The sequence below is a fragment of the Dasypus novemcinctus genome, chromosome 7 (assembly GCF_030445035.2).
Source record: "Dasypus novemcinctus isolate mDasNov1 chromosome 7, mDasNov1.1.hap2, whole genome shotgun sequence".
NCBI classification, from domain to species: Eukaryota; Metazoa; Chordata; class Mammalia; order Cingulata; family Dasypodidae; genus Dasypus; species Dasypus novemcinctus.
In genome coordinates, this window is record NC_080679.1 from 99,618,934 (window position 1) to 99,691,022 (window position 72,089).

At 37.8% G+C, this 72,089-nt stretch overlaps 1 non-coding gene and 1 pseudogene across 1 annotated transcript; both read right to left on the reverse strand.

Moving 5' to 3' along the window:
• Positions 1 to 27,658: 27,658 nt before the first annotated feature.
• Positions 27,659 to 40,819, reverse strand: LOC101437844 (nucleosome assembly protein 1-like 1; annotated as a pseudogene).
• LOC111764191 (U6 spliceosomal RNA) lies at positions 29,187 to 29,293 on the reverse strand. The gene has a single exon (XR_002796871.1). It is a non-coding gene; the product is annotated as a U6 spliceosomal RNA (small nuclear RNA).
• Positions 40,820 to 72,089: the final 31,270 nt, after the last annotated feature.

Below are 72,089 nucleotides of genomic sequence, written 5' to 3' on the forward strand. Positions count from 1 at the left end.
TCATAATAATAATAAATTGTTTAGGGTATTTATGGCACAGTGGGAAGAATTCAGAGTCTTTTAGAGGTCCATATAGAGGAGATAGTCATTACTTTTATTTTGATATGGAAAAATACCTCTCCTACCCCCAACACTTACGAGTTTTAGGTAGATTTGTAAGTTACTGGACTCCAAAAGTAGACTTTCAAAAAATTAGGATACATAAGGTATATTTCAGTGATGAATGTTGGGCCTAGGGAGATATTCCTTTATAGAGAAAGAGTGTGTCCCAAGTAATAGAAGTGAATTATTGGAATAGGGTGGCAGAGTTATAAAGAAAAGGTGTGGGTATCTCATGGAGGAATAGGAAGAGTAGATCTTGAACATAAATTTTGTGGGAGTTTAAAAACAGTAATGGGTGTAAGAAGAACATGTAGAATAAACTGAATGAGAGCAAACATACTCGGTCAATCACCATATTAGAAAAACATCACTGTAGAGATGAGAAATGAATAAGGTGGTGCTTGTCTGAGATGGTGAATATCTCCTACTCCATACATAGGATAAATAAGGGCCAAGAGTGCAAAGCCAAGCAGCAAGTTGGCCAGCCATGTGTGGTAGGCAGCACCCAGCTGCCAGAAGAGATTCAAACTGGACCAGGCTGGAGGCAGGAAGCAGGGTTAAGGATTGTGGGCTGGGTGAGAAAACCTTGGTTTGAAGCAACAAACAAAGGCTCACTTCTAAGTAAGCTAGAAAATGGGGCGAGCTATACCTGAGTTAGGCAGAAATAGCCGAAGGTAAGAGCAGAGGATAGTACAGAGAACTACTAGAATTGACTAATTCTTGAAATCTGTGCATCTTAATTGCATCAAGTGAAATTGTGTCTCTCCCCAGCTGCCTAACCAGTAGTTGGTGTCTTCATGAGTCCTTTCATGTGTACCCTGAGCAGACGCTGTCCATGCTGACTTGGCAAGGGCACAGCAGGAGAGCAGTGATTACAGGAGCACCATATGTGGGCAAAAGAACTCCTGCCTGATATTTGTGGGTGGCTGAGTCCCCATGCCCTGGAACAGAGCAAGGCATCATCTGAGCAACAAAGAGTTGAGATCCTTTCTATGGTATTTCTTAAAAATGATTTTGCATTCCTGCAAGCTCCATTTGCCAAAGTTATGAAGTCAACTTCGATAAAATATTAGTAAACAGAAAAATCTTTTAGAATATGTATGTAATATGACATTTAAATTAAGACTTTAAAACAAATCTTTTTTGCTAATAGAACTTATAAACTTTAAGTTTTAAAAGCATGTAAAATAATATAGCTTAGCTTTACTCCTGAAGAGAGAAAGAAAATTCTGAATATAGAAAAAAAGACATGGTCAGTCTGTGTTATATCATAATGTACTTTGAATCTTAACACCCTAAGCCACTGTGTGCATGAGGAAATATTATGAAGCACTGAGGGTGAGTGGATCCACTCATCTGTGTACATTTGATTAGATGATATTTATCTTTGTTTTCATGATACCCTTCTCAATCACTGAATTATATACCTAGGGCTGGGGAGTTGGGGTAGGGGTTGGGATGAGGGTAGGGGAGTGGGGGTAGGGAAGCATTTTCTTCAAGTATTAATTATAATCCCTATTTAAATTGGGAGAACTCTAATTGTTACATATTTATGGGGCAGTCCAGTTTTCTCCAATACATGTTTCATGTTGTATCTTTTTTATATGTCTTAGCAATTTCTTAAATCTGTAAAAATTCCTTTAAAAATGAAACTTTTTGATAGATGTAAAACATTTAACTTGATTCAGTTGAATCTAACCTTCCTCTTATTTCTAGCTATGTGAAGGAGACATGACCTAGCCAAAAGGTCAAATGGACACACGAGCCAACCTGAAGGAACTCTCAATGAAATAATTTTTGCAACAAAGTAAAAATGATATTTGATTATAACCCACAGAATAAAATAAATACCCATGAACCAAGACTGATATGTTATTGAATAAATTAACAAAAAAATAAATGAGGATAAGGGACAACTCTTCCTTACTGAAGATTTCTAATTACTAAAGGTAGAAGAAATGAGGGTAATGGAAAATAGCCCTTAGAACACCACAGTAATAACTACTGCCAAAAAGTTCTACCAATGGATGCTAAAATGACTGGATAAAAAAGGTAAAGGGAGAACAGGATATTTGCATAGTCTCAAAGTATTTCCAAAAACACTTATTAAGTATAAAGGGAAACAATAACTTTTCAGTGGAGAAACCAGGAAGACAGCACACTAATCTCCTGATCAAGATTATATCACCAGTAATAATGTATCAATAGCATATACCCCTGATATGATAAACTGAGTAAGGCCCATCACTTCTGAGTAATCTCCCTCAAAATGCATAACCTCAATTTAGTCATGAGAAAATTTCAGACAAAATAACGTTGAAAGAGAGTCTACAAGATATATGACCAGTATTCATCAAAAGGTCAAGGTCATGAAAGACAAGAAAGAATGAAGAACTGTCACAGATTGAGGGAGGCTAAGGAAAAATGACAGCTAAATACAATGTGGGATCCTGGAAGAGAAATAAAAGGCATTAGTGGAAAAACTTGTGAAATCTTAGTAATGTCTTTAGTTTATAGAATAGTACCAGTGTTAAATTCTTAGACTGGACAATTATAATATGGTGATGTACAATTTTAGCATTCAGTGAAATAGGTGACAGACATCTCTGTATAATTTTTACAACTTTTCTATAAACCTCATACTATTTCAAAATAAAAGTTAATAAATTACATATTCCCAAACTTCAAATCAAAGATTTCCATACAGTCCAGAGAAGATTTAGTAATCTGTGTCTTTTTAGAAGCTCCCATTGGTGATTCTGATTCAAATGGGATCCAATGAACTGTCCTGATTATCAAAAGAAATTAATGGAACATAAAACCACCAGAATATAAGCTCCATGAAGGCAGTAATTATTTTTTTTTCTGATTTGTTATATCCCAAGGGCCAGAAGAATACCTGGCACATAATAGACACTCAATAAATACATGCCAAATAAATGAATAAATGAAAAAATGAATGAAATCCAAACCATGGACAGAGAGTCCATGGACAGAGAGTCTGCATGCATGCAACCTGCCAGTGCATAGCCAGGTAGTATGCATATGACCAAGCCTAAGAATAACTATGGAGAGGGCCACAGGAATGAAGGGAGCAGAGTAGGCAGGGATATATGATACCAAGTGCCCAGCAAGGGATCTTTGGCTGCCTTGACAGTCTTCCCACTCTGAAAGGAGATGACGTGAGATAGCATGACCTGGCAACAGGCAGTAATAATAAATACAAACAGCTGGTTGGCTAAGGCATGGATGGGGAAATAGGGAACAAACATTTCCTTGGCAGTAATATTTTTCAGACAACCTTGTGGAATTGTTGAATTTCTCTGGGCTTTCTCAATCCAACAGAAATTATCTTGGATCTGTCGATGTAGATTTTAGAGTGTTCCAGACAAGGTGGGTTTATTCCAATAAGTTACCTAGAATTCCTTCTCCCAGTAGCTACAGTCAAGGTCAACTGCCAATTTTTAGAAAAGGTCATTCTTTTTAAGAAGCTTTTGTAACACATCTCCACTGAAAAAAATGTGCCAGTCACGGCCAAGTCACATCCCACACATCAGAAACACATATGCCTTTTGCTTATGAAATTTTGTGCTCAGTAACCCAATGGCTAAGCATGCCAACAAGTAAGAATAAGAATAACCATTTCCCCAGCATCTCCTATAGGCAAGAACCTAATATTGTCCCTCTAGGAGGAGGTCCTAGAGGACAGTATCCCTCTCCATCAGTGATGGGTGGGTGGTTCAGCCTAGGTCCTATCTTTTGTAACATTAACATGTTTTTCTCCTCATCAAAAAGTATATTCATATCAGGTTTATTTAGTCAGATCACAAATATCTATTTAATCCTCTTCCTTGGCAACAAAAGCAACCTTTCCTTTGTAAAGTCTGGGTGACATCCTGCTTCGCCTCGTACCGAAGAGTACCGTGAATGAGCCATTTTAAAGAAGGCTTTGAAAAGTACCTGGACACTAGCACTTGCTTTGGCACATTACCGTGGAACTTAAAGCAATTTTCCTTTCTGTGTTGCTACATTGAATTATTAAATAAAACACTACAATGACTAAGAAATATCCTAAGTAATTGAATCAATATGTCTAGTGTCTCACATTAAGACTTGGAAAGTGAATGCCACGTCAAATAGGTTATGTTTTGGGAAGAAACATCCCAATCGTGCCAAGGCCATAAAGATCTAAAGCATGTTTAGAAAGAAAGTAAAACACTCATACAAGAAAACTAAGGAATCATTTCTTAGACTTAGAAAAATTTTTAAAGTTCTACATTAAACAAGGTGGTATAAAACAAGCTGTGTTAGGTACTAGACCTCATTCCTCCTGACAAAAATTGGTACAGTTTCATACTTGATTTCAATTTGAGGGGTTTTGTCTTTAATCCCCAAAACATACTGAATGGAGGAAATAGAGGCAAGAATATTTCTATACCATGGCATTTTCTTTGTGTAGTAAGCAGAAATTACTTGAAATATTTCTAATGAGTGACAAGAAAAAATTCACAAACTATAGTGTAAACATATTCATAGCTCTGTTTGCTCTTGTGAATCTGAGAGGGGTAACTGGCTTGCCTAATGAAGGGGAAGAAAACACATTTTTCTGAGTTCTTAAACATCTGTGTAAACATATTTTGAGCCAATTCTATGAGAGTTAACAAACATTCTACAGTGTTCTGATAGATTTTTAAAAAAAAACATTATGGAAACTTAAGTTTGCAACTTCATTTGATTCTGTGGGTTGACCATGTATTAATTGGTTGAATAAATATTTATCACATGTCTACTTTGTATTATGTATGTTCTAGGCATTTGGGATAGCAATGAGATAAGCACAAATTACAACCATTACTCATCCATCAAATTATAAAAACTAAAGTCTGAAACCTTCAAGTTCTGTGAGAATGTGGAAGACAGGCACTTCCATGCGCTGCTGGAGCAAGTTTAGTATTTCCTTATTCCTATACATTATCATTTCACTGGTAATATCTAGCTTGGCTAGGGAAGCAAAGCTTGTCATTGGAGGTCTTCCCTTATTTGTAACAAAAATATTCTCCAAAGAGGATGTGTGCATTTTGCCATTACTTGCCTCAAAACCGTCTTCTATTTTAACATTCATAGACATTTTGACTCTTGGCCTTTGTTTTCTGGGAGGAGCCTTTGACTTTAACTTGAATAAGAAGCTGGGGCTCAGAAGAACAACAAGCTACACAGACAGAAGGGGCAGTTCCCACTCCCAGCACAGCCTTGGCCTGAATCTAACCAATGGAGAGATGCTCATATTTCTAATCCTTGACTTCATTTGGTTTTGCAGCACATTGGAGCTTGTATAGTTTCCTAGGGCTGCTGTATAAATTGCCGCAAACTAGGTGACTTAAAACAATAGAAATTTATTCTCTCTCATTGCTGGGGGCCAGAAGGCCACAATCAAGATGTTGGCAGGACCACACTCCCTCTGGAGGCTCTTGGAGATAATTTTCCTTGCCTCTTCCAGCTTCTGTTGGCTGTTGGCATTCCTTGTAGCTGTAACTGTCTAATCTCTGCCTCTGTCTCTCTGTCTTCACAAGGCCTTCTCCTCTGTGTCTTTTCCTCTTCTCTCTCTTGTAAGGACACTTGTCATCAGATTTAAGACCAACCTAGATAATCCAGGACAATCTCATTTTGTGATTCTTAACTTAATTATATGTACAAAGAACATTTTTCCAAATAAGGTCAAATTCACAGGTTCTGAGCGGACATTCTTTTGGAAGCCGCCATTCGATCCACTACAGAGCTCAAACTACCAGTTCCCATTCCACCACACTCTATGAGCCGACCCCTTGACTCTGAATTTCCATGCTTAAAATTGAGGAGAATCAGAGAAGGAGGCCGTGGGGTTTTTAAATCACCATTATAAAAATAAAAATCCACTCCCAAGTTGAAAATAATAATAAAAAGCAGCTAACAAATATCAACTTTCTCCTAGGTACCCAGTACTGGTCTAAGCATCATATATGTGTTTTAGTTTCCCCACTGTCTAAGCAAATATCACATAATGCATTAACTTTGTAATGGAAATTTATAAGCTTACAGTTTTGAGGCTAGGAGAAGTCCAAAATCAAGGTGTCATCAAGGCAAAGCTGTGTCCTGGGAGATTGTGGCATTCTGTGACTGGTTGAGTGCTATCCTTTGGGCCTTGGTTTTGTTTTTTTGGAGTCGTTTTTTTTTGTCATGTGGCAATGCAAATGGTGACCTCTCCTGGCTTCTCCCTTCTTTTCCAGGTTCTATTGACTTTTAGCTTCTGGCTGCTCCCTCTGTGGCCTTCCCTATATGACCTTCACCCCATTCTGACTCAGTTTGACCACACCTTAACTGAAGTAACCTCATCAAAAAGCCCTGTTTACAAGAGTTCACACCCACAGGAATGGATTAAGTTTAAGACCATGTTTTTCTGGGGTACATAGCTCCAAATCACCACTTGAGGATTGTTTTATTTAACCATCATGTTAAGCATTTTACAGGTGAGAAATTGAGGTTCAAGGTAAAACAATTAGGTTGTAGTAGGGTTTGGAAATGAACCTGGTCAGCCTAGTTTCAGAGTGCTCTCTTAAAACATTACAGTTTTCTTCCTTCCTTGGGATCAAATGTTTCCTAGTTAAACCTAAGACAGAACTCCCTTAATAGAAATACTTACTTGGGGTCCAGTGTAGCAGAATTGAGCAAAAGAAAAACTGAGTAGAACTAACTACTTGCTTGCTTCATCACATCATGGGGGTCTGATTTTTGTGCATTTTGTTATTTTTGTTGTCAAGGTTTGACTTGTTTTTCTTTCTTTTTAGGGGAGATCTGATAGAATGAACTTACATAATTTTTGTTATATAAAAAGAGGTGGAATTATTATTCTTATTTTCCAAAATCCATCACATGGGTGTCTCTCATCAAGCAAGTAACTTGGGGATAACTTGCCAACCAGACAACAATGGTTAGCAGTGAAGAAGGCTAGTCTCTTTCCAAGATTACATGCATGATCTTAAGCTTGGTGCCAGAGATAGGATTTAGCCTCCACAGAGCACTTGCAGAAAATGGGACTTGCACTTCTAATTTCCTTAGTCTTCAGTTGTTAGATCATGTCATTGTTTAACTGGTCACATTCCAGCCATGATTTACCCTTTCATCTCTTCAGCGTCTTTGGAACAGCTGCTTACATGTTCTTAGCACGTAGCTCCAAACTTATTTGAACAGGTCATAGAGATGACCACATACTGGTCATCTAGAACCCCTGGAATATTACCAGACAGCAGGGACCCTGACAAGGTGTGGTACTTAACCAGAGTGGCAGTTTGATATTATTTATGAGTTCCGAAAAGGAGATATTGATTACGTTTGTAAACTGGTCTGTTCCTTTGGCTGTGATACCTTTCATTGTATTAGATTCAGCTGAGATGGCTTTGATTAAATTAGGTTAAGATTAGGGCTTTCATCCAACTATGTCATTAGAGTTCAACTCAGCATCAAGCCCCAGCACCCTTGGGGATAAAACAGATGCTCACATGGAAGTAAACACATAGAGAAAAAGAACCCAGAGGAAGGGAGACAGCTCTTTAGACTGCTGAGACCCTAAGAAGAGAGATGAGCTTGATAGCCTACAGCTGCTGCTGAGCCAGGGAAGAAATGAGCTTCAGGGAGAGAGATGAGCCCACCAGCCTACAGCTGAGATCAGAAAAGCTGGGACCATGGAGCGTTAAGAGGGAGAGGAAGGCTGAACACCCACAGAGACCGGCAGCCATCTTGCTCCAACACGTGGCAACAGAATTTGGTGAGGGAACTAACTTACTCTTTTACGGCCTTGTGACAGTTTCTACCCCCAATAAATATGCTTTATAAAAGCCAACAGACTTCTGGTATTTTGCATCAGAACACTTTTGACCAACTAATACAACCAGTAAGTGGTTGTTTGCTAGTTCCTACAAAGGGATGACCCATGAAGAGTTAAGTAATTTGAAATGCACTATCAAGTTAAGTGTAATAAAACTACAGTGTTTCTTATTGTTTAGGAGATTGTTCTGTAACAAGTAATTCTGCATACAAGTTCATGTCTTCTTATAATATATAGTACTACACATACACAGACACATTCCATCTAGATCTATAACAATACATTTACTAAAACCTATATTTGTAGAAACTTTTTCAGCTGAATGGTGGAAACAGATGAAATAAATCAAGATATTTTCTTAAGAGACTCTGATAGATTGGACCAGTTGTGGCATGTTTATTGTTTTGAGAATAAGATAAATGGAAAAGAGGCAATGAAATGCAAATGTACCTTGTAGCTTATCCAGAAGGAGAAATAGTCTGTATAGTATGCTTTTTTTTTTAAGATTTATTTTATTTATCTCTCCTCATCCCCTCATTGTTTGCACTTACTGTGTCTGTCTTCTCTGTTTCTTTAGGAGGCACTGGGAACCAAACCTCTGATGTAGGAGGAAGGTGCCTAATCACCTAAACCACCTCCGTTCCCTGCTTTGCTGTGTCTCTCGTTGTGTTTTTCCTTTTGTGTCTCTTGTTGCATTATCTTGTTGCATCAGCTTGCCACACCTGTCCATCGTACCAGCTTGCTATCTTCTTTAGGAGGCACCAGAAACTGAACCACGGGCCACCCATTTGGTAGGTGCTTGAATCACATCTTCTTCCCTGTACAGTGTGCTTTTTACCTGAGTTGGCATCTTTGGGGTTCTAGAACTTTACCTTACTTCTACTAATCAGGGAGATTTCACCATGGCCAAAGCAGAAGGCTCTATATCAGCTAAGGTAAGAAATCTTTAGGCCAGGCATCTTCATGAAGATCATCAAATGTTTGTTGAGTGTGACTACTCCCAAGTCTTGGACTAAAAACTGTTTGCATTTTATCTAAGCTAGACAGAGACAAATGGACATCTCAGACAAATTAATACTGAGGTACAACTTCAATGGATTTTTTTTAAAATGTTTGTTTAGGAACCCTCGTTTATTGTTGGTAGGAATGTAAAATGGTTCAGCCTCTGTGGAAAAGTTTGACAGTTTCTCAAAATGTTAAGCATAGAACAATTATATGACCTTGCAATTCCACAAAAGGCATATATCTCAAATAATTGAAAGCAGAGATTTGAACAGATATTTGTATACCAATGTACATAGCAGTATTAGTCACAATAACCAAAAGGAGGAAGCAACCCAAATGTCAATCAACAGATGAATGGATGAACAAAATGTGATAATATACGTATGATAGAATATTATTCAACCATAAAAAGGAATGAAATTCTGATACATGCTACTACATAGATGAAACTTGAAGACATCATGTTGAGTGAAATAAGCTGTGCACAAAAGGACAGATATTGTATGATTCCACTTATATGAAATACCTAAGATAAACAAATTAATAGAAACAGAAAGTAAATTAGAGGTTACTAGGGGTCAGATTTGTGGGAGGGGAAATGCAGGGTGAGTTATTGTTAAATGGATACAGAATTTCTGTTTGAGAATATGAAAAAGTTTTGGTAATAGATGGCAGTGATGGTAGCACAACATTGACAATGTAATTAATACAGAGTTATATATTTGAAAGTGGTTAAATGGGAAAATTTATAGAGCATATATGTTACCACAATTTTAAAAGTCTGTTCAATATTTTATTCAGAGTTGAAATCTGAAGGCAGAGTAGAGAAGAAAACCACCAGCTATGGTATACATTACCTTCTATTATTCCTGCAATTTATTTCTGATTCCAAATTTTCACATATCATTTTACAAAACTATAGAAGAGCATTTTTATATCCTTTATTATTACAGTGTATCACCTATACATGCAAACTTTAAGGGGCTTATTTCAGAATTCCTGCCACCAATTACAGATCTCTCAAGAATTGCTTTATATTTTCAGAAATCTCTCTCACATACCACTTGCCCAATCCCTGCATGAAAAGACTCCTTACTAGCTCTTGATTTTATTCTTCATTAGTTTAGTCACAAACAATCCCAATACTAAAAATACTATTCAATACTTTGGTATTACCCTCTACTTGCTCTTCAGTGGGCAAGGGGAGAGGACCGTGTGAGAACATTCGAACCCCAGATTTTCTTGTTTCCTTTATTGCTGATTCTCTTCTGTCCTACAATGTCTGCAGTTTTTCTTTCTGCAATGGGCTGCTGTTTTCACATTTCAGAGTCCTGGCTAATAATTACATAATCTTTAATCTTTGCACCTGCGAGTGCTCAAAACTCACTGCGAGTGCTTTTTGAAGGCTTCACTTCATTCCATCATGCTTACGCAAAAGATGAGTTTTCTGATTTTCTTGACCTTTGGTAAAGATCTGGTCATTTTATTTGACCCAGCAGATCTTTTACCTAAATTTTCCTTCTCCCTACCAGCTCCATCCTCTCTGCCCATTGTGTAGTTGATGGAAGGGGTATTTTGAATCTTCTTTGTTGGGAAGAGGTTTTACTTTCCTGGGGTCAAACTGAAAAAGATCTCCCCCATTGTTCTGTGCCACAAAGTTTCCTATATATCATTAATAACTATCACTATTCCCTATTAGCTAATCAATAGTACAATGATATTACTGCATAATTACATCCAATCTAATATTTTTTTATTGCACATAATGTCATACCTCTAAAAGGGTTTCCTTGGCCAACTTTCTGTGAACAAAATGACAAAAGGCTTCAGCTGAGAGGAAGGTTATGACTTTTTTTCCCTTATTTTGAGTCTGTAATTGCACTGGGCAATCCTAAAATAGATAAATCATAGGTTTTGAAGTTTCCTTATGTCAGGCTTTCTTTGCGATGCTGCAAGCTCTCAGTAAATTCTCTTGGCAGGTAAAGAACAACATGTTGGTACCTAATTTTTATGAAAAACATTAGAAAGCACCTAGCTGATTCCCTAAACAGTATAAAAATAGCTCCAAGTTTGAGGTCTCTACAGATCATCCTTCTCAAAGTTTAGGGAAGTTGGACTTGAGCAACTTTTAGCTCACAGCCTCCACTGTTCTAATTGGTTACAAATCCTACCTGAATCCTGGAAAGTTACTTTTTGTCACCCAAGCTCATTCCTGGGACTTCTCTTCCTTTTGCAGAAGAACTCAGCAAAGTACTGGGTCATATAAACTACCTGTTCTGCAGACTCCAATGCTACTAGGATGGGAACTATTATAGAAGGAGAAAGAAAATAAAAGGAAAGAAAAGAGATGTATATTTATTGAGTTACCACTGTGTGTCAGATCTGAATTAAGACTTTAATAATTTTGGAAAACTCCTCTTCAATTATTCTGAGTCCAATTATGTGGAATTGGTTTAAACCACACTGATTCAATATATATTAACCAGTAAGGAAACTTTCCCCAAAAAAACTATTATCCCATACTTTGTGAACAACATGGATTTGCTGTACTAAATTAATAGTTATCTATACAATTTATGTTCTAATTTCAATTTCAATGTCAATCCTATTTGTTATTGCTTCAATCCTGAATTAATGAAGGAAGTTAGAGCTGGAAAATGTCAGATCATCTGAGGGCATCATTCTTGTCTGAGGTCATATAAAATGAAAGAGTACCTTTGTCATAATTTAACAATTCATTCTATTTTATAGAGTCATAACCTGTTAGAGCTGGAAGATTTGTTAAATATCATCAAATCCAGATTTATAGGTCCAGAGGTCCAGAGAGATAAAGTTATTCATTCTAAACTTACGTAGCCTTGTCCATCATTTCTACCTTTGCAAGGTCTAAATGCAACCTTTATTTCATCCTACTGCTGCCTTTACCTACTCTTCCCTGGCAGGTTTAGGGGACTCCTTACCTCTTAAATGCTCCTGATGGAGGAAAGCAGCACTTGAATTACTTCAGTTCCTCTTCCTAACATTCACTCAGGATTGTTATGTGCCAATCATGGTAATAGTTTTATATGTATTATCTCATTTAATCTCCGTATAGATAGGAAAACTGAGACTTTGAAAGTTTAACTACTTGCCAAAGTATCATAATTGTTGTGGAGCAAAGGCAGAACTAGCTCTGTGCTCTCAGCCACTGTGCTATGCTGGCTTGTTCTGTGGGTTTGACCATCTCTGTTATGCTGACCTAGACCAGAAGCTTCTGAAATGATCTTTGCACTCACAGCTCTACCCTCCTCCATTTCCCTTGTTTTCTTAAAGAGATCATCTCTATAGAAGCAGAAAAAGCATTCAACAAAATACAGCACCCTTTCCTGACAAACACACTGCAAAAGATAGGAATAGAAGGAAACTTTCTGAACATGATAAAAGGATATATATGAAAAACCCACTAAGCTGTCAATGCACTTCTGAGCCAGAATCCTTTTTAGAGGTCTAATAGGATTCATTGTCTCCTTTGATTGCTCTTCTGAATCCTTGCCTAGCTGATCTGTCTAGTTCCCCATCAAGACATCTGACTTGGCATTTGGGCCTGTCTGCCTTCCCAAGCCCTGCAGCCTGAATGTTGGCTTGTACTGCTCAGAGCAGAGTGCAGGAAGAACTGCTGGCAGAGAATATTCAGTTATTGAAAGTTCAGTAATCATTGGAACCATTGTAGGAACTGAAACCAATGATATACAGGAGCCAGATCATCAGGACCACGCTAAGTATTGTGAACTGGATCTTCAAGGTGACAGGGAAATACTGAAGATTTGTCAGCTGGAGAGTGGCAAGTTTGAGTCTTCAGGATTTATGAGAAGCAGAAAGATTTCTCTGAAAGAAGTATGGAAAATATTTGGAGGGGAATGAGGCTTTACTTCTCTGATTCCTTCACATGCCTCAGAGTAAAACTCAAGTTCATTTCTGGACTGAAACACTCTCTCCCACAGGGGCCATAGTGAGGGTGCCTGACTCTGAACTATTCAAGCACTAAGAGCACACGGAACTAATTTGTAAATTATCAGTATGCTGTAATGTGAAACTCCTGCACTTTTAAAAATCAAGCTCATAGAAGTATGATTTACACATAATAAAATCGGCCCCCTCTAAGTGTATAGTTTGATGAGTTTTCATACATATACATACACTCAGCTACCACCACAATCAGAATGCAGAATATTTCCAATACTTAAAAAAAAGTTCTCTCATGCCCCTTGCAATCAAACTCTCTTTAACTCTGTCCCAAGGCAGCCACTGATTTTATTTCTAGCTCTAAAATTTGGCCTTTTCTACAATATCACATAAATGGGATCATATAGTATAAAGTCTTTTGTGTCTGGTTTCTTTGAATCATCCCAATTCTTTTGAGATCCATCCATATCATGGTTATCTATAGTTCCTTTATATTGCTGAGTAATATTTCATTGTGTATGTGAACAAATTTTTATCTCTTCACTAGTTGATGGACATTTGGGTTTTCCTTCTGCTTTTTGTTTTTGGGTTTTTTTCCATATTACAAATAAAGCTGCTGTGAATATTCATATATAGGTCTTTATGTGGATATATATTTTCATTTTACTTAGGTAAATACCTAGAAATGGAATTGCTATATTGTGTGATATGTGCATATATAACTTTATTAGAAACTGACAGTCTGTTATCCAAGTGGTTGTACCATTTTACACTCTACCAGCAATGTTTTAGAGTTCCAGTTACTCTTACTCCATGTCAGCACTTACTAAGGTCAGGCTATTTAATTTCAGCTAGTCCAATGCATGTGAAGTTCTATCTCATCATGGTTTTAATTTACATTTTTCTAACAACTAATGATACTGAGAATTTGTCATATTGTTATTGGCAGTCTTATAACTTCTTCTGTGTAAGTCAAATCTTTTACATATTTTTAATTGCAGTGTTTCTTTTTATTGTGAGTTATGAAAGTTTTAATTTATTCTGTATAATATGCACATATTATCAAAAATGTGTTTCGCAAATATTTTATTCCAGTCTATTTTCTTTACAGTGTCTTTCAAAGAGCAGAAAATTTCATTTTGATAAAATCAAATTTATCTCTTTCTTTAACAGTTCATGCTTTTGGTCCTATCTAAGAAATGTTTGCCTAACCCAAGATTTTCTCCTGTTTTCTTCAGAAAATTTTATAGTTTTTGCTCTTATATTGAGGGGTTTTTTTCTTTATATATGGTACTTGGAAAGAGAGAGATTTCATTTTTTCAAATATTCCATAGTGCCATGTGCATGGCAGGTATCCCATAGTTACTTGTTGTTTAAGATAAAGGACCTTAAGAGGTACAAACAAAGTTTTTTCAGCTCTTAGTTAGGAAGAATAAATAAAATAGAGAAATATATTTGTGAACTGTAGAGGAAACTATGAAATCATTACAGCCTTGCAATTATCCAGAAAATTTTATTTGTATTTGCTTTGTGTACAGGGTACATTTTCACAGCAATTAAAGAGAAAAAGTAGCATCTTCCTCATTTATCATGGCGTTAAGGAGAAAATGCCAGTCTTGAGGGCACTGATCCATAAAAATCACTGTCCAACATTTCTGCCTAGTGGTTTGGAAATATGCCCATCTTCCAGGTAGCTAATATATTTTGAAAATAAACGGACACTGCTCTCCCTATGAGATTTCTTCAATTGCATTTCAATTTCTTCCACTTTGTCCAACCTATTAGCACACGGACTTACCCAGAATAACTACCCTAAGAGATGGATTTTCCAAAGGGTGGTGCAAAAACCAAGATGGACATTTTGCCCAGTATGCAAAACTACAATGGCCCTGATTTATTTAGTCTTTAAATGGTGATGCCCTCTTGATACAAAGCCAGTTCTCAGAAAAGATACTCCAAAGTAATTTAATCTCAAGGCTATTTAAACAGAATTTTGGACAGTAATGCACAAATGAGGAAAAGACAAAAGAAAAACATCCTGTTGATAGTCTAGTTAATAAAAGTGTATATCAAATCAGAGGATAAACAGCTCACTTTATATTTAGAACTTAGCAAATACTATTAATCATTTGTTAAAAATTATATGCCACAAGAATCCCAAATATTCCTTTTGGCCAGTCCTTTTTTCCTTTTTATCTCTTTTGGTATTTAAGAAAAATTTAAATCAGTTTATCTAAATGAATTGAAATGGCCCTTGTGACATTGATCTAGAAACTTAAATGTGTTTCTCATGAATCATTATGAACTTTCGTCTTCCAAACAAGGAAGCTACATTTTGCAACAAATTAACAAATCTCAAAAGATTATAAATCAGAGTAGAATTCAGAAAAAATGAACAATACAACTGGTTACCTTACATTTAAGTAAAGAAGAAAATTCTTTCAAACATACATTTTACCAAATGAGTAAAAAAAATTTTCCCTTAATTTGAAGCATTGAGGACATGGCTACATCTATGATAAAGAAGAAAGGTACTTTTATTTTAAAACTAGGAGAATTTACAAAATAATTTTTCATCTAATGACCTATGTCAATTTAACAAATGTGGGAAAGTGTCTTATTTAAGAGTATATATTGATTTTAAGATGGATACAATAAATTTGGGCTCAAATACAATTTTTAAGTTATGCAAGCAAACTTTTTAAAATTTATTTTTATTAGAGATGTAATGATATTTATTATTATTTTTTCTTTTGGTTTATAGAAAAGCCATGCAGAAAATACAGAGTTCCCATATACCAACCCCCAAACCTGACACATTATGTTAGTGTAGTAACTTTGTTACAATTGATCCAAGAAAATCATTGTAATTATACTATTATCTACAGTCCATTAATTGCATTAGGGTTCACAGTTTGGGTTGTACTGTTTTGTTTTTTTTTTTAATTTTTATTCTAGTAACATATATACAACTAAAATGCCCTCTTTTAATTACGTTCAAATATATAATTCTGTGGTGTTAATTACATTCATAGTGTTGTGCTATCATCACTGCCATCCTCTACCAAAACTTTTCCATGACCCCAAATAGAAACTCTATACCAATTAAGTATTAACTGCCTATTCCCTACCCCAATCCCAGCTCCTAATTACCTGTATTCTAGTATCTGACTCTCTGAATTTGCTTGTTCTAATTATTTCGTATGAGTGAGATCATAAAATATTTGTCCTTTTGTGTTTAGCTTATTTCTTTCAACATGAATTCTTCAAATTTCATCCAAGTTGTCACATGCATCAGAACTTCATTCCTTTCTATGGTTGAATAATATTCCATTGTGTGTATATACCACATTGATGTTTATACATTCATCTGTTGATGGATACTTAGGTTGCTTCCATCTTTTGGCTACTGTGAATAATGCCACTATTTGTGCAAATATTTGTTCCTTTCAATGTTTTCAAGAGTTTTAAGGAAGAGGGCTCTGCCAGTTTTTGCTGGTTGTTCAAAAATTCTGTGGGGGAATGATACTCTAGAATATCTTACACCGCCATCTTGGTAGACCAGAAGTCAATGCAAGCAAGCTCTGCATTCCAAACCTACTGTACCTATTGGCTAAAAAATAGTTTTGTTTCTAAGTAGTAGTTCCTTTCTGGGTTCTCTTAAAGCACTTTTTAGCACCTCTCTTATATTCTGAATAACTACAGATGTAGTTAAATTGGCAAGTGTTTTATATCCTACAGGATTTCATAAAAAATGCTTGATTGTTTTGTAAAAAAAGATATGTGCACAGTAAGAAAGCATGACTGCCTAAAGAATAATAGGAATTGAGATTTATTTAACTATGTATATCTAAAAATTAATATAACTTCTCATAGATATATAGAATTGACTCTAAGCTGCAGAACATTTTTACATAAATGTTGGTAAAAACAGGTTGCATGTAAAATTCCTTATTTCTTGAGGCATAAGGAAAATCTTTTTAGTTCACGGTTAATAATCAATAACTCGAAACATGAGTAAAATTAAAACATTTTTAAAGCCCTACAAGTTTAAGGCTACCCCTTATTAAATCTTTTCATGACACAGTTAAAGTATCACCTTGAAAAATTAAATCATCGATACTACTATCGGCACTAAATAGTTTTCCTGAAAACTATAAAATGTATTGCTTTGGTGTCAGCTTTTCTGTAACCCTGGTGTATTGAGGACTTCTGATTTATAAAATGCTAAGAGCCTTTCCTACTTTTTCAAATAAACAAATTGATAATCACTCTATTTATGCATTTAAGAATTTTCAATATGCCACTTGTAAACTCTTTTTTTATGGACTCTGTAAATAAGACACATGAGACCTGTGCAGAATTTCTCAGTACCCAGGGTCCATGAGTTCAAGACTCAAGCCAAATTAGGTCAAATGGCACTAGACTTTGGCAAGTCTATGTACTAATAGCCCTGTCAAAAGGATTAAAATTCTAACAGGAAGTAAACTGTATTCATTTTAGTTTTTAAAGATATCCCACCCTTTATTTTGTTCGAATGAGCTATATTCCAAAGGAGTTCATTACAATGAAATTGCTTTGTTTTGGTGGATTGTTCTGAATTTTAGGAAGCACAGAGTTTAAAAAAAAAAAAGATGGGAAAGAAAAAGTGTTGTTAATGATGATAGAGCAAGAAAGTGTTTCTCTATAACTGGGCAGCCATTTCCTCATTGGGGGGGTCCAAATATGACCTCCCAGAAAAGGTGACCATCTCCTAAATTATGGCATCCTCACCAGGGTATGAGCTATTCAAAAGAGACTTTGTTGAATGATTTCTATTGTTGATAATGCTGTGGTCTCGAAATAAGTTAACTACTGTTAGGGTAATTAGTGTTTTGTGCATTGTTTTTGTTTTGTTTTGCTTTATTTATCAAAATAGAGGGTTGTTTTCTGATTTATCTCTTCTAAGGCACTTATAAATCATTTATGAAAGAGATGATAGATAGTTAAATATGGACAAGGACTGAAAACAGAATTAGTAAATAGCCCAAGAGTAATTTGAACTTAAGTCTGTGTCTTTGCAATGTTCCCATGTTTGGGTAGTCTTGAATCTGGTCTGTTAGTTCATGTTTCCCACAAATATAAAAACAGTATTTGAAGAGGTGACCCTCTTACTATCTAAGAAGGACATTATTCTTTTTCATACTTCTCTGGAATTCTGGATCACTATAAATAATGTAATTTTTCTGCCCATTCCACAAGCTCAAAACCAGTTAGCTGAAGTCATGCTACTTTCACCTCCATGCAGCTGCCATCTACTTTCTGTGTGTAGCAGAACTGAGTCCTGCCATAACAGCTGTGGGAAGATGCAATTCCCAATTTCAAGGATCTTTCAACTTAACTAACCTATTTGTGAATCTACCTATTTCACCCATCTCTGTCTTCATAGAAATAGAAGACAATTATTGGAATTTGGCAATTGCTCTTATTCTCACCCATCCACCCAGTATTTTCACAAAACTTCTGTTCTGTGGTGATAGTAAGCTAACATTTATCATATATCAGGCATTCTTCTAAGTGCTTTATATTTGTTACTCATTTAATTTGGAAGCTGCAGAATTCAGAAAATCTTTTCTAATTAAGCATTGCCAAAGGAAATTAAGGGAGAAGGGTGGGATTTATAATTGAAATGCAACTTTTTAATGCTGAAAACTCAATATATGAAAATAAAATTGAGTTTTCAGCATTAAAATGCTGCAATTTGATTTCATTCTCCTGAACTTACCATTTCCTTTCATGTTCCAAATAAAATGGTTTAAGCCCCTATCCCATGAGCTCTGGGAAGGCCAGTGCCCCAATATTTTTAAGAGTTTCTGGGAAGCTTGTTCTCTTGATTGCCTCTTGTTCCAAATTTCTCCTGCTGACTCACTTCCCACAACTGCCGTCCTTGTTCCAACCCATTCCTCCATCCTTTTGCTTCCTTTCCCAAAGAACCCTTTGAACAAGTCTATTATGAATGATCTTATTTTATTGAGGGTTGAATATAATTGAAGGGAAAGAAAGGAAACTTCAAGTGAAATTTTAGACATGATGGTCATAATATTCCACAGCTACCATGGCCTAGAGTTTTTCACAGACGATCTGTTTCCTCACCTCCCAAATTCTGCCAAGGTATGAGATTTCCAGTCTCTACAAAGACCCTTTTCCTATCTCTCACCTTCTCCAACGTCTGGAATCCCCACCCCTAAGCTCCAAGTGACCAGCAGGCTACACAACAAACTCCTGTTGCTTTATTCTGAAAAGAATATCGGCTCTCTCCTTGCCTTCTGCCCCACCTTACCTTTTGATGGGCATGGTGGGGTGGGGGAGCTCATCTTATAACCAACAAGAAATTTCTCAATCAAAAGAGCTAATTCTCTTCCTAAGAATTCCACCATCTTTCTAAAGCAGGTGGCTTAAAATGCAGCCAACTCTAAAATTAACCCATTGTTATTTCCCTTTTATGCAGATACTTCGAGGAGATAATGTTCAGATTGTAGGAATAGCATTTTTCATCACAGAATTTATTTGCGGAATAATATCTCTATTGTCCTTTGTTGTTGATAGACCCATCACACATCTAAGGCTAGAGAAGAAGCAGCTCAGTCACCTTGCTTTGGAATGTCAATCTGGGAGGAAGTTGTTCCTATGTGGGTGCCTGTGACAAAATCTTTAAATTGGTAGTTTGGAGCTTAGGATATATATTTTTTCAAATAAATAGTAGTTAGATCTCAAATTTTCCCACAAAGGCTTACTTAATACCAGTGTGGCTTGAAGATGGTAGCAATTATACTGGCTTGAGTTCTGGGTCCTGGGAGTGGGGAACTATGTGCTAAAGAAGAAAAGAAAAAGGAAAATTAGTTTTCTTCTACTCACAGACACTTAAGGTCTTTCCTTGACAGTTGCTAATCCCTCATCCAGGCCACTTTTCAACTCTTTCCCACCTATTCTTTTGGCATGTCTCTCCCAGATCCTTCTTCATGACACCCCATCTTACCTCATCATAAAATATGCTCACAAACAAGTCCTTCCTTCAATCAAAATTCCCATTCATAGTGCAGCTAACCTCAGCCACGTGTCAAGAACAATGATCTGATTCAGTTAACTCATAGTAAAGAACAATTGCTCATATTATTATCTTTCCAATAAGTATTTTCCCCTTTAAGATAATATTTAAATACACATTTTTATGTTGTGGAATTTCAAGTTGAAACACAAAATAATTTTACAAGAGTGTGAAAGAGATATTTTCCAGAAAGAGGGGAAAGGGAGGGTAGAAAATAAGCAATACCTGGATCCCTAGGATCTTGTCCCCGAGTAAAATTGCATGATGTGGATTAAAAGCATCCAGTTGTTGTTGTTGTAATTGACAACCCTCACCCTTCCCCAGATGGCTCCCTCATCTGTTTGCTTGTTGTTTTTGCTCATTGTCTGCTCGTTGTCTATTTCTTCTTTAGGAGGTACCAAGAATCTAACCCGGGACCTTCCGTGTGGGAGGTGGGTGCCAACTGCTTGAGCCATATCCACTCCCTGCTTGTTTTTGTTTTTGTTTTTGTTTTTGCTCTCTGCTCGTTATTTGCTCACTGTCTTGCTCATTGTTTTTGTTAGTTGTCTGTTCCTTGTTTTTGCTTGTTGTCTGCTTGTTGTTTTTGCTTGATGCCTGCTTGTTGTCTACTTGTGGTTTGTCTTTTTTAGGAGGCACTGGAAACTGAATCTAGGACCCCCTATGTGGGAGGTGGGCACCTAACTGCCTGAACCACATCTGCTCTCCTGTAGTTGTATTTTTAAAAATATTGGTTCCTATATGGGAGGCAACAAATCTTTGGAGAGTGGGGCTGGTTGTTTCAGAATGTGATTCCGGAATGGATAATTTAGAAGTATGCCCTCTGCCAAAATTAAAGTACACCTAGCAATAGTAAAAACTGATTACATAATTATTTCAATGTAACATTGAATAATCACCATTATTTTGCCCTTACTTCCCTGTATTGATGATACAGCACATTCCAGAGTATAATGTAAACATGGTGAAGTAAAAGAAAAAAGAGCCCTGGATTATAAATGAGGATTCTTGGATTTTCCTTAGATGTGGCCCTAATTCAGAGATTTCGAAGTAAAGGAGATTTTTCACTAGATGGTCTAAAGTTCTTTTGGGCCCCAAGAGTCACTTACTACTCCAAAGTCTATTACCACTCCAAACCATGGCCAGGTGCAGTGGTAAAGCCACCCTTTTATAACTGACTCACCCATTTCTACACCTTCAGGGACTGTTGCCAGGTGAGCCCCACCCCTTGAATGGCCTTAGCAAGCAGAAATGCCTTGCCCTCCTTGGGGACATCCCACATCCAATCATTGGCCAATGCAGGAGAGTGTCTCAATTCAGTACAACCCTAAAGGTCCAGCCTAGCTCCAAAGCTCTTTGTGGGATTGGCTGAGGCCTTTGTTGCAAGAGTATCCCAGTTAGCATCTCTTCCTACCTTCATTTCCCCACAGGTGTTGCTGAGAGCCTGCCAATAGATGTCCTGAAAGCAAATCTAACTCTCAGAGTCTGTTTTTCAGGGAACCCAATAGAAGACAGCTGGTTCCAGGAGTGGTCCGAGGAAGCAAACACTAAAATAGGAATTTGGAAATGGATCCTGTGGCTGGCAAGGGGCATGCCATCCCTGATGATACGTGGAGTCCTGAGATCTGCAGCATGCTGCAGCAGTACAATTGTTAAAACATTCACTGGTGGTCAAGTGAGATAGCACACCTTTAGAAGGGGATGTACTGGTGGGAGCAATATCACAGACATGAAAAAGGCTTAAGGAAAATGGGAATTATAAGGATAATGAAATCTGAAACTCTTGCTGAATGCCGTCACCATCCATGCATTGGAGAAAGACAAAGTCTGATTTAAGGCAAAGTGTGAAAATCAAAGGGCCTCCTGGCAACATATAAAGGGACTCAAATCTCCAGAAAGGCAAAAGAAGCTGAGCCTTGGGCCCAGGAATTAATTATCAGTGAAGTGGAACACCAGAGAAAGTTGAATTTCAGTCTGCTACACCAAGCTCAGGGCCATGCTTAGGAAGGAATGAAGCCCTCATAATGGAATGAGAATATCTAGATCCATACATTTAAGAAATTTGAAATTCTAGAGTCTGCTGACACTTTGGTCCTTCAGACATGGCTCACTTCTGCCTTTGAAAGGCTAGTGCTTGCTTATCCTGGTAAAGATAATACAAAGGCCTGTGCCTTCTAAGAAATTTCAATAGGAACTATTCACCCCTCCCCTCCTTTTCCTCAGATCAATAACTTGGATCGTGTCACATTACCAATCTGGGAACACGCTGGGCTAACCAAGGGAGAAAAGGGACTTTATGCTGAAGGAGCTGCAGGATGTAGCTAAAATGTACTAGTAGGAGCAAGGAGAATATTTATGGGACTGGATCCTGGTGATATTGGATCATGGAATTGGAAGGTAATATATAAAGTTGGATAAGGGAGAATTTACCATAATCTTCTGTATTATAGGTTTTAACACTCTAGCAAAGACCCCACAGGTTTTAGTTTTCTAAAAGCTGCTGGGAGTAATAGACCAGAGATGGGTTGGCATTTACAATTTATTAGGTTATAAGCTTACAGTTCTGAGGCCATGAAAGTGTCCAGATCAAGACATCATCAGGAGATCCTTTTCCCTGAGCTGCACCTCTGGTGATCAGTCACATGGAAGCATCCACTCATCTCTCTCCTTTCCTCCAGGCCTCGTTGCTTTCAACTTCTGGCTGAAGTGGCCTCCTCTTAGCTTCTGGCTCCTGGGGCTTCCTTGCTCAGCTTCTGGGTCCTCTCTCTCTCTGCAGTCTTTCTGTGTCTATGGCTTTTATTCCTGCATTTATAAAGACTTGAGTAAGAGGATTTAAACCCTACCTAGATCATGCCCTACTGTAGTGATCCAATCAAAAGGAAGGCTCCTTGACTGAATCTAATCAAAAGTTTCCATCTGCAATAGGTCTAATGCACAGGAATTGATTAGCTCTAAGAACAGGATTTTCAGGGGTCCACAACAGCTTCAAACTGCCACACCAGACAATGAGGATGACATGTTGCTAGAATAGCTCTTAGAAGCATGGAAAATGTGATGGTCCACATTAAGTAGAAACTCTAGAACAGCTGTTGTAGAAGGTAGAACATCTCAGGGAAATGGGCATAACTCCCATTACTCCCAGTGTCTAACTTGGGGAACGTGTGGTTTCCCATTCCCACAATCTGGGTTTCTTAGCTTTAGAAAAGAAAACTTCCACCAGGGGACACAGAAAGTGTGTCATTAAACTTTAAGCTATGGCTGCCTCCAGTCACATAGTGCTCCTTGGGCCAAAAGATCAGCTGTCAAGAAGAGGAGTTACTGACAGGGGTAATTGACCCTGATCATCATGAAGGGATTGTGTTGTTGTTTCAAAAGGGAGCAGCCCTGAGATCTTCTCCAATTTACTTTAGTAGATGCTATGGAACATCTCTTACTATTTCTCTGCCCTACTTTGAGAGTAAATGAGTAAGTGTAGATGGCCCAAGACCCCTCTGATGACTACCTGAGACCTTCCACCAGATAAGCCTCCTGAACCACAGAGGAGCTACATAAAGAGAATCCAAGAAATTTTAAATGTACAAGGTGGAAGAGTAAGATGGCTATAAACTGTGTTCCCAAGACTAGCTACTGTGATAGGCATGTGATAGCTACTGTGATTGTCTCATGTAATGGTTAGGTTCACATGTCAACTTGGCCAGGTCATGGGGTCCAATTGTTTGGTCAAGCAAGCACTGGCCTGATTATTACTGGGAGGATATTTTGTGGCTTTAAATAATCAGTCAGTTGACTGCATCTACAATCACCTAAGGAGATTACCTTCAACAATGAGAGAAGCTTCATTTAATTAGTTGAAGCCTTAAAAAAGGAACTGATGATTTCTTATGCAATTCTTCCAATAAATCTCAGATTATATATATATATATATATTATATATATATAAAATATATATATGTATAACTTGTTGGTTCTGTTTCCTAGAGGACCCTGACTAATAACACCTGCTAAACTTCTTCCAAAAAGGAGGAGCTGTTACCAGATAGGATGAAATGATTACAAAATAGCAGTGGACCCAAGCAGCACAGAGATGGGCTGTGGCAGATGCCATGGTGCCCCTTCCAGTATCTTCTCCAGGCCTGAGGAACTCAATTCCCCAACTGTTGGGGGTCCTGCCAGCTAAGGCTGACAGGTGAATCCCTCCAAAGGAACTGAAAGAGAGGTCCCTTGCCCGACCTGAGGGGCAGCTTGCATCAATTCCACATCCAAGGGCCATCTCATTGCAATGCTCCCTGAGGGATGAGCTAAAGCCCTTATGCAACTGCATTCCCTCTGCCCAGGACCCCTGCCCTCTCTTCTTCACAAGTGCTGTTACTGAAAGCACTTGCCAACAAGTTTTCTGCATTCTTATCTCCATCTCAATGGCAAAGTCTGTTTTCTAAGGAACCTGACTTAAGACAGGCAACTGCACTCACTGTGGGAGGGAATTGTTTTACAGTAACACCTGGGAAACCAAGAAAGTACCTATACCCATGGAACAGAGTAATGGGGCTGGAGGTTGGCAGCAGAGGGTGCCTCCAAACTTTGTTTCAATAATGGCTCTTATGTAAAATATCACCCAAATTACATCCATCTTCCCTACCATTACACCTTTCTCTGAGGCTTTTTTGGGTCTTGGGGCTAGACTTACCCCAGTTGTTAATCTTAGACAACCTTGAGTGTGCTGATTTTTCTCCTTCTGAGGAACAGCCAGGATGATTTTTTTTTATCACACATAGGATAAGTCCACCCAGTTGTATGTGGTGACAAATGACCTCTATATGTATTGGAGTTGGGAACTAGTTAAATTCTGGACAAAAGGGATTGTTTGATGAAGAGATTCTAAGACAGAGTTAAACCACACAGGTTTAAATATCTCCAGTGTATATTCCAGTGGGTTTCTCTATTGGGCCCCCTTCAATATTTCTCATTAATGTCCCATAACAGCTGTGCCTGTGGAAAGCCCAAACTTCTATTTGTCCAAGAGTAATTCTGAAAGGGTAAATGTGGAGTAAATATTCCCTTTAGATAGCAAAAGGCGAGTTCAAAGAGGAAGGAGTTTGAAAGGAGGATTACTAGAGTTCGAGGGCACCATGGTGAGGGAATAAAAGGGAATGACTTCAAAGACTCTTCCAGTGAGCATGGTTCCAGGAAGAAGAGTAGATGGATTAAGGTGCAGTTCACAGGTTCTATGATACCCCACTGGGAAGTCAGGTATTCTAACATATAATTACTCTTGAATTCTCTTTTCTGAGAACCAGAGCTTAAGATGTCATGCAAGTGGAGAAGCCACCAATGGGCTACAACCAGATCACTCTTGGCTGTTTAAATAACCTCTCCTTTGCCCCTGCCAATCCAAGTGTACTTGATACCATGAGGCAGCTGCATTGCCTGACCCTGTGAACTGCTCCTCTTGCCCCAGCCTGAAGTGTGACAGCACCCAGGTATTACCATTCACCTGCTTCACATCTCTTTCCTCCTCTGTCCTCCCTTTACATGCACAAGGGAGGAAAACCCCAGGATCCCTGATTTCTGGAGGGTGCCATTCCACCACTCAGTGCTGAATGGGAAGTGAGACAGCCTTTGGCTCGTGCCTGTGAGCCATTATGCCAGGTTTTGGCCAGTGGGGCATTTTATAAACAAAGTGTTACATCGATTAAGGCAGCATTGCCAGCCACAGAATAGACAATAAACCACAAGCAAGCACTCTTTCACAGAGAGCTGTGCACTTTCTGCAAGACTCTATGTCATCAATCACTTGCTGAACATGAGCGGTGTCAGCCTCTGAGCCGGTGTATAAAGTAAAAGGAAGCACAATGGCTTCTCAGCCCTTTGGCTACAGTCAAGTATAGTGTCTGTTCTATTTAATATCTAATACATCCTCTGTCCAAGGACAATAGATTTTGTGTGTTTTTGTTTATTAATTTTATTATTGGAATAATTAAAACACTTTAAAAATTATTGAAATGATAAAAGCACAACTATGAGATTATATCAAATACCATTGATTATACTATACTTTGGATGGATTTATGCTTTATTAATATGTATGAATAAAATAGATTTGTTAAAAAAAAAAAGGAAGTACAGTATCTGCATTCAAGGGGTTCAGTCTGGTAGGGACTGGGGCTCTGGGAAAGGCAGGCCTGGATTCAAATCTCTGTTCCTCCATTTACCTCTATAGGGCTTTTGGCAAGTTCCTTGCTTGGCTGGGCCCTCAATTTCCTAATCTGGAAAATGGAAATGTGCTCTTAGAGTTGCTTGGAGAATAAATTGGGACAAAATAAATAGCTTGCACTGTGCCTGGCACATAGAAAATACCCAATAAATGTCAGTTTCTATTATAATAATTGTTTAAGGTAGACAAGGACTGACTGAGACAGTGTCAAAGACACTTTAGTCAAACATGCTAAAATGCCCAATACCAAAGTCACCTGAGGTTAAAGCCATGGGAGGCTGTAATTACCACCACTCAGTCTCCACATTATGATGTTCTGCATTTCTGTGTTATCACTCCTGTCACTGGTCAGGATTCCAAGATCCCAACAAGAAGCAGAGAATAAATAAAGCCCCTTCATGCCCTGCACACACCCCAGATAGCAAGCTGTTCCCTGCTTGCCAGCAAGTGGGAGGCATGAGTCCAGGGTAGAGTGACGGGGAGGTCCAGCACACTGACAGCAAGGTCCTCACATTGCTTTAATTTTAATCTTCATCCATCTGTAAACTGGATTTGAATTAAAAGGAAAACGAATAAATGTTACCCCTAAGAGATAAAGTGTTTTCATATAACAGTGACCACTTTGTACACTTTTTGAAAATTGTATTTGGCATTTTTATTTTAGGCTGCAAAAACAAAAACAAGCAAACAAACAAACGACATTACTTTAAATAGGATTTGGCAAATGAGGAAAATTCATCCTTACCAGGGAAGCAGAAGCTAGACCCTACCACAAAGAAAAAAGTGTTCAGTTATGGAGTTTAAATTTTTAAAAGTCCAGTTAAATCGCAAGATGCCAACTTATTAAAGTAATTAGTTTTTATTCATCTTCCTATAATTGCCAATAACCATAATGTAAGAGTTAGATATCCTCATAAAGATGGCACCCAAAATACAAAAATCTATAAATAATCTGATATTTCTTACTGGAAATTCTTAGCCATATACTTGTCTCACAAAGTTAAAAAAAAAAAATCAAGAATCTTCTTCTTTAGGATAAGCCACTGCATTTCTCTATCAAAGTAATAAAAGGTACAGCAAATGCAAGCAGACTTCAACCTATTCAACTACAGACTGAAAAATACTTTGGTTCTTCAGGAAAAAATTTTGCAAAGCAAACAGATTTGTTTCATTTAACAGTTGTTAATTTTCATAGCTGTACTTCAGTGGTTACATGACAAAAACACTCCACAAGAACCAAACTATGTAAGTTATCAATGAACATGCTTGAGAGAGTTTGTGCATTCAACATAGCTGGCAGAAAAATTATAGTTAAAAGGCTAGGTAGAACAAACTGGTCTTTAAAATATGAGTTCCTTTTCCTTAAAGAAAAAAAATTACCAAGTCTACCAAGAAATACACAATGTAAGGTTGTAAGTGAATAATAGTCATGCTTAGGCTATTAGAGAGCAGGTGAATCTCAAGGCCACAGACATCCTGCTGCACTGCTGCTTGTGCTAGCTGGGTTTGGTTCTCCCTTGGGATCATAGTCTAGATCATATTCCTCATTTCCTCCCTCTTCTCCCTCCTCATTCACTTCTTCACCTTTGTAATCATCATCTTCTGTGGCTTCTCCAATAGAGTATAACACTGATCTTGGAATTACTGACTCTCTTTAAAAGTGACCAGTTGCAAAGTCTGCAGCAAGGATAGCTTCAGAAGCAGCATCCAGATCTCCACTCTCAGGAGCATCCAGAGGAGCAAAAAATTTAAAGAAGTAGTCATTGGAAATGGTTTTAGTCATGACATGAACTGTCCCACATCCCTTGTATTGTTGCATCTTCTTGATGGTTTTTCAAGTGACATTCTTCCCTGATTTCCAATCTACCTGACACCCTGTACAACCCATAATTTCTGGTCCATCGAAAGAAAAGGAGTCATGGGAAACGGACTTTGGCCCAGTGGTTAGGGCGTCCGTCTACCACATGGGAGGCCCGCGGTTCAAGCCCCGGGCCTTCTTGACCCGTGTGGAGCTGGCCCATGCGCAGTGCTGATGCGCGCAAGGAGTGCCCTGCCACACAGGGGTGTCCCCCGCGTAGGGGAGCCCCACGCGCAAGGAGTGCACCCGTAAGGAGAGCCGCCCAGCGCGAAGGAGGGAGCAGCCTGCCGAGGAATGGCGCCGCCCACACTTCCCGTGCCGCTGACGACAACAGAAGCGGACAAAGAAACAAGACGCAGCAAAAAGACACAGAAAACAGACAACCGGGGGAGGGGAGGGGAAGGGAATTAAATAAATAAATAAATAAATAAATAAATAAATAAATAAATAAATAAAAAAGAAAAGGAGTCATAATCAACTGGTTCTGACCTCACCCTATATGTCTTTGTCAACATTTGTGAAATATTCATTGGGTTCAAAGTGAAATTCCAAAACAAAATTCAGAGGCTAGGCAACATCTGAGAACTTTAATATCCTTCAAGTAATTCAAAATGGGTTTCACCATGTTCCTGAACCATATTGCTGTGCAAGTCAACATTCTTAAAAACAGTCAACCAAAATTCAGGATTTCCTTTGGGGTCTTCTTTGTCTTCAACCTTTTTCTCATCTTCAGTCTTGGCCTTTTCTTTCAGCTCCTCCAAAGTCGTCACCCTCATCTGGTTTCCAGTTACATTCTTCTTCCCTGAGTTCATAAATTGCATCGATGATCTCAAATCACTTACCAAATAGGGACTGATAGAGAACAGCCTAGCTTCTTTCAAGATCATGAACTTCTTCACAGAATTTGTGCTCTATCTGTGCACATTTATCTTAAAGGTTTTTTAAAGAATAAATTATTTTTATTAGAGAAGTTGTGAACTTACAAAGCAATCACGCGTTGTGTGCAGAATTCCCATACAACGCCCCTCCACCAGCACCTTACATTGTCGTGGAACACTTGCTACAGGTTAGGAAAGAACTCATCAGACTGTTACTACTAACTATGGTCCATAGCATATATTTGGTATATAAAAATATGGAACTTTTTGCAAATTTGTGTGTCATCCTTGTGCAGAGGCCATCCTAATCTTCTCTGTATCATTTCAATTTTAGTATATGTGCAACTGAAGTGAGCACCAACTTGAAAGGTTTTGAGGGTCTTCATTCATCTTATAAATACTCTGGGCAAACTTTCAGTATAAAATGTTGGTGTTTCTACCAGATCATCAAGTCTTTCTTGAAGGGCTATAAGATCTGAGGATTTTGCATCATTTGAACAACCAGCTGATGCACTTTGATTTTTGTTTCTTCACCAGTTTCTTCTACTTCTTCAACATCATACAAATCTTGATGAAGTTCAGACTGTTCTTTACTGGAATATGGATGTGATGGCTAGAGCTCCAACAGTCACCTTGGATGATGAATCATCTGGGCAATGTCTGTTTTGTTTTAAGAACTCCAAATATCGGCTGCTAGTACAGAGAGCCAGGCCACCAGAGCTGCGCAAGCTGTGACTCAGTGCTGCAACTGCAGCCGGAGGAGCAGGAGGAGGCACCACTAGCAGATGGTGCTGTAAGAGCCACAGTTTCTACTTAAAGGAAAAACAACTTCATGTTTTGGGTTTATATTGTAGGCAAGCTTCTCCAATGCTATTAATACACATTGCCTCTCTTATCCCCACCCTTCCCTTGTTCACAGGTTCCCCCACACTGCCAAATTTCCACATATTAAGAAATCAAGTGTAATTTGGGGAGGGGGATTTGAAAACTGACAGAGATAATGAGCAACTGTGGAAAACGTGGTTCTAATATGTCAGTGGCCGGTCAGTCAATGGGCATTTTATTAGTTGTTCACTGGCTATGTGATGCTTGTGTTAGATATTATAATTTAACAAAGATGCATTGTAATGAAAGAAACTTAGTTCAATTCACATAACATACTCTGCCAGGAATCAGTTACTAGAAAGGACCATTTTCAATGGAAAATTCAGGTGTGCGGAAAGGTTTTTTTTGTTTGGTTTCAACTCAGGCTAGCTTATAATTAAAAGTGTAATGGTATGAACAATAATTGCCATGTTTTTCTTCAAGGCTTAAAAGCATTTGCTGGAAAATGATGATTTGATTTAGCAACTGCTTCAGGCAGCCAACCAAGATGTATGCCTGGAAAAAGAACCCCATGTCCCGACCATAACCTTTAAGAGAGGCAAGGGCTAATCTGAGCCCGTTACAGCTCCAACCACTGTGCTCAGAAGTATAAATATTCCTGTCTTTGACTGGCATTTAGCATTATAAAAGAAGACTGATGTCCTCTATTACAGCAAGGGAAGAATCATCAATTCAGCTCACATGAAGATTTTCTAGGTCCTTGCGTCAATCATTTCATAAAATTATTGATTAAAAGAAATAGAAAAGGAGTGAAATGGCATAAATAATAGAAAAACATTGAAAACCTGCACACACTCGGTGTTTTTGAGCTTCTAATGCAGTTCTCAATTCAAATTTAACTTTCAAACATAAATGCCAGGGACTGTGCCATCATTTTACTGAGCATCCAAGGACAATCAATTGCATCCATCTACTTAGTACACAGACACACATTATACCAAAATATGAAACCCTAGGGTTCAGATTCTAAATTTATTTTTATTTAAAGTATAACATACATTTAAAAGAGAGCATAGTGTACAGCTTGAAGAATTATAGCAAAGTAAACGTACAAGTGGCTACATCAGAAATAGGATATTATCCATCCCCCACAATCCTAAAGGCCGCCCTGAATCAGTATTCCCTCCTCTTCCTTCAAAGGTAATAGTATTTATTCCTAACACCATAGATCAATTTTGTCTCTCTGTGAACTTTATGTAAATCAAATCATAGAGCATGTATGATCATGTGCCTGGCTTCTCAATAGTATAGTTTATGAGAAACATTCATTTTATGAAATCCATTGTTCTTTTTTTTTCATTGTTACAATGGAAACAAAAAATAAATTTAGTCATTCTACTATTGGTGAATATTTGGATTATTTCCAGTTTGGGGATAGTACAAATAATTCTGCTGTAGATATACTTGTACATGTTTTTGGTGCACATGTGCAAACATTTCTTTAAAAGATATACCTAAGAGGATAAGTACTGGTTCCTGGGGTATGTGCATATTTAATATTAGTAAATAATGACAAACACCTTTCCTAGGGAGCTGTACCAAATTACACTTCTACCAGCAGTGAGTTTCCACCTCTCCACCTCTTCACCAACACTTAAATAGACACCAATCTATTTAATTTTAGACATTCGGGTGGGTAACCCATGGAGGTTTAAATTTGCCTTTCACTGATGACTAATGTGATCTGAGACTATTTCATATGTTTATTGATTATTTGAACATCCTTTTCAGGATGTTTAGCTTTCTTGTCCTTTTTCATATTGAGTTATCTATCTTATTGATTTGAAACAATTCTTTATATATTCTGGAAAAGGGACTTGTCTTAGTTTATACATGTTGTCAGCATAGAATTATCTCCTTCTCTTTGACACGTCTCACTTTCTTAATGATGTCTTTTGATAAGTTGGCAAAATATCAATCTTGCTCTTGATAGGTATTATTTTTTCATTCTCTTTATACCATAAAGATGTTATAAATTATTTTTTATAAGTTTTATTATTGTTTTTATCTTTCTCACTTAGTTCTACAATCTAAATGTAACTAATTTTGTTTGTGGTATGAAATAATGGTCAATCTTTTTCCCGTATGACATCCAAAGAATTTTATTGAAAATACTTTTCTTTTTTCTCTGTTCTGCAGAGCAACTTTTGTCATGAACCAAGTGTTCGTGAATGCAAGGGTTAGTTTTCATATTCTCTATTCTGTTCCTTTGGTCTCTTTGTCTATCTTTGCATTAACAGTACATTTGCTTAATTATTACAGTGTTACAATAAATCTTTTTATTTGTAAGCCTTTTCTTTGGTCTTCTTCAAAATTGTCTTTACTGTTCTTGGTATTTTGCTCTCCATATAAAATTTCAAATCAATTTTCATGAAATAATTCTCCTAGGACATTCACTGGGGTTTCATTGAAACTGTAGATAGATTTGGGAGAGAACTGTGAGTAAAATATGCCCTATTCCTCCATTTATTTAGATCATCTTTAATTTCTTTCAAGGATGCGTAAATTTATCTCTTGAAACTGTTAGACTTATAATTATATTCCAGCTATTTTATGTAGATATAATTTTAGCTATTTAGATTATTAAATCCTGGCTATTTAATGTGATTTTGGTATTTTTGAAATTTTATTTTCTGTTTTTGGTATATAGAAATACAATTGCTTTTTGTATATTGACTTGTGTCTGACAATATGATATTAAACTTACACAGTAATTCTAATAATTTAGCTATAGATCCTTTTGGATTTTTTGCTTATACAGTCAAGTTATTGGGGAAAAAAATATGGTTTTCTTTCTTTCTAATTTCATACTTTTTTCATGTCATATTGAACTGATTATAGAATACTTTAAAATATATTCCTAAATCCAAATGATGACAGGGACAACCTTGTCTCACAATATCAGAGGAAAGCTTTCAACATTTTACCAATAACCCTGTTGTTTTCTGTAGATTTATTTAGTCGTCATTTATCAGATTAAGGAAGTTTTCTCCTTTCCTTAGTTTAAATGAATGTGAATTTCATTGAATTCTTTATTTTGTTAACATGGAAAACATTATTGACTGATTTCTAAATGTTAAATTTTCCTTATATTTCTAAACAAATCCAACTTGATCACAATTATCTTTTGGATATAAATATGCTGCTCTATTATTTGTTAATGTTTGTGTAAGATTTGACCTTTAGTTTTACTTTCCTATAATATTTTATTAGATTTTGGTATCATAAGCTGAGTTGGAAACTTTCCTCTTACAAATGTATTCTTTGGAAGAGTTTGCATATGACCATTTGCCAAACAGTTTGTAAGATATGGTAAATCAAGAAAAAAGAACAGATGAGATTTTCCAAGTATAACCTACATTGAATATATTTGGATATATAAGAATCTTATTACAGCCTCTTTATGACAGCAACATCAATATTAGTAAATTGTAATATATCTTGAATGTAGTTTGATAGAGAGGATTAATACCTGTCATATGCAAGGCACTGAACTGTATAGGGTGAAAGAAAAAAAGAATGAAGACATAATGTTCTGCCTTTAAAGGACTTTCATTCATTTCTTTAGGAAAATAGAAGCAATAATCATAAGAAACTTCCCAAAAGCTTTCACCACCACATCTAACAATCTGCCAGTATTAATGCACTCAGACTCTGTCTTACCTCCAGTTACTAGGGATGAACTGCCTGAGGTACCAGCTAAGCCCACCTCCTCCACTTGTGCAGTGGAGCTTATGGACTTGGCTCTAGCAATTTTCCTCCCTTCTCCTGTACCATGGGTATTTTCCTCCATTCTCTGAATCATTCCAGTCACACCCATGTACTGCTTGTTCTTCTATCTTAAAAAACATAAACCCCCCAAACCATTCCTAACCCTACTTCCCTTGAGTTGCTACATTTCTCCCCTCCCCTTTACATCTTTTCAATCTTCATTTTCCTTCCTCCAAGTCTCTTAAACACAATCAAGCTTTTGTTCCACCACTCTTCTCAGCCTGCTTTTGTCAGGGTCATCAACAACCTCCATATTGTTAAATCCTTTGGTTATTTCCCAGTTTTCATCTTACTTTGACCTGATTGATCTAATAGAATTGATATACTCTCCCATTAGAAATACTTCACTTGTTTTTTTTAAAGCATTCACTTTTCTTATTTCCTTCCTATTTGATTAGGTATTCCTTCTGACTGCCTGACCTTTTAAAGCTGGGAAGCCCCAGAGTTCAGTCTTCATAAAACTTCTCTATTTGCAATCACTGCCTTGGTGATCTTAACAAGTTTCTTTGCTTAAAGGCCATCTATTCACTAATGACTCCTAATATGTAAATTTCTAGCATAGGTCTCTCTCCTGAGCTCTGTAGTTCACTGTCTACGTGACATTGCAACTTGGTAGTCTACTAAGCTGCTCTCTCCCCTTCCCCATCTCCCATCTCACTCAATAGAAACTATGGTTCCTTAGGCTCCAAACTGTGGAGTCATTTTTGACTCCTATTTTGTTAATATCCTATATTCAATTTATTAGAAAACCCTGCTGGTTCTGCCTTCAGAATACATCCAAACCATTTCCGCTTTTTATCATGTCTACTGAGTCACCATCATCTCTCACTTGGATTATTTCTAACCCCTGAATTGACCTTTCTGCTTCCATGTGTTACTCTGTTTTAATCAGTGTGCTACAGAGCTACCAGAATGATCCGGTAAAAATATATGTCAGATCTTGTCACTCGTCTACTCAAAAACTTCCCTTGTTCTCAAAAGGTCCTCGTTACCTCTCTGTTCTCATCTCCTGTTCTCTCCTCTGCTCACCATCCAGTCTTACTAACTCCTCTGTTATTCCCTGGACAAGCAAAAAAGCTTCCTTTAACAGGACATTTGCACTTGATGCTATTTTACAGTTGAGAACATTCCTTCATTTACTCTAAGTCTTGGTACAAATATTTTTTCAGGGAGGTTTTCCATGAGCTTTTTAAGATGTAAACTGTTGTAGCACCCACAGCACTTCCTCTCCCCATCTCTTGCTTTATTTTTTTCATAGCATTTGTCACTCACTAGCATACTTATTTATTTTATTTTAGCCATTTCCCTCCACTAAAACAGTTTCTAAGACAGTGCTGGGAACATAGCTGGTACTCAATTAAAAAGGCATGCATTTTTTAAAAATGTTATGAGATTTCAAGCATTACTTCTAGTTGGGTTTATCTGGGAATACTTCAGAAAATAGGTGAGATAAAGCTTGATTACTAATTGAAAAATACTGCTGAGCATCAACATAACAGGGGCCATGAAAGTCAATACCATAGATGTAAAAAAAAAAAGAATAAAATCTAGTTTCTAACCTCAAAACATATAATTTTTCATACATGTCCTTCTTCTCCAATATATATTTTGCTCCAAAGCTTCTTCCTTTTCTCTAAAGAGACTTAGATGAAAAATGTTGCAAAGTTGTATGACTCTCTTCATTTGCCATTGGAAACATCACACCATAAACATTGACCTCCTTCTTTCATATTTTTCCTGTGTCTTTCTTTGTTCTTCAAATTATTTTTTTAAAGAACATTGTTTTGTTTTGTTTTTTCAAATTTACTTTTGGGTCTCTACACTTGATCTTAGCTAACATGCCAAGAAGTGATTAAAAGAGTTCTAGATATTATGCCAAATGTGAACAAGTAAATTCCAAAACAGCAGTAAATAATAGATTTCAACAGGTTTGAGTGGGACTAGTCTTCCAAGAATGGAGAGGAAGGTGTGTAATCCTACTTAACATTTTATACTATATGCAAACTCACTCTTGCTCATTGGACAAAAGATTAGAGGTTAAAGCTATATGATTTACTTTGTTGTTTTCTTTCAGTTTCAATAGGGAAGATTTATAGAATAATAGAATTTTTGGTTCAAAACCACAGCAATGTCTGCATTGATAATAGCGACATTTTGTGCTTAAAAAACAATTGTTAAATGAACAAACAAATGAATCATTATCATTGTCCACCATTACTTGATGTCTCCCTTCTCACCTAGTAATCTTGACACTTTTGAGAATAGGTGTAATTATATATATATATACACACACACACACATTTTTTAAGGGTCATATCAGTTTTGAAATTTTACAAATCCACTATTTCATTACTACATAAATTTTATGATCATAAAGTCTAATAAAGAAACTGTACTGGGCTTACAATTTTTTATTTATTTTTACCTTGTTTATCTAATTGAATAATTTGCTAAAGATCATGACAATAAGTGAATAATATCAATTGATACATAGGGAATTCCTCCTGATGAGAAGTGACGACTTAACCTCTCCATAAGTTACTGAGTGCTCGCTTCATCCCTCACCATTTTGCCCAGAAACATTACAGCCCCAGTTGGGAGGTGGCAGGAAGAAAACATTATTATTACTAAATCACATTAGCTGTATCTGCAAGAAGGAAGTCCAGGAAATTATGTTGGCTGCAATCTCTGTTTTCATAAAAGCCTATTGAGAATGTAAGGAGCTGTCTCAAGGGGCCAGGGGCCTTGGCTAACATACTTCCTCTTGGATAAGGGAATTAAGCCAAATACAAGGCTCATCATAACCAAAACCCATATTTGACCCAATTTCTACATATTTAACATGAAAATAATTTTTTTTCAGCCTGACTTACCCAAAAAATGTGCTAATTTGCAAAATTTAATTTTGAATAAAAGCCATGCCATTGGCAACACTATTGTTTTAAGGGCTCATAATCTAGTATTTCATAAACTAGGTATATGTATCTTATTGATTAAAATCATTGAGTTTCTTCTTTACATTCCTAGACTATTGCTAAAAACAATATTTACTAAATGTAATAGGCAACATATCAGGCTTTCAGTAATTGTTAGACCAAATTGAGAGTATAAAATATGACTTGTCATTGAGTAGATTATGGTACATTGTACTCTTATTCATTTAAGAAAAACTATATGCAGAAGTACAATAGGTTTTTAATTCAATATTTATGCATATTCCTTTATCCAGTATAGATATGGTAGGAATTACTTATGTTATGTCTATATCTTTTAGAGGCCAGGTTGAATTGACTAGTCATAGAAAAACAATCTCAGAGTTATAAAGGAGTTTAAATTCACTTATCTATCAATCTGATAATAGATGCTGTTCTCCCACGTTCTTTCCAAGTGGTCCAGGCAGTGTCTGAACACCTCCACTTACAGAGAAGCCATAACATCATGAGTAGAGTTACCTTACTGTAAGGGGTTAAGTGAGGATGAGTGGGAAGGGAGCTCCAGAAAGAGTGATAAGTATGTGTAAAGGTGTAAAGTCTCCCAGGAGGGAGGCACATGGAGAGTTCAAGGAGATGAACAGTGCAGGCAGGACTGGAAAACAAGAGCAAGGGAAACAGTAGGGTCAGATGAGGCCACAGAGGCAAGTTGCCGCCAGAGCACACAAGTCTTGAGAGAAAGTCATGATAATGATTTTGGCCTTCTGCTAAGAACTATGTGCAGTCACAAAAGGAATTTAAGTCCTGCAGTGACCTGATTAGAATCGCACTTTTAAAAGGTCACCCTGGCTGCTATGTGAATAGATTGGAGTAGTGAGACAAGACTCAGACAAACTCTGAATATTGCCACCTGCTGCTGTATGGTACCTGTGAGAGTCCACCATCATTCCTCACGATTATCAGCTAGAAGCAGAATTTACTGGTGCACATTCGTACACCAGGGTACAGGCTCGGCTGATTTCATAACCAGCAGGGGAAGAACAGCTTGTGGTATGTCATAAAGTGTGCACTTTGCCTCCTGCAGCTGCCACATGATAGGTAGGGAGAGGAATTTTGACTGCCAGCCAACCACAGGTGCAAGGGAATGGCTCGCCCACTTCCTGTGGGCCCTAGGTATAAAAGCTTTAAACACCTGCCAAACCACTGCTCCACTGCCAAATCTGTACACTGAACTAGCATAGCCTAGCTGAGCAACCCTTTCTTCCACCCGCCGGAAGGACTATTACAATTAATACACAGACGCATCATTCAAAACTTTCCTTTACACAATTCCCATGACATGTACTCATGTGCTTAGAAAGAATGTATTAACCTTTACAAATGCAGCATCAATGGCTCCACACAAAGCCCAGTGTAATTATCCTCTGGGTAAACGACAATAAGGAGGAGTGGCATGGATCATCTCATATTAGAGGGACCAGACGTTACAGACGAGAGAAAAAAGAGCATGCTAGCAAATATTTTGTGCATTATGTTTAACACTTGTAATAATTTCCTTACTGATCTAAATAGGCAAATATAGCACACAAGCCAAATCCAATCCACCACCTGTTTTTGTAGTACAGTTTTGTTGGAACACAGCCACACCCATTTGTTTACATATTGTCTATGACTGCTTTCACCCTGCAATAGCAGGCTTGAGCAGGTGCAACAGAAACTGCATTGTCCATGGAACCTAAAGCATTCATGACCTGGCCCTTTAAAGAGAAAGGGTGCCTATGCTGGCCTATCTCTTCAGCAACCTTTACACCAAATTCTTGCTGTCGATGGAAACAGTTGCTTACTATGGAAAATTCAATTTGTTACTAGTAATAAATGAAAATTGAATTGTCAATTCTTCTTTTTTTTTTTTTTAAAGATTTATTTATTTATTTAATTTGCCCCCCCCCCCCCCCCGGTTGTCTGTTCTTGGTGTCTATTTGCTGCGTCTTGTTTCTTTGTCTGCTTCTGTTGTCGTCAGCGGCACGGGAAGTGTGGGCGGCGCCATTCCTGGGCAGGCTGCTCTTTCTTTTCACGCTGGGCGGCTTGCCTCACGGGCGCACTCCTTGCGCGTGGGGCTCCCCCACGTGGGGGACACCCCTGCGTGGCACGGCACTCCTTGCGCGCATCAGCACCGCGCATGGCCAGCTCCACATGGGTCAAGGAGGCCCGGGGTTTGAACCGCGGACCTCCCATGTGGTAGACGGACGCCCTAAGCACTGGGCCAAAGTCCGTTTCCCTGTCAATTCTTCTTGAAGTCCCAAAATTAGGCTAAATATTGCTCTCAGAGTGGACATTTTTGTGTTTGAAAAGCACAGGTTTTCTTTTTTTAAAAAACAAAACAAAAACATGGTCATTAAATTAAACACTTTTTAAAATAATTGGAGGAGAAAATTGTTTTTCAAAAGTTCAGAATGGCATCTTTAAACCAATATTTGATTTTAAAAATCACAAATTTTTTAGTTCCGTCCACCTGTCCTTAATTCCACCATATCACAGCCCTCTTATAGAAAATGTTTAAATAGAACTGGACCCATTGAGGAATGTGCTATTATGAGTAAGATCTATATAACAGGAAAACCTCAGTGGCAGTCTGTTGCTCTAGGCAAACTGTAAATCCATTCCTGCTCAGCTGTCCTTGTGCAGAAACAGCCAGGTGTGGGTTAGGTTTCTCACACAGAAACTGGCATCCCAGCTGCCTGGTTAATACTCTGGCCGTTTGACCCAGTGAACCTCCTGAGCCGAGGGAAATTAATGTCGAGTGTTGGGGCACAGTAAATAGGTATAAATTTGATTTGTTTTCTAACATTATCTATCTGAATAGTTTGGAACAGAGTTCAAGTCCAGTAGAATTTAGGGCTAGAAAGAACCTTATAGTTTTGTGATTTAATGGTCACAAAGCTCATATTTAACAGACCTCAGGAGACAATCCAGGAATCCAATTTCTGATTAAAACACGTGGAAGCATGAAAAAGTCTGACAAGACCAAGATGAGGCACGAACAGGCACATCTCTCACCCACTACAGGTGGGAGTGTGAACTGGCATATCGCTTTGAACAGCAATTTGACATTACCTTGTAAAACTGAATATTTGCAAATCCTATGACCCAGAAAGTTTACTTCCGTGTCTGTACTCTAGAGAAATTTATATGCACTTGGAGTCATAAAACAAATTTTCATGAGAACATTGTTTGCAATAGAAAAAATGGAAACAAGTGCTCCTCCATGGGAACAAATGGATAAATAAATTGCAAAACATTCATGTAATGTAATACTATTTATCAAAGAAGTTGAGTTAACTAGAACTGCAGTCTAGAAGAATAGCAAAAGCAAAATGTTGAAGGAAGCAAATCCCAGAGGAAGAAATCAGGGGAATAAATGCACAATTCAGGACAGTGATTATCTCTAGTAAGGAAGGAGAGGGATGTAGACAGGAAGAATATACTGGGGAATCCAGTGAGGTTGATAGTAGCATATTTCTATATTTCTAAATATATTGTATTTCTACTATATTTCCAAAAATTGTGCTTAACAAAACCCTTTCAAATGGGGTTTTCCTCTGCAACCAAACTTTGCTCTCCAGCTGAGCTTGATGATAAATCTTCTGTCTTAAATTTACCCACATCTTATTTCCTTCCATATCTCCATCTCTCAACTAGCACAAGAAACAGTTAACATGAAAATGAAAAATGTGTTTATAAGTTTGACTGCCACTTCTCTAACTATTTTTATATTGATCCTCACCAAAAAAATGTACACCCACTTTAAAAATGAAACAGAAACTAGAAATAATAACCAAGATAATATTCAAATTTTTTCTTTGCTTTTATTTATTTTTAAGGGAGCATAATAACTTTTTCCCTCTTTCACTGATACCTAATAGCTTGAGCTGGATGTCACTTTATTTTGATAAAGGGACCATAACTAATCTCAAAGGAACTATACCTCCTACGATACTCCAGATTAATTTAAATGCCACTGAAAAAAACATTAATTGATTAAACAAAGAAAAATAATAACACTTTTCATTTTCTTTTAAATTTGAAATAAGCATTTGGCAAAATATCTAACCATTTCTGATACCCAGGTATTTTATTTGGCTCTTTGGTTTTGAATACTATGACTTAGACAAATAACTCAGGTATGAGGACATTTTCTCTACTTTTATACCTCGTTGTATCTGAAGAAGAATATCCCTATCGTCACAATTTCTGTGATTATTGGCAAACGCCATTCTTTTTTTTACCTCTTTGCCCATTTCCGGTATAGATCATGTTCATGAATTGATCTCTATTACCTATTCCCGAAGCCCATTGTGGTTACTTGTTTAAAACTAGAGTGATTTCATGTACATTTCCCATGTCCCTTGAGATCTGGTATTTCACCACAGTGAGCTTTTTGAAGAGACAACAATTCCAAAGTAGTATAGTTGAGTTCAGAATAAAGGGTCTTCTTGAAGGACCCTACTACAGATTCAATTCACCAAGCTGTACTGGACTCAAAACACAGGCTAACAAGCCTACAACAAAGCCCAGATCAACCTGACCTACTACGCTGTAAATGATATTTCAAACTTCTGTACATTCCTCAAATTGCATATCTGCTCATTTCCCTCCTTACTCCAAAGAAATAATCTCATTTCTAATTTACAGGAAATAGAAGCCTTCCAACAGGAGCTCCCTCTAATCTCTACCTGGAAACCTACATCTGCACCATGCTCCCTCCTCCCCTCTGTTTATTCCAAGGCCAATTCTTTTTTGTTGGGTTCTAAAGCCCCTCTCCTCAGAAAATTTTAATGATTAATTATTGCTTTAAATCATTTACCTTCAATCTTTTCTTTATATGAAATCAGCTACATGAAAAAGTAAGATTACTAAGTATCTTCCATCTCATAATGCTTTTGCAATTCATCCTTATTGTTCCATGTCTTGATAGTTGTTCCTTTTTTATTGTTAAGGAGTATTTCATTGTAAGAATGTATTACAATTTGTTTATCCATTTACCAGTTGTAAACAATCAATAATTAATATAGGAAAAATCAAGAATATGTTTTGAGAATGACCAAAATTTGAGAAACAGCCCAAGAGGAAGAACTCAGGCCAGTAGCTAGATGAGTGGTTAGTCTAGCTAGCTCACTCTTCATCTAGCTCTCATAACCAAATTTTCCTTCCTTCCTAATTTCTATTCTAAAAAAATCTCAACTTCTTTTATTATAGCTGTTCCCTACTTTCTTAAATTTCTTTCTATTTTCTTTGGAGTTCTCAGTTGATTCTGTCTAAGTTCTAAGTATATCAAAGGCTGATTTTGTATAACAAAGCAGATTCTGCTGTGGTATGGTTAAAACCACAGGCACTCCAAAAGTCATTAAAAAAGCAAAGCCTTCTAAGCCAGCTTATTTTTTAATGTATAAATTAGTCAGAGAAAAACGATTTAAAATGTTTTTGTGTGCACAAGGCCACCCTGCCATGCCAGATGAATTCCATCATCCAGAAATAGCTCTGCTACCTCCAGGTCATTGTGAAACCCTCAAGCTAATTTCAAGACAGACAGTAGACTTTGAATCCATAGAAGCTTTTGAAATGCAAGTGGTTGCAGGTCTATTTTCCTAGGTTACAAAAAACAATTCCAAAAGTGACCATTCTTTATACCTCTTGTATACAATTTCTGTACATTCTTTCCACTTTCACTGCCTTCTTTGCCTATGCTTTTGTTGGCTATTGCCTTTTCTTCCATACAGTCTTTCTGTTTTTCATTTGTGGTGATGAAATCAATAATTAGATTATGATGTACATCCAAATAAAGTTGTGCTATTTTTCAAGGCAGAGAATAAAACCAACACTGTGTTCTCATTTTTATTCTTCAGCAGTTTTTAGTTGCATTGCATCAGTGAAATTTTACCAGAAAATTCAATACTAATAATTCTGCCAATCTTATTTTCAGAGTTGGGCTTTTCATGTGTGCTGTGCTTGGCACTAGGTTTTGCCTGATTTGGAGTCTATTTAATCACTTTGGCTTCATATGATATTGGGAATCCTGACACAAATTTGCCATGGGATCACACGCTGTTACAGAAACAAACATAAATTTGCTGAGGACTGACAAATTCACAGCAGGCTGATTGCAGCAGCCTGGCCCCATGTACCAACCAGGCTCCAGAGGCAGGGAAGCCGGAGACATGAGCACAGAATGGGGAAGACATCAAAGGAAGGTATGCACGTTCTTCCTGAGATATCTCTTTGACCATAGCAAGCTACCACATCTCCAGCAAAGGAAGTAAGGCAGTGTGACAAGGTGAAAATAGCACTAGACTAGTAGTTATGAAGACTGGGTTAGAAACTGCTTTAGTCTACTAGGCTGCCGAAAACAATATTCCAGAAATGGGTTGGCTTTTACAACGGACATTTGTTAGCTTATATCAAGTTTACAGTTCCAAGGCTGAGAAAAATGTTCAAATGAAGGCATCGTCAGGTGACACTTTCTCTCTGAAGACTGTCTGCCAGAGATCCTGGACTCTGTCAAATGGCAAGGCACATGGCAGTGTTTGCTGGTCTCTCCCTTCCCTTCCAGGTTTCCTTCTTTTAGCTGCTTGCTTCTGTGGCTTTTTTTCTCTTTGTCCCCATATTCATCCCATTTATAAAGGACTCCAGTAAGAAGATTAAGACGCACCCTGGGCTATGCCTTAACTGAAGTAACCTAACTGAAGGCCTTACTTACAGTAGGTTTATACCCAAAGGAATGGATTAATTTTAAGAGCATAATTTTCTGGAGTCCATAAAGCTTCAAACCATCACAGAGATCAAGCTGTGTATGTCTTTGGATTGGGCATGCAAACCTCTTAAGCCTTTTCCCTTTTTTGCTAATGAGAATAATAACTATTACCATGAATAACTCATAGTGCTGTTGTGTAGGCCAAATATAAAAATGCTTATGAGAATTGCTTCATGATTTTCAAAACCTTATGTGAATGGAAAATGATGTGGATAATCATTATGTTTAAAGTTATGAGTAATAATAAGTGTAAAGTCCTTGCTTCTGAGTTGGTGGAGCAGCTATTTTAGTATTCAAAAAGTATAAGCATAAGGATAAACTCTGTCATCTAAATCTCAGAGGAACCTTTTGTGCTTTCATTTTTAAATAAGATTATTTCATAAAGGATTATTATTGAACAGCTTCTAAGGTTTTAAAAAAATTATCTATGGGAAAGAATGAAATGGAATAAGCTGATTTTAACTTATTAAACAGCTATTTTTATGAATGGTTGTAAAGACTCTTCAATCTCTTTTCTATGTGTCCACTGTATATTCCACTTCCCAGGGAGATCCACTTACTTTCTACATTTCAATAATGCTGCCTGTTTTCTGAACAGTTTTAAGATACTAGTATACTAAAGTACAAAATCAATAAAGATAGTTATTAAATTGAGACATGGCTTCTACTAGAATAGGGGAATAGATAGGCAAGCTTAAAGCAACAAAATGGATACTCTTCTCAAAAGACCCTTATACACTCAGTCCACAGGACAGGTAGGAACAGAACCCAGAACCATAAATCAAAGTAAAACAGAACAAAAGTACATGTATAGAATAGTTTGGTTAGGGTATCAAAAAAGAGCCATGAGATGAACCACACCAATATACTCAAGTTACTTAAAAATTAAGTTTAGATAGTAAAGTAAATTATTGCAAAATGATGTATATAATGGGTTTTCTACTCCATCATTAGTGAGGCATGATTTTTTCTTGATTTTCATCTCAGCCTGAATGATATTCAGGTCTGGCCAGTTCCATAACACTCAACAAATCTTCAATAAGAACAGACCTCCAAATCTGTGGTGCTGTTTATAAGCAATATTTGCTTCAACCTATTTTGTTTGCCATTAATATACTTATACCAGCTTTCTTTAATTAGCCAGTCTATCCTTTTACATTCAAACTTTCTGTATCCTAAGGTTTTAAAAATATCCTTTGTAAACAGCATTTGCCTTTAAAAGAACAAAATTCTAGTCTGACAATCTTTGTCTTTTAATAGGTGCATTTAATCCATATACATTTAATGTAATTTACTACCATGATTTTTACTTTATATTTTGAAATAATTATAGATTTACAAGAAGTTGTAAAGATAATACAGAAAGATCCCTACTATCCTTCACTTGGTTTCCTTCCATGGCTACATCTTATATAATTATAGTATAATAGCCAAACCAGGAATTTGACATTGGTATAATGTGGGGGGGGGGGGATGGGGTAATCTAATTTTGTCATGTGTAAATTCATATAACCTCTATCACTATCATGTCACAAAAATATTCCATTACCACAGACCACAGAGATTTTCCTCATGTTACCCATTTATAATAACACTGACCTCTCCCCTCACCATTCTTCATCTCTGGCTACCAATCTGTTTTCTATCTTTATCAGTTAGTCATTTTGAGAAAGTTGCATAAATGGAATTACATAGCATGCAACCTTTTGAAATTGTAATATATTCACTCATTCAAGATGTTTCATGTATTAATAGCTCTTTTTTCTTCTTATAATATTCTATAGTAAGATACACCATAGCTTGTTTAACCATTCACCTACTGATGGATATTTTGGTTGTTTCCAGTTTTGGGCTATTACAAACAAACTAATGTGAACAATCCTGTATAGATTTTTTTGTGTCTGGACATAAGTTTCAATTTCTTTAGTATAAATGTCCAGAAGTAAAGTTTCTGTGTCAAATGGTAAATGTATGTTAATTTTTTAAAAAACTGCCAAACTATTTTCATGTGCTTATTTGTCATTTGTTTATCTCTTTGGTGAATGTCTCTTGATGTGTCTGCCTATTTTCTAAATGTATTTATTACTTAGGTATAATTGAGTTTTGAAAGTTCTTATACATTCTGGATATGAGTCCTTTGTTAGTTATGTGGTTTGCAAATATTTTCTCCTAGTCTGCATCTTGTATTTTCTTAACTTTCACATGGCCTTTGGCAGAGCCAAAATTTTTTATTTTGATGAAACCCTATTTATTGAGTTTTTCTTTTATGGATTTTACTTTTGGGGTTATGTCTAAGAACTTTTCACTAAGCCCTATGTATTAATTAGCCAAAGGGGGGTTGATGCAAAATACCGGAAATCAGTTGGTTTTTATAAAGGGTATTTATTTGAGATAGGAGTTTACAGACACCAGGCCATAAAGCATAAGTTATTTCCTTCACCAAAGTCTATTTTCACATGTTGAAGCAAGATGGCTGCCAACATCTGCGAGGGTTCAGGCTTTCTGGGCGCCTTTCTTCCTGGGTCTTGTTTCTCTCTAGGCTCAGGGTTCCTTTCTTCCCAGGGCTTGCTTATCTCCAGGCTTAGGGTTTCTTCTTCCTGGAACTTGCTTCTCTTTCTTCTGTGTGCTTATTTCCAGGGACACCAGCTTAAGATTTCAGCATCAAAACTCCAACATCAAAAACTTCCAGCATAAAAAAGCTCTGACTCTGTCATTTGCCATGCCTTTTATCTGTGAATTCCCACCCACCAAGGGGCAGGGACTCAACACTCTATTGATATGACCCAATCAAAGTCCTATTCACAATTTAATCATGCCCAGGTACAGACCAGTTTCCAAACATAATCCAATATCTGTTTTTGGAATTCATAACTACATCAAACTGCTACACCCTAGATCCTAAAGATTTTCTCCTATTATCTTGTAAAAGTTGTATAGTTTTATGTTTTATATTTAAATCTATGATTCATTTTGAGTTAATTTTTGTATATGGTTTCAGGTTTAGGTTCTTTTTTTTTTTTTTTTTTTACCTATGGAAATCCAATTGGTTCAGCACCATATTTTGAAAAAACTATCCTTCCACCATTGAAATACTTTTGCATATTTGTCAAAAACCAATTGGCTGTAATTGTGTGAGGACTATTTCTGAGTTCTCTATTCTGTTCCATTGATCTAAATATCTCTTCTTCTGCCATTACCACACAGTCTTGATTACTACAGCTATATAATAAGTTTTGAAATTGGTAGCTTGATTCCTCCCACTTAATTCATCTGCAAAATTATTTTAGCTATTCTAGTTCCTTTGACTTTCCATGTAAATTTTAGATCTACAAATTACTCTTTTCTTTCTATATGTTCCATTTGTTTTATTTTGGGGGGCAGTCAGGGGACTCTATCTTTTCTTATTTTTGATTATGTTTCATTACTTCGTGACTTTCTCTTTTCCTCTTCTTTTGGACTTTTATAAGGGATTTATAAAAGACTAAGATAATTGGCACTTTACCTTCCTTTTAGACAATGTGAAAATCTTACAATACTTTATTTCTATTTCACTTCTCCAATTTATATGCATCATTGTCATTTATTTTAATCTTATATGCATATTAATGACAAAATACATTATTCTTATTCTTATGCAATAATATTCATTTATTTATTGATATAGTCACCATTGTTTTTCCCTTGAAAGTATCACTGAACTTCTGTATAGAGTAATTTTTCTTCTGCCTAAATAATGTTCTTTAATATATCATCATTGTGGGGCTTTGGTGAAAAAGCACCTCAATTTTTGTTTGTCTGAAAATGTTTTTACCTCACCTTCATTTGCTAAGCATTTTATCCACTGGGTATCAGATGATTGGTTTCCAGTTATTTTCTTTCTCCTGGCTGCCATTGCTTCTATTAAGAAATCAGTTCTCATCCTTACAGTTGCTCCTTTACATTTGGTTTGTTTTTTACTACTGCTAATAACAATCCTGTCTTCACCTGATTTTAAGATGTATTTTCTTTACCTTTTTAATTTAGCAGTTTTACTATTATGTACCTAGATGTGCCTTGTTTTTATTTATGCTACATGAGGTTTTCATAACCATATTATGTGGCTTGGTGTCTTTCATTAGTTGAAATTCTCAGTCATTCTGTCTTCAAATACTGCTTTTGCCCTCTTTTTGCTCTCTTTCTCTTTGGTAATGCCATTACATATATATTTCACCTTCTTATTGTGTCCTCTCTTTGCTTTTCTCTATATATTCCATTCTTTTAGTCTCACCATGCTTAATTCTGTATATTTTCTTGTGATCTGTATTCTAATTCACCAATTTGTTCTTTATTTGCATCTAATCTTCTACTAAACCCATACATTGAGTCATTAATCTGGGTTATTGTAATTTTAAATTCTAGAATTTTAATATAGTACTTTGTAATGATGTTTGTAGAAATTAAATTGTATTATCTGATGTAGCTTTTATCAATTAAAAAAGAAAAACTAAAATTTTGATCTCCCTTTGATTCCTGTTTTATTTTTCAGTAGATTCCAAGCTCAGGAGGACAAAAAAAAATGGCATTATTTATTGATTACCTAAAAGCTCCCACCTGGCCATTCACCAAAAAACTTCTCTCCTATTATAATACATCCTAAACATCATGAGTGTCATCACCCCACAGTCATGCCTATACCTTGAAACAGTAACAGCAATGGTTTTATCCACATCCACTACCCCACATTGCCACATTCCATTCATATCTGGGATTACTGGCATGCTTAGAGTCACAGGAAACTGAAAAGATGAAATATGAAGGAATTTTCCCAAGAACACTTGAAATGAAGCAACAGTAACTGAACAACCTTCTCCAATTTTCGACCCCTAGATTTGACATCAAAGTTTATCTTCTCTGAACAAAGTAACAAAATTATTAACTATAGGTTACTTTCTTCCAGTTCAAGGGTTTTTTTTTAATAAAACATTACAGAGTCATGAATTGAGATCTATTATAATCTAAGCCAAGTGAAAAAAGTATCCCTTACACTGCTAGAAGAAGAGTTTGAACAAAGGTGCTACTTGACCCCTGAAACTCATAGACTGTGTTTACATAGACATAACCATAGATAAAACTCCTTTTACCTTGAAGTGTTTCCATGAGCTTTCATTTTCCATTTTTCTGAGAACTTCTGATCATTTGCAACTATTTCTGTGCCATAGCAGCACTCTAAGTGAGTGTTTTGGCAACAGTCCCTCCTGTGGCCAGCAACTCCTTCTGTAGCTGAGATTTCTTGACAAAAGTGAGTGTAATTTGCCTTGCAGGGTTCTAGCAACACTTCCACAGAAATCAGAGTCACAGGGCTTCCCCATCTCTCACCTTCCTGTGCTCAGGGCAGTCAGTGTCACAGGTGCACATTTCAGCTAGTGTACCCTTCCCAGTGGGGCTAACACAACCCCAGCCACTAGGCTCCAACACAGGTCATGGGAACGTCATCAACTGGAGTGATTATGGGACTAATAAACTGGGTGTCTCAAGGTGGAGGACTTGTCACAGGTCAAGACTGCGTCCCTCTGAAGAAGAGACATGCCTTAGGGTGACAATATACATGGATGTGTGTTTGGTGGAGAGTGGTTCAGTTAAAAAACTTACTAAAAGCAGCAAGGCCCTGGATTGAATAAGCATAAACATCTAGCTTTGCCTTAATTGTGTTCAGCAAAACAAAGCAAAACCAATCAACCATACAGACAAAAGAACCCCACCCAAACACACAAAATTCCTATGGCTGAGTCATAATTCAAGGTAAGAAGCCAGAGGTGAATAGACTTACAAGGTAAAAATCACATTCCACATCTTAAAATGGTGGGAGACATGACTGGCTAATCCAACTTGCAAAAAGATACCATAATATCTGCAAAATGCCTCAATATATACTGTAATGGCATTGTGAGAATGCAGACCATTGACTGAAATGCAACATTTTACCCCAAGATGTTGTCTTGTTCTAATAACCTTCAAACAACAAAATAACCAAAGAAACATCATTTATTCACCATAACCTTAAACAACTATCATTTTGGAATCACAGGATGGAAAACTATGTAAGAAATATTCGTGGGAGATCTATAGACTGCCCTCACTGAAGCCTTAAAGACAGAGCATGGGTCTTTGGTTTCTTAAAACTAATTTTAAAAAGTTAGAAATTTTAGGCCTCCTAGTAATGAATTTCAGAATTTTAATGTTTTATTATTTTAATGTGACCCTGAAAAATGTTCTCTCAGTGTCTACTTCTTGAACATCTGCCTTCACTCTGAGAATATGATGATATTTTCGCTGTTAGGGTGCTCCAGAGAGGACCAAACAGTTCTACTTTTGATGAACAAGTTTTCAAAACCCACATTGGACAAGAGGGCATTTCTCACAGGAGAAACATGTTGTCAGCTTTAACAAAGGGCTATTTGTGAGGCCACCTCCTGTTCAAACTGTCCCATAGCAAGACAGATGCTGGAGAGGGAAGTTCAAGAATCATTCTAATTTTGATGTACTTTTGGTCACTTCCTCTGCTTGCTTCCAGCACAGCTGCACAGAATAAAACAAAAAGAGGAAATGGGGACATCCAGAATGGATATTATTACTGCTTCACCAAAAGCCTTTAGAAACCCCTCTCAGGAACATGTGACATCACAGAAACATGTCATCTTCCTTGTAGAATTTTGCTCCAAAGGCAGGATATATGCATTTTCTTGGCAGGCAATTAATACTGAAATCTAGCTAGCATTGTAAGGCAATTTTTAGGCAAAATGTATAACTCAAGCAAAGTCCTTCCAGGAATACCAATTCTTGTTATTAACTCAACCAACCTTTCTTGTAAACCAACCAAACAAACAATAGCAAGATGAGGTAAACTTCGGCTCAATGTAAAGAGAAAAGATTCAGTCAAAATTTGGCTTGAATCTCAGGAACTTCAAGTTTCAGGCCCAGCTCTGTAAGACTTTGGATAATCTTCCTAAATTTACTTCTATCCCTTTTATTATCTTTACATATAAAACGAGGGCATTGGGCTTGATGATACACTTGGCAGTTTCTGAACATCTAAATCTGATGTTCCATGAACACTTTGAATTACCATATTTAGATGCAATTTATCATCTCTGCCCATGCCCAACAAGTGCTCCCTCTTGTTGTAATCCTCACTTCCATTTAGAATGCCACTCTGTTTCCATAGGCAGAAATCTGCCAGTCATCCTCTCCTCTTTTATCTTCCTTTAAATGGTTCAATATAGTTTCATTACATATTTTTATGTTGTGAAAACCTAGTTTTATCAGTTTAATACCTGGATCTCTGCCGAGCAACTGTTTCTTTCCAGTCACAGTCAGATCTTTAGCTCAGAACTTGAGCTCTCTTACCTATGCTTTCGCATTAGCCTCCTAGCTGGTCTTCCCACATTGTGTTATTCCTCCCCAATCTAGACTTTTCCAAGCCACCTGAGTTTCTTCTTAAAAGAGATGCATCTAAGGCATCTCTCATCTACCAAAACCCATCCATCGTTCCGCACTAGAGACAAATAAGGTCTAGCTCCATAGCACATTACACAGGCTCTTGTCAGCACCATTTCTGCCAAATACTCCACCCATACCTCAAAAATTCCCAATTTTCAATAATCGCCTACCTTCTATGAGACCTCCATATATGCAGTGTGCTAAAAACCTTGTTGATATAAATCTGTCCCTCACCACTCAGCTTCTGCATCACCTCTTTTGCCTTTACTGATCATTTGCCTCTCTGTCCTCCTGGGTTAATATCAGGTGTTTGCATCTAAGAGAGGAAGTTTAGCCATGCCAGGATACCTAAATTTTAGACTCTTCCATTGATCTCTCCATATGAAAAAAAAAAATTGAACCCCATTGAGGAAGAGAGAAAAAGAGGGTATTGAGAAAAAATGGTGATTTGAAAACCCAAATTCCTTAATTTTGGCTTGTTCAAAGCCTTCATCCATGGGTATATTGTGAAGTATATTTAGTTTCTCATATTATCATGGAAGAAAAATTGTATCTTCATAATTGACCATCACTCTGAATGTGACAGAAATCAGGATAATTGATCATGTCTTGAGATGCAGAAAATTAGTATAATTGAATTCCCCATATAGGTGCTAGAAAAAGAAAATCATAGTCCCTAACCTATGAGTCTAGAGTGCTAGTGCTGTGGTACTATTAGTCTCAGAGAGGACACAAGGAAGACTCCTGAGGATCTGGGACTTTTAGGAAGGAGACTTTTAAGGACCAGGAAAGAATGGTGGATAGGTTTCTGGGAGACTAAAAAAGTTGCTTACCTTTCCTAGGGCTCAACTTTTTGATTGGAAAATGTGGAGACACCATTGGATGATGGATAATGAGTTGATGAGAGGAGCGAGTCTGTTACAATGTGGCAACCCCATGGTGTTCTCTGCCAACCTAGAGAAAGATTTGCAACAATGGCTCCAGAACTAATCCTGTGTTCCTACATTACCAAGCTATAGGTAAGTTAAACAGAGGTCTGGCTTCGTTAGGACAGTCTAGGCTATACCTGATGTCTTAATGTAATCACTTTAAAATGCCCCCTTGTACTATTGAAAATGCCTAAATGATAAATTATATGGTAACTGTGTTATGAGTTTTTATTTTCTACCAGAAAGTCAATAGGGAATATATATGTGCCTAATTACTGGGCAGGGTAAGTGTCTAGATTTGGGCTGGACGGTTTTTCTTCCTTTTAAATCTCCTTATAAACATATTTCTTTTATGATTAGCAATTTCTTAGCGTAAGTCAAAGATTTATATGGACTTAAAAAATAATTTTTATGTGTTATTTACTTTGCCTTAAGTTTACAGACTCCAGTGGGACCCCATCTTTCTTGAAAGAGTTTCATTCTTCTTGAACTCCCTCAATGCATGCTTCCTTGCTTAGGGAATTCACTGAGGATCAACAAATGTGTACATCATTTTACCATCTGCAACGCTGATGCCATTTAATTAGAAAATCCAGGAGTACCAGAGGACAGTTTCAAAGCAACAGACCCCGTCCCCACTTCTGCTACTACTAATGGTTCTGAAACTCATTTTCTGCTCATTGCATCACAGAAATTCCCCTAGAGAGATGGAGTTCAAATCCGATGAACAGATGCTCACAAATTAAGGTAATCTGTCTATACACCTACAGCAATCATGGAGAGGTAGGTAGAAATAATTAGGTAGGAAACAATTAGCATCTAGTGTCCCTTTTCCTTTACCTTTCTCATATCCATAGACCCCCTCCCATTCTCTACCACCTTCGTGGCTGCCCATTTCCTCCAACCTCTGAGTCACCACAGAAAGAAGAGCAAATACTCTCAACCTAGTCAGCAATTGTTTTCAGATGCCAAACATCAGCATGTTTCTTTCTTCCTTTCTTTACAATCATGGTACTTACTAGCCCTTGGAAATTTGACTGATAATCAGAGCTTGTAAATACTGAACTTTGATTTTGTAGCTCATAGTTCATTCAGCAGGCAGAGAAATGGGCTTTATCCTGGAAGGCAGTGTTTATGTAACAACACTGGTCTCCAATTCTGTCCTGTTTGGATGTTTTCTCTCTCCAAATCCTAGGCTATGACCAGACTCGTTGGTTGAGGATCATTCAGGTTCACCCACACCCAAATTCCAAGGCTCAACCATTTTTTCCCCAAGCTCATTTCCAATCGGGTGGCCTTTCTGCTCCCACATTCCACCAAGCATCTCATTTCCCCCAGTAAAATAGTTCAAATTATTCATGCTAATGTGTCCAATAAAAACTACATTTATATCTTGTTGATGTGAAAATTTAAAAAAAATTTAAAAACAACAACCACCTTCCTTCCCTTCAGAGAAATCAGTCCTTCTTAAGTCACAAATATTGCATGGATTTAAAGGAGCATTGTCATTGAGGATTTTCTTTTTCTCTATGTGTACTAGAGTAGGTGGCAGTGGCTTATGAAAAACAGCCACAGTTCATCATCAATAAACACTCTCATGCAAGTTTTTATGGCATGTTTTATTTCCTTCCATTTTTCTTCCCTGGTTGAATATTAAAATATATATTGATTTTTACAAAACAATGATTTGTGACCTTCGTTGTGGAGCTTATGAGAACTTATAAAAGTCCAAGTGTTTGCCAGTCTTCCATCATTCTTCATAGAGCATCATTTTACTCATTAAACAATGCTTTAAAATGTCCTGGATTTATTTTTTCTACTCAGATTACCATAGCTCAGCATTTTTCTCAGGAAAGCCATTTCTCATCTACTTTATCTGTTTTTGAGAACCATGATAGTAGACTTGGCTGTGTGACCACATGACGTAAGGTCATTCAAGCTCATCTTGTCAAACTTGTCATAAACCCTGAGATTTCACATAACAGAATTTCCTCTTGTGTATTCTTAGCAATGTCACTGTGGGGCATTTTAGAATTCAGTATATAATATCATATTCTCTAAATTGAGTGATATGGTTGTTTCAACAAAATTTCCAGCATTGTATAATTATGGAACATTAAAATAAAATAAAAAAATAGTGGCTCACATATTCTGTTTCAATGTAGAAAATTCACAGGAAAGTGGGAACAAAATCTTTTCTACCATGGTAGGGAGTCAGGGAGAAGAAGAAAGAGCACAAAAGCCACATTTGCTCCAGCCATCCAGAAAGTATCTCTGTTTACCATTGTAATGTTGCCAAGGCAACCCCAGCTACTTATGACATCACGTAGAGATGGCTATCACGGGCATGGCATGATAGCACTGTTGTTTAAATTTTACACTGAAACATGTCCCTTCTCAGGCTTTCCTATTCCCTAGGGGAAAGCAAAGAATCACTGATAACCAAAGACTGTAATAAAGGAAGGAAACAAAACTGTAGCCTATAGGTAGCTGTATTTACATCCTTCCTATTTAGTTTTTGGACCAACAGTGGCAAATCAATTGTACTTTCAGGTTAACAGTTGCTGTATTCACATGTCTCTGCCCTAAGCACCTCACCTGCCATCCTTTTCCCAAAAATCTCAAAAGAAAATAGATTTTGCTTTCAGTGGAAGAAAAGGAAATAGCCCCAGCCTTTTCCTGGATTACGTCAGGTCTTTAGGTACACCCATATGTGCAGCTGTGTTAACATGGGCTTGCTTCTTTACATTTCCTGCTGGCCTGGACTCCCTGTGACCGCAGAAACCTGAGCATCATGGAATGTGAGTCTCCTTGTATAACTGCACATTTCCCTACAATGCTCCTGAGAAAACTCTTTCTGCCCATGATGCTGAAAATGTAGGAAGGATTAAGGCAGCTGTCAGGAAGAAGGGCACAGATTAACTATGTCCAACAGTGCATGCATGGACATCAGCACTGGGAGCAGAGGTAGCAAGGAAAGATTGGTAAGATGAGGTGCAAGGATCTTCAAAGGAAAGAACTAGGATTTACATGCTTTATGCAGGTAACCTCTAACATTTACAGATTATTTTGAAATTACAGCTAGTTTTTAAGAAGGAAATTGGTTAAGACCCTATTCGGCTCTCCAGAGGACAAGTCATTCATGGACAAGCTGGCAAGCAGTCTACTCTTCCGGTGCTCAAAAGGGTTAGCGTCCTGTCCGTTCCTGACACGCATGCACAGGCCTCACAGTGGTACAGTTTTCGGGGGGTGGGGAGATCATCTAGAGTGCTCAGCTTTAACAAGGTCTCAGCATATGGTATAGGGGAGAGGATCTGCCAGAAATGAAGGAGTATGTGTTATAAAATGACAGGAAGCTTTAGGAGCAAAATGAAGTTGTCACAACAGGCATTTGAAAGAAAATGTGAACTTCTTTGTGGCATATGATGTTTTAGTAAAGAATCATGCAAGATGGGCCATTTATTTACAATGATGAGGTGCCAACACATCATCACTGGTGAGTATCAACTGTGATCTCTTAAAGGACAAAGGGTGCTGGTGGGGACTTCTTTTTTTTTTTTTTTCTCAATAAACTCTTCACTGGGGCAAGGTGCTAAGATAATGCTTCTAGCTCTCTGTCTTTATTGTGTTTCCTCTTGCAACCCTGGATCTACCGGAGACATCTATTGCCCTTCCATTGTCTACACACCCATACTATTGTCAAATCCTCCCACCATGGTATTTTTGGATAGGCATCCAAATCGTTAATCTTTACTGCCACTCCTTCCTCTGCCTTCACATTCAACTTTCAAAGGTCTCATCCCATGGAACACCCCCTTTCACTTTTCAAGACAATAGGGAGAGTGGAGTAATTGCAGGCACGTGTTTTGAAAGAGAAGAGACCACTAAAATCAGAAAGTAGCTTTCTTTTCATCAAATCTGCTCAAATGGCCAGTTCTACATTGCATAATATTCAGGCATCAGGGTAATATGTGGGAGAACTCTATTTTGAAATTACTGATAGAAAGCAAAATCTAGAACCATAGCTTCTTTTTCTTCTTAGGTAGGTATAAGAGTCCACCATATGTAGGCAGAAAAGTGATATCTATAAGTCACAGAAATATATATATATTTAAATAAAAGTATAAGTTGCAATATTTGAAGATCTGATACATAGAATAATAGATCTTAGCTAACTGGGAATGAATATAACACATACATGTCTGGTACAAATGCAGGGCTCTCCAAATGAAATATACCAAATCTGGTATAGCTCTCAAGATTATTACAATAAAATGTTCATCTAGGTTGATCTGTATACCTTATTCTTGGCTTTATGTCTTTTAACAATTCATAGACTCATAGAGCCATAAAATTTTAGAGTCTGAAGGGTTATTCAAAATTATGCAGTCCTGGTTTCTCATTCTGTATTCACTACTAAAGGAATTATTTATTATGCAACATATGACAATGTTAAAGGCAGAGAATATTTAGAATTTTGCAGCACTTTGAACCAAATTCTCTGTGCCTGTGGTAAGGGTATAATTCAAGTAGCTTTCAAATATTTTAATGGAATAATAATTCATTGAGTTTGCTTATTGAACACTTACTATGGGCTAGAGGTCCTGGGGATATGGCACCCTTGCTGATGTGTGGAAAATAGACTGATGGAAGCCGAGACAAGGGAGGAGGCTTCCTCAATAATAGTCCAATAAAGAGGCAGTTGTGACATGGACTATGATGATAGGTGAAGTGGTAGGAAATTGTCTTTAGACAAATTTTAAAAAGCTCACAGAATATCATGCTGGATGGATTATGAAAGATGAGAAAAAATAGGGGTCAAAGATAACTTCAAGATGTATGTATTTTTTCATCCTGAAAAACTGGAAGAATAAAGTTGTCCTTTATATTAAGTTGTGAAAGACTGAGGAAGAATAGGTTTGGGGTGGGAAAGAAATGAAGCTTGATGTGTGGGCCCAAGATTTTTGAGACGCATGGCTGATTTCCAAGTGTAGATGCGTAAGTATTCCAAAAATGTAACTTATGTGGTTGAGATGCATAAGTATTCCAAAAATGTAACTTATGTGGGGTTGAATGGAGGGATCAGAACTGGAGAAGTCATCAGCTTATAAATAGGGTTTTATAGCATTGGACTGGGATTCAAAGGTGTAGTTTTAGCTGGCATTTATGGAAGGCTTAAAGTGCCAGCAACTGTGCTGAGTGGTTTGCATACATTAATTTAGCTCTCAAAGCAATCTGATGAGGTAAAAACTTTTATTATTATCATTTACAGATGAGTGAACTAAGCCCGAAGAGAGGTTAACTTGCCCAAAGTCACATTGCTAATAAATGGCAGAAGCAGAATTTGAACTCCAACAGCCTGATTCTCAGTCACTATGCAGCTCCTAATTATGTGATATGATCCTGCTCAAAGAAATTCATGGCTTAGTTGAACTAGTAAAAGTAGCATCCATTGAAAAAAATTAACAGATTATTTAGGTGCTAACATATCTTGGCATTGGCTACGAGGCAAAAGGAGCTTAGATATGTGTGAACTTTCAAGATAATAGGACACAGCAGTAATTAGCTGCTTCATTGTGATTAAATCACACACTGGCAATTTATAAGAATTGAGCAAGTTCCGTAGGTATCCAATTGATAGTCATAGATCAGTTTAGTCACAGGTATTATCAAGCCCATAATGGCTAATCATTTAGATATTGTGCACACCTTGTCCTGTTGCCTAGCACTTTTGTAAAATCCCATGGTCATTTAAGTTTTAATCAACCTTCATCAAGTGTCAGGAAAGAGTGCTACAAAAAGGTTCATTTAATTAACCCCTTGTGTTCTAATAGACAATTATAGTCTATTTTCACTTCGATCTACATAATAATTAAGAACTAAGAAACTTAGCAGGAAATTCCAGTTACTTCAATAGATATTTATTGAGCACTAAATTAAGGGAGAAAATGTACTTAGTTAATCCTGTGAGATAGAATGTTAAAATACAGTTTTTGGCCCCAAGACTTTGCAAGCTCTATGCCGAGTTATACTAATTAATTTCCTTCCTTTGTAACTTCCTGATGAGGAAGTCTATTTTTCTTACACCCAGATGACCACCAACTTCTATAGCCCTGTTTTAAAGTATTGCAGATGCTGACAAACAGCAATACTGAAAGCCTGCAACTGAACAGTGTGAACTGCAGCAATGAGCATTTGTCCTGTGTTCCAGATCACAAGGGGAAAATGAAAATCATTTGCTTTGGGAACCTGTGTCTTTGGCCATCAAATGTTTTAACAATGGTCTGTGGGCCAATGCAGCCCACAACGTGTTCTTTTACCACCATGAGCTTAAATGGTTTTTCCATTTTTAAATGGTCAAAAACAAATCAAAAGAAGAATAATATTTTATGACACTTGGAAATTACATTAAATTCACATTTCAGTATCCGTAAATCCAGTTTCACTACAACCCTGCCAAATTCATTCACTTGCTTTTGTTGATGCCTGCTTTTGTGATGTACAACCATAGAGCTGAGTATTCCTAACAGGGACCATAGGGCCAGAAAATTCTAAAACATTACTATCTTTTCCTTAACAGAATAAGTTTCTAACTCTTCCTCTAGATTCCTGAAAAAAGTCTTCAGCCATAGGATATATATTTTTTTTTAATATTTATTTATTATTATTATTTTTTAATTACATTAAAAAAAATATATGAGGTCCCATTCAACCCCACCGCCCCCGCCCCCCACTCCCCCCACAGCAACACTCTCTCCCATCATCGTGATACATCCATTGCACCTGGTAAGTTCATCTCTGAGCATCACTGCACCCCATAGTCAATGGTCCACATCATAGCCCAGACTCTCTCACGTTCCATCCAGTGGGCCCTGGGGGGATCTACAGTGTCCCGTAATTGTCCGTGAAGCACTATCCAGGACAACTCCACGTCCCGAAAACGCCTCCACATCTCATCTCTTCCTCCCGTTCCCCACACCCAGCAGCCCCCATGGCTACCGTTCCCACACCCATTTCACATTTCCTCTGTGGACATTGGATTGGTTGTGTCCATTGCACACCTATGTCAAGTGAGGGCTTAGATTCCACATGGGTACTGGATGCACTCTTCCCGCTTCCAGTTGTAGACACTCTAGGCTCCATGTTTTGGTGGTTGACCTTCTTCAACTCCATGTTAGCTGAGTGGAGTAAGTCCAATAAGGCAAAGTGTAGGAGCTGAAGTCTGTTGAGGCTCTGGGCCTGGGTGTCATATTATCAGTCCAGAGATTCAAATCCCCTACATATATCTTAAACTCAGCACCAACTACAATTCCAATAAAGTAGCATGCAAGTCTTGTGAAAAGAGATCCCCTCTGAGTCCATTTCCATCACGCAGAAACACCAGCTCCAAAGAAGGGCCATCTGTCATGGCAGTGAACCCCTTCTGCCATGACCATAGAACCCGTGGGTCTCTTTATCCCTCAAAAGAACCAATACCTGGGGTTGTGTATCTACCTTATCTGTCTCTTAGACTCTGTTCAGTTGTACATAGGGGTATTCCTTCTGACAACCTCCAGACTCTTTTTTAGAGACTCACAGCCTTATAATCTCATTTCTCCTTTCCATTTCCCCCTTACATTAGGTCAAACCGCTTCCCGAAGTCATGTTATTATATGTAGACAGGTATATTCTGCTGTTCCGCATTGAATCTTTAATTCAAGGTCATTTTATAGTTGCTTCTTCAGCTGGTATGTGGTAGTGATCCCTCGGTGCCAGGGAGGCTCATCCCCGGGTGTCGTGTCCCACGCTGGGGGGAATGCATCACATCTACACGCTGAGTTTGGCTGTGAGAGTGGCCACATTTGAGTAACATGAAGGCTGTCAGGAGGAAACCCCCAGGCACAATGCTACTCTAGGCCTTGTTCTTATTGCAGGTGCATAGGCTCAAAAGTGTAGCCATTAGTATCAAGAGCCCACTGTTGGGCCCTCCTTCCTTCCTGGTTCTTGCCGTTGCACCTGGAGGATTGCCGCTGCTCTCCCAGGGCCCACAACAGTGACCCCCCGGCCAGGAGCCCAGTACCCCCCCAGCTGTTGTTTTTAATTGTTTCCACTATGAGTATATATAGACATTACCATATACCCTGGGCATATGCCCTGTATAACTCCCTGTCAACCATATATATCCTGTCAATAACATCCCATATCAGTATTCCTCCGCTGCCATTGTTGAACCACTCTGTGATCCAAAACTTCCCGTAAAGTGAATCCCAACATAATGTCAGCTTCAGAAGAGTCTTAGATCACCAAAATTCATATATACAATATACAGTATTTCCCCAGATCCACCATAAAACCTTTTCCCTTCCACAGCAATAATCTTTTAACTTATTCATATCATATTTCCTGAAACTGATGTACAGATTCCGAAACTATAGTTTTCAAACAAGGTAACATTTGTGCTTACTATGTGGTCCATACTTTAGGTTGTACAGTTTTCTAAATTTTTTAGTTATCCTATGTTTTGTCTTATGGTTTTCATTATTAGTCTGTCGTCCCCTATATGTTTTTGGTGTAATACTAGCTATTTTATATTCATCCTCGTGTACTCTCACATAACTCCTCTTTTGCCCCCTTATTTACCTTTGTTCTATCCATTGCACGTCCATTTTCCCCTCCCCTTAGGGCCCACAACGCCTGCCAATCTAATGCCCTGGGAGCCGTCCTTTCTCACGAGAGATACAGTTCTCTCTATTCGACGGCATTAGTCTTCCCCAGGATATGGGTCCACCCCACCCAATGGTAGAACCCACCTTGGCAAAATGAGCCTTCAGCTATTCCCTCCGGAGTCCGTCCCGCATCAGACCATACCCCCTGAGCGTCCTAACCAGGTGACCCTCCTATTTATACTTTGATACGTTTTACTCAACATTTAGTTCTCAACGAACTTCTGGCACTCTCCCATGTTTGTATGTTGCCCCTCCCTCCCACCTATTTCTTGGACCATATTACCCCTCTTCCCATCCCCAGCCCCCCTCAAACCCAGAAAACCCCACCTGAAGGTAACCCCTTGCCCCCATTTTGTCCCTTCTTTGTGCTCATACTTACCCCCAGCTCATCACAGATTCCACCCCTACAGACATTAACTCACATCCTTCCTCCACCCCCCGATTTCCAGTAAGCCACTTATCCAGACTCTAGCTCTCTGAGGCAGTTAACTTATTTCATATCATTGAGGTCATATAGTATTTGTCCTTCAATGCCTGGGTTGCTTCACTCAACATAAGATTCTCAAGGTTCATCCATGTTATCACGTGCGATTGTAGTGTATTGGTTCTTACAGCTGAGTAGTATTCCATTGTGTGTATATACCACATTTTATTGATCCACTCATCTGTTGATGGACTTTTGGATTGATTCCAACTTTTGGCGATGGTGAACAATGCTGCTATGAACATTGGTGTACATATATCGGTTTGTGTCCTTGTTTTCACATCTGATGGGTATATACCCAGCAGTGGTATTGCTGGGTCATATGGCAAATCTATGGATAATTTTTTGAGAAACTGCCAAACTGTCCTCCAGAATGGTTGGATCCTTCTGCATTCCCACCAGCAATGGATGAGTGTTCCCCTTTCTTCACATCCTCTCCAGCATTTGTATTCTACTGTTTTTTTCATGGCTGCCAATCTTATGGGAGTAAGATGGTATCTCATTGTAGTTTTGATTTGCATTTCCCTGATAGCTAGGGATTTGGAGCATTTTTTCATGTGCTTTTTAGCCATTTGTATTTCTTCTTTGGAGAAGTCTGTTTAAATCTTTTTCCCATTTTTTAAATGGGTTGTTTATCTTTTTGTTTTCGAGATATATGAGTTCTTTATATATGCAAGTTATAAGTCTCTTATCAGATATATGGTTGCCAAATATTTTCTCCCATTGTGTGGGTTCCCTTTTTACTTTCTTGACAAACTCCTTTGAGGTGCAGAAGGCTTTAATTTTGAGGTAGTCCCATTTATCTATTTGTTCTTTTGCTGCTCGTGCTTTTGGTGTGATATTCATGAAGCCATTTCCTATTACAAGGTCCTGTAGATGTTTCCCTACACTGCTTTCTAAGGTCTTTATGGTCTTGGCTCTTATATTTAGGTCTTTGATCCATCTAGAGTTGATCTTTGTATAAGGTGTGAGATGGTAATCCTCTTTCATTCTTCTACATATGGCTATCCAGTTCTCCAGGCACCATTTGTTGAATAGGCCATTCTCTCCCAGTTGAGAGGGTTTGGTGGCTTTATCGAATATTATATGGCTATATACATGAGGTTCTATATCTGAACTTTCAATTCGATTCCATTGGTCTGTGTGTCTCTCCTTATGCCAGTACCATGCTGTTTTCACTACTGTAGCTTTGTAGTATGTTTTGAAGTCAGGAAGTGTGATTCCTCCTATTTCGTTTTTCTTTTTCAATATGTCTTTGGCTATTCGGGGCCTCTTTTTATTCCAAATAAATTTCATAGTTAGTTTTTCTAGTTCCTTAAAGAAGGCTGTGTTGATTTTTATTGGGATTGCATTGAATGTGTAGATCAGTTTTGGTAGGATAGACATCTTAATAATATTCAGTCTTCCTATCCATGAACAGGGAATATTCTTCCATTTATTTAGGTCTTCTTTGATTTCCTTGAACAATCTTGTATAGTTCTCGATGTATAAGTTTTTTACCTCTTTAGTTAAATTTATTCCTAAGTATTTGATTTTTTTATTTACTATTGTGAATGGTATTTGTTTCTTGATTTCCTCCTGATCTTGCTCATTATTGGTGTACAGAAATGCTACTGATTTTTGCGCATTGATCTTATAACCTGCGACTTTGCTAAACTCATTTATGAGTTCTAGGAGCTTTGTTGAAGATCTCTCAGGGTTTTCTATATATAGGATCATGTCATCTGCAAATAATGAAATTTTGACTTCTTCCCTTCCAATTTGGATGCCTTTTATATCTGGTTCTTGTCTCAGTGCTCGAGCCAGTACTTCCAAGACAATGTTAAATAGGAGCGGAGACAATGGGCATCCTTGTCTTGTTCCTGATTTTAGAGGGAAGGATTTCAGGACTTCGCCATTGTAAACAATGTTGGCTTTAGGTTTTTCATATATACTCTTTATCATGTTCAAAAAGTTTCCTTGTATTCCAATCTTTTGGAGTGTTTTTATCAGGAAGGGGTGCTGTATTTTGTCAAATGCCTTTTCTGCATCTATAGATATATTCATGTGGTTTTTTTCTCTCAATCTGTTTATATGGTGTATTACATTGATTGATTTTCTTATGTTGAACCATCCTTGCATACCTGGGATAAATCCCACTTGGTCATGGTGTATAATTCGTTTAATGTGTTGTTGAATAGGATTAGCAAGTATTTTGTTAAGTATTTTTGCGTCTAGGTTCATTAGAGAAATTGGTCTGTAATTTTCCTTTCTTGTGTTGTCTTTGTTTGGCTTTGGTACTAGGGTAATGTTGGCATCATAGAAGGAATTAGGCAGTGTTCCTTCTGTTTCGATTTTTTGGAATAGTTTCAACAGGATTGGTGTTAGTTCTTTCCGGAATGTTTTGTAGAATTCACCTGTGAAGCCGTCTGGCCCTGGGCTCTTCTTAGTTGGGAGATTTTTAATGACTGATTCTATCTCTTTGCTTGTGATTGGTTTGTTAAGATCATCAATTTCTTCTTTCGTCAGTATGGGCTGCTTATGTATTTCTAGGAATTTGTCCATTTCCTCTAAATTGTCATTTTTGTTGGAATATAGTTTTTCAAAGTATCCTCTTATGATAGTCTTTATTTCTGTGGGGTCAGTGGTGATATCACCTTTCTCATTTCTTATTTTGTGTATTTGCATCTTTTCTCTTTTTTTCTTTGTTAGTCTCGCTAAAGGTTTGTCAATTTTGTTGATCTTCTCAAAAAACCAGCTCTTGGTCTTGTTTATTTTTTCAAGTGCTTTCTTATTTTCTATTTCATTTAGTTCTGCTCTTATCTTTGTTATTTCCTTCCTTCTTCTTCCTGTTGGGTTACTTTGTTGTTGTTTTTCTAATTCCTTCAAATGTGCAGTTAATTCTTCAATTTCTGCTCTTTCTTCTTTTTTGATATATGAATTTATGGCTATAAATTTCCCTCTCAGTACCGCTTTTGCTGCATCCCATAAATTTTGGTATGTTGTGTTATCATTATCATTTGTTTCAAGGTAGTCATTGATTTCTTTTGAGATTTCCTCTTTGACCCACTGTTTTTCTAAGAGTGTGCTGTTTAATTTCCAAATTGTCGTGTGAAGTCTGGGTCTCTGTCCCTTGCAAATTTCCAGCTTGACTCCACTGTGGTCAGAGATATTGTTTTGTATGATTTTGATCTTTCTGAATTCATTAAGCCTTTCTTTGTGGCCTAGCATATGGTCAATCTTGGAGAATGTTCCATGTGCGCTTGAGAAAAATGTATATCCTGCTGTGTTTGGGTGTAATGATCTATATATGTCTATTAGATCCAGCTCTTCTAATATACTGTTCAAATGTTTTGTTTCTTTAGTGATTCTCTTTTGAGATGTTCTGTCCAGAGTTGATAGTGGTGTATTAAAATCCCCCACTATAATTGTAGATGCATCTATTCTTTCACTTAGTTTTTCCAGCGTTTGCCTCACATATTTAGAGGCGCCCTTGTTAGGAGCATAAATATTTATGATTGTTTGATCTTCTTGACAAATTGTCCCTTTCACTAAAATATAGTATCCTTCTTTGTCTCTCACAATTGTTTTGCATTTAAAGTCTATTTTGTCTGATATTAATATAGCTACTCCTGCCTTTTCTGGTTGTTGTTTGCTTGTATGATTGTTTTCCAGCCATTCACTTTCAACCTCCATGAGTCTCTGGGTCTAAGATGTGTCTCTTGTAGGCAGCATATAGATGGGTCATGTTTCCTCATCCAGTGTCCCAGTCTGAATCTTTTGATAGGTGAGTTTAATCCGTTGACATTCAGTGTTATTACGTTTAGAGAGTTATTTATGGTAGCCATATTTTGGTTGGATTTGTGTTTGTTATATTTTGTTTGTATTATTTTATTTTCCCCTTCTATTTTTGTCTTTCTTGTTGCTTTTACACTCTCCTCCATCTCTGACTGTCCTGTTTTTTCCTTTCTTCCTGCAGAATTCCCTTAAGAATTTCTTGAAGGGGAGGTTTCTTGTTGATATACTCTTTCAGTTTCTGTTTATCTGTGAATATTTTGAACTCTCCATCATTTTTGAATGCTAGTTTAGCTGGATAGAGTATTCTTGGTTGGAGATTTTTTTTCCTTTAGTACCTTGACTATATCATACCACTACCTTCTTGCCTCCATCGTTTCAGATGAGAAATCAGCACTTAATCTTATGGAGTTTCCCTTGTATGTGATGGTTTTCTTTTCTCTTGCTGCTTTTAGAATTTTTTCTTTGTCTTGAGCATTGGATAATTTGACAAGTATATGTCTTGGGGTGGGCCTGTTGGGGTTTATGACCAGTGGAGTGCGCTGTGCTTCTTGGATATGTACATCTGTCTCTTTCAGTAGATTTGGGAAGTTTTCATTCATTATTTCCTGCAACACTCCTTCTGACCCCTTTCCCTTCTCTTCTCCTTCTGGAATGCCTATAATACGTATGTTTGAGCGTTTTGCGTTATCATTCAGGTCCCTAAGTCCTATCTGGATTTTTTCTACCTTTTTATTGACCACTTCTACTATCTGTTTGATTTCCAATGCACTGTCTTCCACATCACTAATTCTCTGCTCTGCCTCTTCTAGTCTGCTGATATTTGCTGCAAGTGTATTTTTGATTTCTTGAATTGTGGTGTTCATTTCCATCATATCTGTTATTTTTTTGCGCATGTCTGCAATTTCCCCTCCAAGTGTTGTCTTCACGCTGTTAATCTCTTTCATTACTTCATCAAATTTGTCGGTGATAAGTGTTCTGAGATCTTTCATTGCTTGTGCGAAGTCCTGCCCCCCTTCCTGATTTTCAGTTTGTTGATTGGATTCAGCCATGTTTTCCTGATTACTGGTTTGGTTTGTAGATTTTTGTTGCTCTCTCGTCAACATTTTTTCTTGACGGGTTTAATCAGTTCCTTAGCTTCTTTGTCTAGTCTTAGAGATTAATTAGCTGTTGTTTTTGTGTAAGTGTTATATCTTCTCTTTGTCACTTTTTTCTTCTTATTCCAATTTCTTATTGCTAGTTAAGCTCACTTTAAAGGAAAGTATTAGTGCTGGGGAAAGTCAATTGTGTAAGGAAGGAAAAAGTGTGAAGTAGTATTGGTGATATATGTTTACAAAGCAACAATATGAGTTCTGGGAGGATGGAGGTTAGATCATGTAAATTGTGTAGAGTTATAGTAGTAGGAAAGTACCTATAATGAGGTAGACTACTGAATATGGGAGGAATGTGGTACGTACTAAGAGGCTATTGTTTTCGTGAGAGAGGGAAAGAGAAAAGAAAGGTAATAGTTTCAGGGACGAATACCAGATGGAAAACTAAACAAAGGTATTAGAAATTAAGAGTTAGACACTTTGTGGATCAAAGAAAGGGAGATGGAATATAGGAGAGATAGCAGATGGTGGAGGATATCAAGTTGTAGGGGAAAGGGGATAGTGTAGATAGGCTAAATCTATTCACAGAGAAATGAGGCAGTGGAGGGTGAGGAAACCCAGCAAATGTGAGGTATTTCCTGTAGGACCTATTGTATTGTTAAGGTAAAATAGTATAAGAAGAATATTGGGGACAAGAAAGAGAGGATTGAAAAAAAAAAAAGAACAACAAGAACAACAACGCAACAACGACAACAAAAAATAAAATAAAAAAAATAAAATAAAATAAAATAAAAAAAACAAAAAAAAACCACAAAGAACAGAAACCCCGCCGCCAGGCTCGGCTGGGCTCAGCTGGGCTCCGGTCCCCCGCCCGCCGCCCACCGCGGCTCGGCTGGGCTCGGCTGGGCTCGGCTTCCCCGCCCACCGCCCGCCGCGGCACGGCTAGGCTCGGCTGGGCTTGTCTCCTTCGCCCGCCACCCGCCGCGGCACAGCGCGGCTCGGCTCTCCCGCCCGCCGCCCGCCGCGGCACGGCTAGGCTCGGCTGGGCTTGTCTCCTTCGCCCGCCGCCCGCCGCGGCACAGCGCGGCTCGGCTCTCCCACCCGCCACCCGCCGCGGTGCTAGCTGCCTCGGCTCCGCCTACCCAAGGAGGGAGTCCTCCACACGTAGCTGGGATCTCCATGTATATTTCACAGATGGATCCTCTCTGTTACCTTCCCTCCAAATCGATGTCCAGACACCTCCGGACCAGGAAAAATCCCGAAACAGCCGGTCCCAAAGAGTCTCCGACGCCTCCCAGCCGATTCCCCCCAGGAGCTAGTAACCGGGAAGTTCACTCAGCCGCCATCTTGCCTCCCCCTCCTGAAAAGTCCCAAATTATATCTTATAGACCAGTTCTTTCCGTTACCTTCCCACCAAATCGATGTCCAGACACTTCCTGCCCTGAAAAAATCCTGAAAAAGCCTGGTCCCGGAGAACCTCCAGCGGTGCCCAGCTGCCTCTTCCCAGGAGAGATGGCAAGGCAAGCTCACTCAGCCACCATCTTGCCGGAAGTCCCTATATTTTAAAATATAGCATAGTTGTTTATTTTTTGGTTCTCCTGCCCTTGAAAATCCTAGCCCTATGTGGCAGAGTACAGTCAAAAGTAGGAGGACCATCTTTCCCCATGAGACAGAAAATAGAACAGCATTGAAGCAAACTAATAAGTTATTATAATAAAATATTTGGTAGCAGTTCCTAGGGATGACCAAATCAGAGTTGCCAAGTGTCTGCTTTTTTTCTTTCTTAAAATTTTTATTCTGGTACCATATATGCAACCTAAAATAATTTTCCACTCTTCCTTTATGAGAACTCATTTCCAAGTGTTTTTGGAACAGAGAATTCCAGGGCTCTATATGTAGGCATCTTCATGGGACATTTTCTGTAGAGGAAGATGGAAAGGAAGGCTTTTTAGTCTAACAACAGAGACTCTGGATGTAATAAAAGGAAGATGATTATTTTACAATTGAATCAGGCCTAACTAGGCACAATGTTTAAATTTTAGCTATCTTGTCATTCCCATAATAAACTTAAGCTGGCAAAGTAAATATTTTTATCCCTGGTTTGAAATGAGAAAACTGAGGACTAGAGCATCAGTGCTGTTTCATGACAAAAGCATTGGGCTTAGGATCAAATCCCGTCCCGCTCAACCTTCCAAGCCCCAATGCCCCTTATCTAGAAGTGGGTATAAGACCAGCCAACCTCACTGAGCTGTTGGGAGGATCAAATGAGATGTATATGACAATGCTCTTAAATTCCATAAAGGGCTTAAATAAAAAGAAAAAAAGGAAGAGAAAAAAAGCCAAGTGATTTGCTTAGAATGAGTAGCTCTTAGGTAGCTGGCAGGTTTCTCCTGCTTTCATCCCATTAACCAAGGCTAGTAGAGGTAAAAAAAAAAATTTTTTTTATGAAAATCATTTGCTATGGGAACCCATGTTTTAGTTGGGATGAATTGCATATAAGAGGGACCTGTGACCACATTTGTACTACTCTCATCTATTCCCTTTACCAAGTAGAGAGACAAAAACTGTATACTCACTGTAACAAATGGCATCAATTTAAGATTTTGTTTTATGGTACCACTGTTAATATTGGACGTGTCAAAGCAACAGTGCTCCAGATACCCCTCAATCTATGTAGGTTTTAATAAATTGCAAGTTCCTCTTTTGAATAATATAACTGATAAAATTGCCATATTGTTGGGTTTCAATGAATTGTCGGTTGCTCTTCATTACATGCTTGAATGCACTCATGAAACTTGGAGTGAACGATAAGCTGATAAAAACTCAAAGATGATGTGCCTGAACCAGCAGGAAGCTCACATATAACAGACCTTAGGATCTGGCAGGTCTGTTCCCCGAGAAGGAAAAATGTTCCAAGCATTACATCTGCGTTTCATATTCAAGAGGTGATTTACCTATTTTGCTTTTCAGTGAGGAATAAGCTGGGTTTCCCCAATTATAAACAAAAACATGAGATGAGAGATTCTTAAATTGAGAACTTACCTATTTTTCAAGTTATTGACACATTTTGCCTGAATTTTTTTAAAAGCCTATGCTCATTTTCAAACGCATTTCCTCTCGTGCTGTCTATACCCTTGCCTTAAAATAGCACCAACATTCCCAGGGAACTTCTGAAGCTGTTTCATTCTCTCCTGGCAGTCTGATGGCAAGACTGCTCCTGGCCAATCTGATTAAGGTTCTGCCCACAGTTAATGTTTATGTGACTCCTTCCTGTTAGAGCGAAAGTTCCTGGCCCAATTTGGCAGACATAAAGGGTTTATAAAAGCATTCATTATTTTCAGGATTCCTAGGGTTTAAATAAACAGTTAGTACTCCATTCACCAAATATATATTGATTGCTGGAATAGTCTAAGTTCTAGTGATAAAAAGTTAAACAGACAAGACAAAGTCCCTATTCCCATGGCGCAAACATTGTTGGAAGTAAGAAGGGGAGGCAAACAATAAACAAAGCATGTAGAATTATAGGTTTCTTTTAAATAAGATATAACATGGTGCTAGGGTAAAAATACAATGTCATTAATAGAAAAAAGCAGCAGATGGGATGCGGACTACTATTTTGCATAGAATGCTCTGGTGGCCATTACTCAGGCTCCCCAGTACTCCTGGTTCTCCTTTCCTTCCAAGAACACAGAAAGTTTACATTTCCTCACACTTTTAAAATTGGACTGGGCCATATGACTTACTTTGACCAATGAAATATGAATAGAAATGATGAGTCACTGCCAGACTGAAACAGGTAGGAGCTGCTGTATAATTCTCTAAGGTGTTCTCCTGGCAGTGACAAAGTACTAAATCTGGTGTTGAATAGTGGCATTACAAGATGGTGGCGACCCCCTCAAACTGGGTCCCTCATGGCCCATGATGGGTGAGCAAAGCCCTCATGCCCATCCACACGAGACATATAGGGCAAAATGTAAAGTAATCTTTTGTTTTAGATCACTAAGATTTGAGGGTTGTTTGTTAGAACAGCAAAACCTAGCCTAGCCTGGCTGAGCCAGGTATTTAAGGAAAGGCCCTCTACATGATTGACATTTTAGCAGAGAACTGAATAATACAAGGTAGCAAGCCATGCAGTTACCCTGGGGCAGAGCATTCCAGGAAGAAGGAACCCTAAAAGCAGAGGCCGTGGGAGGGCTCCAGGAGCCAGGTGGAGAACAGCGTGGCTCCCGCAGGCAGTGTGGACAAGAGATGCAAAAGAAGATGATGTCAGAGAGCGCCAGGGCCAAATTCCAGAATAAAATCCAAAATCTTTGCCAAGGTCATTGTGTATATTCTTCTGTTAGAAAATTAGTTTTCCACGTAAGTAAGTATTACAAATGAGCGGCTTAAAACAACACAAATTTATTTTATCACCTTAGTTTTTCTTTAGGTCAGGGGTCTGGGAGGGTCTTGCTGGGTTCTCTGCTCAGAGTATCATCAAGCTGAAATCAAGGTGGCAGCCAAGGATGTAATTTCATCTAAGTCTTGATCCAATCTCTTCCAATCTCATTCAGGACATCAGCATAATTCAATTCTGGGGCTGTAGGGCTGAGGCCCCTATTTTTTTTTTTTTTTTTTTTGCTAGATGTCAGGCAGAGGTCACTCTCAGCTCCTAGAAGCTGTCCTCGGATCCTTGCCACAGGACTTCTTCCTCTCCCAACATGGCTCTCTGCTTTTTTCAAGAGGGTCTTTCTGAATTTGATTAACTGATTCCTGGGGAGAAATGGACTCTTCTAAAGGGCTCACTCAAGTAAGTCTGACCCACCCAAGATAATCTCTTTTGAGGAACTCAACAGGCAACTGATTAAGGACCTTAATTAGATCAGCAAAATCCTTTCTGCCATATAATGTAACAATCCTTGGGGTAAAGATCCCATCATATGAAAGGTCCAGTGCATACGTAAGGAATTAGCCTTCTAAACAATCATATTGGACCTGTACACCAGTGGGCAGGAATCTTGGGGGCCATCTTAAAATGTTGCCTATCACAAAGTCATTTGATGATTTGGAGCAGCAGAAGAACACAATCTGGTTTATGTTTTAAATGAATCACTCTGGCTATTGGATAAAAAGAACATGGGTGGAAGTAGGGAGACCAGTTAGGAGGCAATTACAATTGTCCAGGAAAGCAATAATAATATCTCGGATCAGGGGTTAGCAAGTGAGATGGTAATATAGAGTAAAACTGAATAGTTTTATGGATTACAGTTTTTAGTACACACCTCAAAATTATGAGGTGGTTCAATAATACATGCTCTAATTTTAAGACAGTGTTAAATAAGCAGCTCTATTTTCATGTAGAATTCTCAAAACAAAGTTAAGACTTCATCAACAATTCTTAGCCCATTTTACTAAGACCATCTCTATCATCAAAGTAGCTAAAAGTAAAAGATAGAGGGTCAAAAGCTTAGAAATTGTACATCCCAACATGCCCAGCTCATCCTAGCATACAAACTAGATCCAATGTATGCTTTTACTCACATGAATCTGCCCTCTTTTCTCCTCTACTTTGGGAACCATGGAGACATTTTCCAACTTTTTAGTAAGGTACATCGAGGGAGGACATTATCACATACTGGTTTCAAATAAACCAAAGTAACAGTGTAATATTATTAGTTACCCAAATGAAACACCCCCTTCCCCACTGCCTCCTCTTCCCATGAAAATACACTAGAGCTGGTATGACCTGAAAGGCAGAGACAAAGGAGTCTGTACATACTAGTAGAGTAAGCTCTAAGTCTTAAAGTAAAGAAGTCTGTTCATTAAGCCCATAATTGCTTAAATGTTTGACTTTGGGATTTCTTTTAACTTAACATCCATTAAAATGTCACATATTATGAAAAACTATTCCAAATTATTTGGCTCCATTATGCTTTTGCTGAGCATTTTACTACATGTATCTTTAGATTGTGCAGACAATTGGTTGGAGCTAAAATAGCTAGAGATGTTCTTGGACTTGAGAAAGTCCTTCAATTCTGAACAGTTAGGAGAGAACTTAGTTGTCCGGGGAAGGAAAAAATAGAGCCCCAATAAAGTTAGAAACAGGTGCAAAGATGTCTAACCAGAATGAAAGGAAGATTTTCATTGGGAAACTGATCACATAAATGGAAATCAGCCTTCCCGTTTTGACACCTACCTACTATACTTTAAAACATTCTTTTTTTGGATTATCAGACTAATTGTGGCAGCTCTTGACTTCTGATCAGGAAACAGCTCATGGAGAGACAAAGAAGGAAAACAGGCAGGCTGCATGGTCATGTCT